General features: G+C 37.9%; 3 protein-coding genes across 9 annotated transcripts; 2 read left to right on the top strand and 1 right to left on the bottom strand.

Annotated features, from left to right (window-relative positions):
• Positions 1–4,830: 4,830 nt before the first annotated feature.
• dazap1 (DAZ associated protein 1) lies at positions 4,831–24,078 on the top strand. 7 transcript variants are annotated; one of them, XM_068734871.1, is made up of 14 exons: positions 4,831–4,956; positions 6,097–6,137; positions 7,464–7,630; positions 8,188–8,253; positions 9,400–9,507; positions 9,719–9,767; positions 13,643–13,725; positions 16,791–16,938; positions 17,112–17,144; positions 17,733–17,882; positions 18,538–18,702; positions 21,123–21,212; positions 21,663–21,710; positions 23,214–24,078. In XM_068734871.1, exons 1-14 carry the CDS (start codon positions 4,925–4,927, stop codon positions 23,384–23,386), a joined length of 1,353 nt encoding a protein of 450 aa, XP_068590972.1. In that variant the 5' UTR covers positions 4,831–4,924; the 3' UTR covers positions 23,387–24,078. The 7 variants fall into 7 exon arrangements, with proteins under 7 accessions (XP_068590972.1, XP_068590971.1, XP_068590973.1 ...); XM_068734870.1 differs by having other exon boundaries at positions 17,712–17,882; XM_068734866.1 differs by having other exon boundaries at positions 4,845–4,956; positions 9,403–9,507; positions 17,712–17,882.
• A 686-nt stretch (positions 24,079–24,764) lies between these two features.
• LOC137890686 (dipeptidyl peptidase 9-like) lies at positions 24,765–37,214 on the top strand. The gene is made up of 21 exons (XM_068734859.1): positions 24,765–24,926; positions 26,365–26,455; positions 27,574–27,818; positions 28,005–28,117; positions 28,495–28,668; positions 29,909–30,077; positions 30,168–30,278; positions 30,494–30,622; positions 30,935–30,996; positions 31,089–31,189; positions 31,432–31,609; positions 31,696–31,855; positions 32,763–32,842; positions 33,285–33,455; positions 33,691–33,826; positions 33,922–34,067; positions 34,236–34,382; positions 34,710–34,862; positions 35,369–35,511; positions 35,784–35,895; positions 36,097–37,214. The coding sequence occupies exons 2-21, from the start codon at positions 26,400–26,402 to the stop codon at positions 36,187–36,189; spliced, it is 2,679 nt and encodes an 892-aa protein (XP_068590960.1). The 5' UTR covers positions 24,765–24,926; positions 26,365–26,399; the 3' UTR covers positions 36,190–37,214.
• Positions 37,215–38,396: 1,182 nt separating this feature from the next.
• On the bottom strand, positions 38,397–41,607 carry LOC137890687 (angiopoietin-related protein 4-like). Its single transcript, XM_068734860.1, has 7 exons — positions 41,079–41,607; positions 40,775–40,885; positions 40,540–40,630; positions 39,913–40,026; positions 39,503–39,598; positions 39,114–39,401; positions 38,397–39,007 (listed from the first exon to the last, which is right to left on the bottom strand). Exons 1-7 carry the CDS (start codon positions 41,571–41,573, stop codon positions 38,826–38,828), a joined length of 1,377 nt encoding a protein of 458 aa, XP_068590961.1. The 5' UTR covers positions 41,574–41,607; the 3' UTR covers positions 38,397–38,825.
• Between the last annotated feature and the right edge of the window lie 15,893 nt (positions 41,608–57,500).

The following is a 57,500-nucleotide window of genomic DNA, read 5'->3' as shown; positions in this document are numbered from 1 at the left end:
GAGATGCAAAACACGCTTGACTGTGGACACTGACACCTGTGTTCCAGCAGCTTCTAATTCTTGGCAGATCTGCTTTTTGGTGGTTCTCGGTTGACTCTTCACCCTCCTGACCAATTTTCTCTCAGCAGCAAGTGATAGCTTGCGTTTTCTTCCTGATCGTGGCAGTGACAAAACAGTGCCATGCACTTTATACTTCTAAACAATTGTTTGCACTGTTGCTCTTGGGACCTGCAGCTGCTTTGAAATGGCTCCAAGTGACTTTCCTGACTTGTTCAAGTCAATGATTCGCTTTTTCAGATCCATGCTGAGCTCCTTTGACTTTCCCATTGTAGCGTTTGTGGGCGTTTGTATCCAATGAGCCCTATTTAAATGGCCTCAGAGAAGTCACCAGCTGTAGTCACTCATAATCACTCACAAGAAGTTAAGAGGCCATGCTATGAAGCTCATTTCATTGACACAACTTTCTAAGTCACCAAAATTGCTAATTCATGTTGCTGTATGTATATTTTTGACCCAGCAGATTTTGTCACTTTTTCTGTTAACCCATAATAAAGTCATGAAAGAACCAAACTTCATGAATGTTTTTTGTGACAAAGAAGTATCTGTTCCAATCACTCTATCAGAGAAAAATCAGAGTTGTAGAAATAACTGGAAACTCAAGAGAGCCATGACATTATGTTCTTTACAAGTGTATGTAAACTTTTGACCACAACTGTATATGTTGGTCATCCCAGTGGATGTGGGTGCAGATTTGGTTTTGGGATCTGATAGATTGCTGTGCAGCTCACAACAGGAAGAGGGTGCTGTTTTTACCCCCCAAAGCCAATGGAGTTAAAGCTTGAGAAATAATTAATGCCAATCAGTCTACACCTTTATGTTGTGGTGGAGTGTAACTCAAGTACTGTATGCCTACTTAAATTACATTTCTTAAAATACTTTTGCTTTACTTAAGTTCTTCCATTCTACACTACTTCATACTTCTACTTCACAACATTTCAGAGAGAAATATCGTATGTTTTACTCCTCTACAGTTATTTGACAGATAAAGGTACTAGTTACATTTATTTGAAAATGTAAAATAAAACATGATATGATATGATGCTGTACTGTATTACAAATCCAACCAGTAGTAAACAAACTGTTAATGATTGGCTCCACATTGACAAACGACAACATCTAAGTTGCTCTTATGTTTTCGCTTTAAAAACGGAACAATATAATGATGATGAAATTAAACTTTAGAAGGAGCCATAATGAGACTTTTACTTTTGATACTTAAAGTACATTTTGCTGACAATGCTTTTGTACCTTTACTACGGATACATTTTTAACAGAATTCAGGACTTCTATTTGGAGTCATTTTATAACTCCAACACTCCAGTAGCACTGACTTTATGGCATTAAACAATTGTCTCAGATGGATGATTTAAGATTGACCCTCATGGCAGTCTTCCCTTACATTACATTACATTACAGTCATTTAGCAGACGCTTTTATCCAAAGCGACTTACAATAAGTGCATCAACATTGGTAATCAAAAGAACTACTAGTCACCAGAAGTCATAAGTACATTTCCTTTTCCAAACAAGTATCTAAGAGCATGAAGCAGAGCATAACTCAGAGCCAAAGCACAGTGCAGAAACAAGAAAAACAGTTAGTGCTATAAGTAATACGAATACAATAAGTGCAACAAGCTAGTATGAAAACAATAAGTGCTAAGTGGAAGGCTCAGGGTAGCACTTCCTGAAGAGGTGGGTTTTCAGCCTGCGCCGAAAGATGGGCAGCGTCTCCGCTGTCCTGACGTCAGTGGGAAGTTCATTCCACCACTGTGCAGACTGTATGTTGTAAAGTTGCCTGTATGTCAAATGTGTACAGATTGTTAAGCCATCTGAGGCAAATTTGTAATTTGTGATTTTGGGCTATACAAAATTGAATTGAATTGAATTGTGTTACTGCATCATGTGTCTTGTCCTGTGTTTCTAGTTTGTTTTGTGACTGTTTCATCACTGATGTTTTAGACGTGACCTGCCTGGAGACTACCCATGAGAATTAGCTGTAAGCAAACTCTGGTTCAATAAATATGTTTAATATTGTACATGGTCCCTTACTAATTAAATAAATAAACATAACCACAATTTAAAGCCCACAGAGACAGTCAATAGTTACTAACAACCCAGAGGACATGAAGTAATCATGCCATCATGACATTGTCCTCTCCTCCTCCTGCTCCAATTTGACTCTTTATTAACAGCCAATCCCCTCTGAGAAACATGATCAAGCTGTTTTCCCCACATACAATTTAAATAAAACTGTGTTGATGGACTCCCAGTGGAGAAAGACTGAAGTGTGACCTCATTTTGTCCTCTAAAAGTGTCATTAAATAGATAAAAGGAAACAAGACACTGAATGAGAGGGTGAACCTCATTCTGACATTACAGTAACTGAGTTGTGCAGAAGCTTGGGGAATACTCCAAAATGGATACCTGTGTACTTCTATTTTTATTGTTAATTAGTTATCCAATTATTGCATAATCTAAGCTTTTTGACCGACTTTGCAGGTTAGCATGTGTGTGAATGTGATGGTCCAGTATTACATAAGATATTTTTTATTTTTTGTTAAGACACCCTCTCAGAGATCTTGCAAGTGAAGGGGGCCAACTTTAGTAGATTATTTGCCATAATTTATGATATATTAGTCTATGAGAAATGTTCCACTTTGTAGCACTGGTCGAGGCTGATATTCTTGTTTTTTCCCATCCGGCAGAACATTTCTTCACTAAATCCTACACAATTTGAATGCAGGTATTGTTTTGCCTTCAGGAAGTATTTAGGTGTTAATTCAATAAAACATCTATGATATGATGTTAGACTATTCAAAAACTGAAATGTGAGAGTTGTTCTAACATAACTGTTTTAACATATTGTGAGATTTGTTTTAAACTAAAACACAGTTTTACCCTTAAAAAAAAGTGAAACCTTCCTGTTTATGTCCACATTATTATACATAAGAAGCTTGAATGTGACAATATGATTCTGTCCTGCATTTCCATTTTTTGTCAGAGAAGGTTGTTGATTGGTTATAAGAGTTTAATGATCCTCATGGAAAAACTGCTTCCTTGCAGAAGAAAATAATAACTACAACTCATAAGAAAAAGATAATATTAGTTAAGTATAAGTAAGTGCATAAGATTATTCACAATCACAAATAGCTACAATACAAATAATGTATTTCCAGTGGTGTAGAAAGTATTTAGATATATCACTAAAATAAAAGTACACATACATTACAAGTAAAAGTAATGCATTACAAATTCTAATAAAAAGTTCAGAAATACTGGCAAAGAAAAGAGTATAAAAAGTAAAAACACTCATTGTGCAGAGTGGTTTCCTGTTGGTAATATTGTACTGTTGGATCATTATCGTTGATGCACTATATAAGCAGGACTTTATATAGTTGAATCTATAGCACAATGTATTATATTATATCAACTGATCTTATGTTTTATGAGTAAATATTAATCTATAAACTAACTATAGCTGTGAAATAAATGTTGTGGAATAGAAAAGTACAATATTATCCTCTGGAATGTCATGGAGTGTAAAATTGTATAAAATTAAATTACTAAAGTACAAGTAACAAGTAACTCCAAATTGTACTTAAGTGCAGTATACTTCAGTAAATGTATTGTATAGAAAATAACGTAATTAGATTTCATCACATACATACGGTACATACATGACATTTGACTTCTGCATTTACATGAGCACAGTTGTACACACTTTGTAGTGCAGAACACTCAGACTTTGATCGCTCATCTTGTCACAGGCTATTTCTAAAAATAAATGATGTGAATTGTGCCTGAAAGGTGATATTTAATCGCACCCCATTATGTTTCACCTCTGTCCCTTAGATTTGCATTTCATGATTTAAATGTCACCATTTAATGCTGTCACATTACTTGTGTAGTGTTTTATTAACTCAGCCAAAGAGTAGATGTCATGTGATCAGCTCAGATCAGCAACAGAAATGTAATGACTGGACGTGAAGGAAATGTGTTGTAGATGTAGATGCTGGGATGTACATAGGACTTTAGTTCTAGGCCACAAGCCAAATCTATAATTTTGAAATGTAATAAGATCTCAATTTACTAATTATTACTAAAATTTGGTACTGGGTGTAACGTTGTTTAACTTTAGCCGTACCTCATGTTCAAAGTGATCTTGAACAATTTATTTTTAAATAGCCTGAAATGCTCCCTATCGGTGAAATGAGTTGCAAAAATCTCCATATCATCTCAAACAATTACACTCAGGCACTCTGAATGCTACTTAATTTTTTATTTAATGTAGGATTAATTTGTCTATTGTGTCTGTAACTTTGTGTTTGCATTGTATTTTTTATGCATTTATACTATACATGTTTTTGTTGTATGCAGGTCTCTCTTAAAATATATCTTGTTTTCTATTAGACTAAATGTTTAAATACAGGAGTAACATAATATAACATCACACCTCCTGACCTATAGACACAATGCTCCCAACAGGAAGATAACCATCAGATAACACATTATCTTTTATTTTATCCCACCTAAAATAATCAGTCCACACGTTAGATACCTTTGTATTCTGTCATCAATCCATGATGTCTTAAAAGGGCTGTCTACTTTTCATTGTTTTCATTATCACTTATTGCTGTTAGGGCATTTAGATAGTGGGACAGTTAGAAGAAGTACAGTAGAGTGAGTGCGGACTGGTTGGTTGTAATGTTCCTTTAAAGGCCGCTGCCCCCCTGCAGCGTCGTCATTGCGCAGAACAGTTTGAACCAAAAAGCGGAGTGACCTTCCTCCGCTCTCAGTCTGAGACGGGCAGCACTGAAGCAATAAGCCGGTCACAGCTCCGACAGTCCCCCGCTTTAGCCTCAGAAATGAACAACAACTTAGTCGGAGATGAAGTCGGGTAAGATCCATTCCACTATACAGACGCATGTGCATTGCATTGTTAACTTATAATTAGCGTGCTGACTTGTCAAGCTGTCATCTGACAGCTAACGTTAGCTACCAAGCTAAGCTAGCTGTAGTAACTTAGCGAGAGATCGCTAGCCCGAGGAAAGACGGCCAATAAAGTGAAAGTAGTCATCAAAGTGGCTCAGTTGTTATTGTTTTTACTTACGGTGAAATACACCATGCATGTCTGCAGTACTGTCGCTTAGCTTGTCAGGGCAATGTAGCAAAGCGTAGTTAGTTATTTCAGTGTTGTTTTCAGTTAGCACCCGAGCTAGCTCAGCTAATGCTTGCCAGCGAAGCGAGAGTCTCCTCTTCTCGACTTCGCCGATGCGAGGAGGGCATTTAGCGGGCACTGCTGGAGGATGCAGCCTCCTCCTCCTGCACTAGCCCCCACACTTCTGTCACAGCCGCTACATCAATCACGGATGTGTTTCAGCAGTGCTCGTAATACATTCATTCACTCGCAAGCTGGTTTTTTTTATATTAGCGCCACTTAAACTGTCGTTAAACTTCCAGTGTTGCAGTCACCGGTCCGCATGCATGGAGACGAGCAGCCGCTTGCTCGTTCTCAGCTCCGCTCTCATAATACTCGGTGCTTCAGAGGTGGAGGCTTGAGGTAGACAGTCACTAGCTTGCTGCAGCTTCTGGACTCAGTTTGTCAGCAGAGTGCTGTGTTAGCATGCTAAACGCTGTGGCTCTGTCCCGGGGTAACTTGCGTGGCGGGACGTTCATAAAAAAGACCGTTATTGTCGTGGTCATCACGGTCAGTGTCAGAAGTCCAAAGCTACATCCACGACCAGGACTGGACCTTAACATTGGTCACCATAAACCCGGTCAGCTGGAGCTGTGTGTATATCTCCCTATTCTGCACCAGCTCTGGTGGCAGCGTTGCCTCATGTTGTGTAATATCTGTGTACTTAGCTGATGGCTCTGAAGCTGTGCTGTCAATCTTCTCCTCTGCCTGTGTTTTCAGCCTCTCCATGCTTGTTATCATGCCTTTTTGTATGTGACTTGTATAAGTTTATCCTCTACTCTGATTCAAAGTGATGGTTAATGATTGACTCATCTATCATCATATATCTATTCTTTTCAGGAAACTTTTTGTGGGAGGATTGGACTGGAGTACCACACAAGGTTAGTTACGCTGTTGAAGTCACTTCGTGCAGGCAGTGTTGTTAATTAAAAGGAATTTGTTGGACGTAATGGATTGTTTTGTTGTCAGACTGAAGGAGCTTGTTTGTCATTAGTTGGCACTGTCGCTTGGAGTTTGAATCAAAGTTGAATGAAGTCTTAATAGATAATCAGGTTATAAGAAATACAGTAGAGCTGGGCAATAAAACACTAATTTTGCATATGACAGTTGGTGCTGTCATACAATAATTCAAATAAGGGTGTCCTGTATGATTGGTGTCTGACAATCATAACTAACATGGGTGACGTGGTCTAGAAGATAGAGATGGTCTTGCTTATTTAGTAGCTATTATTCTGGATGATGTGAAGTGTGTGTACATCACATAACATCAATTAGATAAGTTACCCACTGATGCATAATGAAATGTATAAAATATCAAGATACGTTATTTACATTACATTGATATAGGTATTGTTACTCTTTATATAATGCAGTTTTCCTGTATTTGAAATATGTCATTGGGATTTCTTGATATTTTCTCCATTTTCACTTTGCAAATTACTAATGATCAGTTGCAAACTGCAAACCCTGGTGGTGGAGTCTACATTAGACGGTCTACATTGGGTGTATACATTCCCCACCACAGACTAGTCCAGAGATGGTATAGTCTTCAGTCCTTTTCTGGCTCATGCTTGATTGGCCATTGTGTAACTTTAAACAAAGGCTTGCCTGTGTTACAAGCACACTGCTAACATTAAGATCTGAACCACAGCTCTGCCTAACTCTGAGCGTGTTTCCTCAGCGAGGCCCCAGGGCTTCCCAGCAATGAGAAACGCAATTACGATAACTCTCTCTCCAAAGTGGCTCCTTGTTTGTCCAAACTTGCACGCTTTGCTGCTGTGGCGTTACAGTAGTTTGTTGTATATTTGGTGCCATTTAACATGACAGTGCTTTGTTTGCTCTTGTCATAATGCGAGTTGAACGTGACTGCACTGTGTTTTTATGTTTTTACATTAAAAACCACTGGTAAAAATCTCAATGTTATGCCATAAGACAAACCACGGTCACTGGATGACTTGTAGTCTTCCCTATGTACTTTGAGTGGTGCTTGTGTTTTTTCCCCACACCTGTTTTACTGCAGGTTGATATTTTCTTAGCATCATTTATCATAATGAAAGCATGAGTTCTATAAGACTACACTTTTTTGTGTTCACGAGGCAAGCTGGATCGGGTTATAGCTCCAATTATATTTGCAGTATAGTTGTATGTTTCAGTGCTAATTGTCATGAAGCACCACTGTTATGCAATTTCTTTCTTTCTCTCCTCAGAGACACTTAGGAACTACTTCTCACAGTATGGGGAAGTAGTAGATTGTGTCATCATGAAGGACAAAACTACAAATCAGTCGCGAGGCTTTGGCTTTGTCAAATTCAAAGACCCCAATTGTGTACGGACAGTGCTGGAGACAAAGCCGCATAATCTTGATGGAAGAAATGTGAGTATTTTACATCAAAGGAGCAGATAGTCGTATCAACCCGAGTAATCTGCCTGCGCATTGTGTGAGTAATGTGAAAAACCTAATTTCACCATTCAGAGAAGTTAGAAGTTATTCAAGGAGAAGCACAGTTGTACTTGCCTGCTGGCGTTAGTACAGACGATGCACTTAGCTAAATGTTGACTTTGGTTTGTCCAACAAGACTTACCTGTTTTAAGTCAAATTAGCAGAAATTGGCAGTGGAACCTGGATTTCTCTGAGATGGCAGAAAAGAAACAAGCAGCTGTTAATCTTCCCCTCTGCATTTCAGGTTTCAATAATTCCTTATATCAATGCAGCCAGCTCACCGTGAATGACATATTGCTACTGTTGCTCTGTTTAAGCAGGCGGAGAGGGGCATACTATTTTATTGGCCATATATTCAAATTAATGTCCGTACATGTGTTTCACTGTTGTGTGAGGCGAGTCAATATACTGTAATGGGTTCAATGAAGAAGAACGTTTGAAGGTGCCTTTATTTGGGGCTAAAGTGGAACGTTTTCTCTCTCTGCTGTCAGATTGACCCGAAGCCGTGCACTCCCAGAGGAATGCAACCGGAAAAGTCTCGAACCAAGGAGGGCTGGGTAAGAAAAATCTGACTTCTACTGGGTAGGCTAGGAGTTATACAGGACTCAGGTCATCAGTCTGTCCATCCCCTACTTCTGAGGTTGGACTCTTCACAGCCATGAGGAGACCTTGAGCTTCATTTATAAAAACAGTCTGACTTTGACCTACATTTTGTTCCTTCAAAGAGTGCAATTTAAAAAACGATCTACACAGCCTTAATGCCTTTGAGAACACTAGAAATTGGTTTGGGGGTTTTGATAAATCACAGAAGCATCAAAAAATCTCTGACTTGTATCGACCTCTATTTGTAATCAAGGGACTGCAACAATACCAGCAGGTTTGTGGTCACATTTTCCCAGATGTAACAAATCTCATGAAGAGGTCATAGTGGAAATATAACAACACTTATGCATTGCCTAATTTGGATGTAGAACTGTTTTCTTTATTTAACAAAAAATGGTGGAATTTTCACGCTTTCCCAGCTAAAATATGTTGTTCTTATAACTTTTGTCCCTTGTTGAATAAAACTGGGAAAACACAAGTAGAACTAGAGACGAGCAGGATAGTGTGATACAGGAAATTGCTTTCAGCAGTGAATTTCTTTGAAAGGCGGAAATCTCTACTGCAACTCGGGTAATTTCTGGTTCGATCAACGAGCCACTGCAGATCTATTATAGTCATCTTGTCCCTTTGGACATCGATGGTTTCAGTTATTGCCCCTTTTGCTGTCAATAAAACATTTTTTGTATGTCAAATATTTAGCTGTAAGCATAAATTGTATGTCAGAAGCTTTTACAAATGAAGCCCTTCGCTTCCCACTGGAACCTCTTTTCACTGATTTTAAGTAGCCGCCACTGAATGTTTTTCCTAACAAAGCAGAAGATGTAATTGTTAAAAATCATTGTTGTACGCAGCCTCTAGCCTTTGCAGCATGAGTGCAGTGCTCAGCGATGGTGAAATGCTTAGTGGTTGAGAGTAAGTGGAGGAAGCCGTGCGCTCTGATCTGTGGAGACTAGTGTTTGCATTGACATGACATGTTAAGAATTATACCCCAGGGCAAGAGGAGAACCTAATTTCTTCTGCACTGTTTGAATAGATGATGGCTAACATTCTCCTACCCAGAGTGAGACATTTTAATCCATACACTCCCTGTTTTCTTTCAGAAGGGCAGCAAAGCCGATAGCAATAAATCAAAGAAGATATTTGTAGGTGGAATCCCCCATAACTGCGGCGAGCCTGAACTCAGGGACTATTTCAATAGATTCGGAGTGGTGAGTATGGAGAAGTGCGTAATGCAGTTCATATTGAGACGGCTTGAATAGATGTGACATTGAACAGGGTCAATACTACAATATAAAAAAGTTGATATTTAGAGGGATGGGATAGAACAATTACTTATTCTTTCAAATATTTAATTGGAGTATGAACGGACGCTGTCCTGTGATCTAAATGGAGCCACTGTTTCCCTTTGTCCCATTCAAGGTTACAGAGGTGGTAATGATCTATGATGCGGAGAAGCAGAGGCCCCGAGGTAAAAGCTGATCCCGTTTTTTTCCTCCCCTCTCCATACCTTACCATCTTAAATCTCATGACAAACTATTCTGGCCCAAAGAGAAAACGCCCATTAAGCGCCACATATTCAATTGAATTTAAAAGCTGTCAGTCATAACATGAATTTTATGTACGGTGAAGACTCACAATAAAACACAAATGCATGTTGGATAAAACCCTTGTAAAAAGTCAACACAGCTTACAATCGAATGGAAAATCTGACTCAACATTTCTAGAGGTGGAATGAGAAGCTTATTGTAATGTGAGATACACTGCTCTCCTGTGAAATTCATGAAATTACCTTCAGTTTATGTGATGGTTATAAATGTGTGCAATTTTACATGTAATCTGTCCACGTAACAAAACAGCAGATGGGACTTTAAAGCCTCGTCTCAGCCTTTTGTCAGATGTTCAAATGTGACGATTGTTTCAGAAATATGGCGTGCTCTGATCGGCACTGATGCAGTGTCCCTCATGACCTTGTGTGACTACATGAGTCTTTTCCATGAACACATTTCTATTCCGTTAAATACGCAGAGCGAGGAGAGACGTTATTTTTAAAACCTTTAGCCAAATGTATTGGTTAAAAAACAGACTCTTCATCAGGGTGGAAAAAGTAAACATGTTAATCTTTAAGAGCACCGTAACGTTCCCTGGACTTACTACATGAGCAATTAAGAATTCTATTTGGGGTGATTATGATAACTACATCAGAATCCAATTAATTAATTATTAAATTAATTAAGCAATTTTTGAAAGTGTTTTTCTAAATGGTAAAATGTGTCACAATTTCCCCAAACTCATAAATTGCTCATTTTATCCAACCATCATCTTCAGTGATATATTCTTTTTGTTGCTATGTTTGCAACAAACAATAACTTAAACGATCAATTGATTAGAAAAATTGTATAGATTTATTGATCTATCTCTAAAAGGAAGTTTGACATAAAGAAAGTTTTAAGCTATTTAACTATGTAAGATAAAAATAGAGGAGAAGTCCATTTTAGAAGTAGGGATGCCCACTGTAGCCTCAATATAGCAGAATTCAATATAGCGACAAGATGTATCATTTTAAAAAGTGCAACTCCAGAAATACTTGGAAGTATCTCCTCTAAAATGTATTAAATACATAACGTCCATTCCTTTTTAATTGGAAGGATGTAAAAGCATGTACTGTAACTGCCAAACTTTAGTCAATTTTAAATTTTTGTACTGATGTCATATTGCAAAATAATTCACTGTTTCTAATGACAATTGTCCTATGATAATACTGAAAGGTCATTAAACTAAACTATAGAAAGATGTTGTGGAAAGGAGAGTAGGTGCTTCAAAAGCAGTACTTTATCACAACTTGCATTTGGCATATTGAGAACAGTTTGAGCATCTAATTTGTCCTTCACAGAGGCTGAAGTTGAATATTACATTGTTATCACAACAATGGAACTGTTTAAGGTTTTACTTTGCTATCACAAAATTCTATCTAACCTATTTACTGACAGTTATAAATGAGACCTTTTTAAAACCTCTGAAGAGTTTCACTTAATCATTTTTTATATGTTTATGACGTGCCGACACTTATTATCATGGATGGCCTCACTGGGAATCAGACCCTGTGCCACTGGCAGTGTTGGTGTCCGACTCTGCCCGCTGACTTACAGTCTCGGCTGTTTCCTCTGTGTTTGTCCTACATAGCAATGATGCAGCGGCCACTGACCCACTACATGTATTACTGCTCTCCAGTCCAAACCCCCATTCATCCTCTGTTGGGACAAACCCAGAATAGTTTGTCATTGGAATTTAACATGTATTGCACCAGTAACAACCGTTACATAATCTTTAATAGTATACACAGTTTCTTTTACTAAAAACATTAGACTTTCAACGTTGGAATAAGTTTTCTTTAACTTGCTATATATATGTAACTGATACGTGTATCTTATCTTAAATGGCGTAGTATGTGTTTTCCCATATGTAGAGAGTTAAGTATTTTTGTAAGTAAGCCCTTTCTATTTTTCTTTCTTCTGTCCCCCTTCTCCTTGTGAATGGTTTGAATGTGATTAACGGTGTCTCTTAAGATTTGTCTTTTCTCCTTTAGGTTACTGTGCATTGACTGGTAGCACAGAGGTACAGGCCAAATGTAAAAGCACTCAAATTCTTTACCTGGTCAAAATGGGGTGTGTACAAAGTTGCATCAGATTGTGAATTTGGCTGAAGGGTTACCTATTCTCTGTAACTAGAGAGACAATGTCATGAGGATTTAACTCCAGGTTATTTGAGCAATAGTTTAGCAGCAAGTAACCCTTCGCTAAGTCCCGCCCCTCGAACGCAGACTGGCCAATCAAAGCGTAGCATTGGGCAGATCGACCAGGGTCTGTCACCTATCTGGCTGTCCTACATAGACTCTCATGCAATCGTTTCAGATTGTCTTCATTTTCAGGCTGGTTTTCATCTGCTAATTATTTTCATTATTAGTATTAAAAAAATAAGTTCATTAAAATTTCCCAGAGCCCATAATAATGTTTTGTTCTGACCAATCTTACAAAAAACAGAAAGTATTTATATTCAAGAAGCCGAAACCAGTGTTAAGAATTTTAATTCTTTTGTAAAAAAAAAAAAAAATCCCTTACCCAAAAATGATTATTAAATTATCAAAATAGTTGTTGTTGCTGCATAAATGATGATTTTAAATGATCTCACAGTTCTACGTTTAGTAGTCTGAGTGATAGTCACCACAGCTAGTTATATTTCACATCAGTTTTATCAGTAGTCGTAGTAGTAGTTTAAATTGTCAACTTGAGTGTAACCAAGACATGTCGCTGTAAACAAGATATGTCAAACTCTTTAATGTGTCAACTTGGTTTTAAATTTAGAATAAGGACGGGTCATTGACAGATGTTATTAATAGCAATAGATCATGAGGCTTGGGGATGCTTGGCATGGCACTAGAGGTCTCTAAAATCTCAGTAGTATTGTCTTTAATTGGATTCAGGTTAGGTCCCCAAGTAGAGAAGCGCACACAACCCAGTTCTGCCATCGTGGAAAGTTAATCAAATTGAAAGTAGATCACTGCAGCGCACCGCGGCCCGCTGACGCTCTATTGCACTATTGCAGATAGTCGGATGAGTTTACCGAGCCCAAATGTTGTAACAAAAAGTTCTCCCTCTTGTTGATGAACATTGTACATCCCCCATGAAAACTTTTGATCACAATCAGCAACTTGTGACTTTGGGGAACCAGTTGTGGCCTATATCTTTGTGTTACCGTTGTGAGCAATACTTTAATTATCCATTTTAGGCTTATCCTGGCTGACTCAAAAGTAAAATACTGAATTTGGGAAAGCTTGGAGAAAGCTAGGCATTCTACAGTTTGTGTTTCTCCATATTTTTGTGATGCATTAACAATGGCTGCTGCGAGTGTGTGCTCCACAGCAATATACCAAGGGACAGATCAAGGTGGGGTTTGGATGAAACAGCATGAAGTAACAAAATGTAATATTGGTTCAATTGGCATTTATCAATGTTAAAAGGTGGAAGATGGACTTCATTTTTTGTACGTGAGATTTCACATTAAATCAATTGCTGCATTGGTCGTTCTTCATGTTTAGCAGTTAAGCAGTCCTGTATTGTTATCTTCACAAAATATTTCCCTGCACAGTAAAGAAAAAAAGTTTCCTTCAATCCCCCAGGCATTAGTCTTGGATTTGTGTTGTTCTGCGAGTCTGCGACATCATCCGAACCCCAGGAGCCTCTTGCTCAGTCTTGACGGATCCTCACTCTGCTGAAGCCCAATACTGTTCTTCATCTTGTGTTGTCACAACCCCCCTGCTACCTTGATTCACTCTTGGTCGTTGGCTAGGTTTTGGATTTATTACTTTCGAGGCCGAACAATCAGTGGACCAGGCTGTCAACATGCATTTTCACGACATCATGGGCAAAAAAGTGTGTAGTTGTAGTTTTATTTTACCCTTAAGATCAAACAGAGGCTTGGGCGACAGAGTGAGAATTACACTATGATGCTGTTTAGTTTGGTCATTTTCCAGTGGCTTCCCATTTGCGGCTGCAGCATCATAGAGCACATAGTTAGCCTTTGACATCAAACAAAAACAACTGATCAGGCCACTAATTAATTTACTCATCATATTATTATTAATAATAATAATAATAATAATAATAATAATAATATTTTTGCTCTAAACACGTACTGCCCTCACACTTATTGCCATAAGTGATAGTTTCTAGAGGCACAGTGATCCTTCACTAATGCTGTTATATCACAGCTTCTGTAGTCGCCTAAGGCTTTGTTTAAATCGACCACTCCTTTAGGATGTCTTAAGTCCATTAGATTGATAGTTTTTGCATAAAATTACATGTAATGTAATTAGGATATAATAAAGCACTTTGCTGAATATGAATCACCTAAAGGATTGGTCCAATCAGTTCCGTTTCTTTTGTTTTCTGATATTTTGTTGGCAGGTCACTTACACGTCAACATGTTTTCTTTTTTTTGTTTTTTTTTGATAAGTTAAAGAAAAAGCTCAACTCAGTGACCTCAGTTGAAGAATCTCCATACTGTGTCTTTCAGTTTTCTAAATAACAAATGACAGTTCTCTCTGAAATGCTGCTCAGGATGAGACACGAGTCACACAATAATATTTGCATGTTACTTCTTAGTGTTTGTTTTTAACTCAGTGTGTGTACCAGGCGGCTGGGATGGGGTTTACTGCGCAAAGACAATTCAGATTATGTCAGGTAAGCTGTCCATCCGGGAAAAAACTATAAATTCATTATGGTGTTATATTTAAGCACAGCTCCTAACCTTCTGGCACGCCTTGTATTGTTCTATTGCTTGTGGCAAACACCATCCACCTGGCACCTCAGCTGAGTAAAACAAACCAATAAAAAGTACAGTACTACTTGGTACATGTCTGGTTAGGATTGGTCCTGACACTTGGGTGTTAAAAGCCCTTTTAAAGCTCTCATTCATCAGCCCCCTTTTCCCCAATAGAGACATTTTGTAATTAGAAGCTTTTACAACACTTTACAGAGATACCAGAAGAGAGACGATCTCCTATCTGCTTTCAGTAATGATTTGTGGAAGAAAAATATTAAAAGTCACACAGTGTAGTCAATCATATTGTATCATCACACGTATCTTGTTTCTGTCCTTGATCGTTACATGGCTGCAGGGGTGTTTTAAATAGTTAACGGTCAGTGTGCGATATTTGACACTTAAAGACCTTTGTGTATATTTTGGCTTTTGGTTGAGGTTTTCAACTCTTATTGAAAGCAGCGCCTCTCGTTTCTGTACTGAATAGTGAGAGCAGTGTATTTTCTTTCATGGATTTGGGTCCAGATGAAGCATGAGTTTCTGTAAGCGACACACTCTTTGTCAAGTCATGTTTGTAAAAGTATTTTTGGGGACTTTTGTGCTTTTATTTGAGGGTGGACAATAGATAGAGGACACTGAATAAAGGAAGAGAGAGATGGGGAGTGACCTGCAACCAAGCTCCCTGGCAAGAGTCGAACCAGGGACCAGTCGATTTACTTATTTTTTCGGTTGTTTTAGTTAGACATGGAAATGTAAAGCTTTCCCGAACTGGATTTAAGATGGATTTTTGTTATATAATAATCAATGATATTGAGGCATTTTTATTGAAATGTTATTGATCACTACATTAAAAAGATGAAACCTTGTTATATGATTTGGCCCAACCTGTACACTCTCCAGTGGTACCTCAACTCCTTGACTTTGCCCTTGTTTCCAGCAGGAACCTCGGCTCGTCTTAATCCATTGTTCTTGACTTGACATTACCTTATGCTGGGACTTGAGGGAGGTTGGGAGATATGAGTTACAAAATTAGAAATTGGAGCACATCAAACTGTGGAACAAATCCCAGTTCTGCTGTTGGGGACCGTACAGAAGTCGTAGTATCCATCACTCGTAGCTGTGATGCCCACGGGAGAAAGCGCTCAGGTAGCTGCCGGCGGCGGGGCCACCACCGGAAACATGTGCATGTAATTAGGTCGACAGAGAAGGAAGAGGGGAAGCTGGGGAAGGTGGCAACACCTTAAAGCGGGGAGGAATTTGTGATTCGTTTTCCTCCTGCAAGGTGACCCCAATAACTCAACCCCTCAGTCTATTTCTGGTTGGCCCCCCTTAGTCTCAGCCTGTTTCTTTGCTCTGGTTAACTGCTGGTAGCTTTGCCTAGTTACAGGAAGGACCATTTTTTTGTTTTTGGAGCAATACATTAATATTTGATCCAAGGTATTTAAACTTAAAGTCACCATTGTTACATTTGAGGTTTTAGTTGTATAAAGACAGAGTCCTCCAGCAGCTATCTGACATATTGAAGTCAAAGCGTATCAGTCACTTGTACTCAATTGAAAAAAACAACTAAATTCTCCCCTTTGACACAGTATGAAGATTCAATTTTAGATTGACTGAAAAAACTTTATTTATAATATTTGCATGTTTACCTTTTATATATTCTGTTAGACCTTTAGATACAAATTTCTCTCTACATCCATTCCCCCTCTAAAACTTATTCCAAATAAAATAAAAATGAGATTCTTTATAAGCGTTAGAACCGGAGAAAGGTAAGTTCTTCCATTAGATGTCTTTATCATATTTAGCGTAATTCATTGGAGGAAAAAAATTGTTCTATGTTTCTCAGGTACATCTTAAGAGGCTCTGATCTGGAGATGATGCATTTAATTAAAAAAAAGTTGATCAATTACTATCTGCATTCTGATTTTGGCCTCCATGAAATTCCCCCGTGATAATAACTACCTGAGACACATAGCTGCACAGCTCTCCTGGCTACACAGTAGTATAAACTAATGTAGTTGCCCCACATTATTCCAATAAACATAAAGTGAGAGATTTCAAACTGGCCCAATGTTGAGATTAAATACTCAGTGGTAGGACAGGTCTGTCTAGGTGAGGCACTTTGTAGACCTTATACTGGTGATGCCAAATGTGCCCTCCTTGTCCTTTTGTACAGGTGGAAGTAAAGAAGGCCGAACCCCGTGACAGCAAAGCTCCTGGCCAGCTTGGCCCTGGCCAGTGGGCACCCAGGGGCATCTTGAGTGCAGCTAATGGTTGGACCGCACAGCCTGCCCAGGGCTGGCAACAGCCTTACGGGGCACAGGGTGAGTGGGGACAAGTCCAAGTGCTGATAGTAACTGCTTAAATGTGTAAAAACCTACTGCTTTACATTACATTTGCTACACTTTCATGTTGAATATTAAACTGGTTTCTGTTAACAATTTACATTTCAGTTATTGTCCCCAGATTAATTATTTTTCTTTCTCTCTCTCTGAAGGAGTGTGGGTGTCGACTACTGGCCAACCGATAGGTAGGTGTTTGATCTCCATTTGACAACACAGAAAATGTCTTTTCTTTCTTATTTTAGAGAATTAGTTTTCAGTTTGTTGCATAACTGTGAATTGATCTAACTGCGTATAGATTTGAAGTCTTTGCCATGCGATCAAGTGCTTATCTTGAAACGCTTGTGTCACAAAGATGGACGTGTACTCTGTGTGGCTGATCGCATTGAACAGCACATGTTATCACTGATTCATAATGGCTGAGGCTGCTGATAATGTGCTGCTTGACACAGATGGCCGTCTTGAATAGATTCCAGCCTCCCTCTGCTTTTGGTCAGACTCAGTTTCATATCACCACCTCCGGGTCAACCTGCAACACTTGCTACAGTGTCGGCCATGTGCTATCTCATTCATCTTAAGATTGTGTTCTGCGAATTCAGTTTATAATCCAGTTATTTATCAACTGTCTGTTATTCAGCCGTTCAATAACACAAATTCAAATTGATCTGTGCTGGCACAGATATTGCTAGTATTGCTTGTGTAATTAATCCAACATATAAAACATATATTCATGTAAAAACATTTCTGTAAAATAGATCTGTTCTGTATTGGAGCAGGCGGGTATGGACCTCAGTTGACAGCCAGCCGTGGAACCCCCACACAGCCTCCGTCACCTTTCAACGCATTCCTGGTCACGAGCCCGGCGGGTGGCTTCGCTGCACCTCAGGGCTACCCTCAGCAGGGCTACAGCACAGCACCTCAGTTTGGTCAGTAATACTGACACACTCATGCCTTACCCTTTGTTGTTGTTTTGACATCACTACAAAGTACTTACAGGTAATATAGCATATGTAAATGTGACACTGTGAGTTAGGTGGAGATTGGGACAAACAACTACATTAATTTAATCTACGTCTGGTTTTCCAGGCTGCTTTGCTGTTGCTGTTGTCAGGGAGGAACCTCCACCTTATCAGAGATAGACAGAGTGACTCGCAGATAACCAGCATTTCATGAAATCTTTCTAAAAAGCCTGTGGGGGGGTTTGTTACCTTACAATAATCAAGCCTATTATACATCTTTGACAAAATGTTAGAAACAAACTGTGGATAAGAAGCCCATAATGATGCGTTACAAATGTGTTAGTCACAGTTTGTTCCGGCAGCTGATATGTGTAAGAGAAATTTGGACGTACTACTTGTATTCTAACCGGCTTAAATGAGAAGAGATTTGGTGGATTGGTTAATACATTGACTAGGAGTGTTTTTTGTATTATGATGTGGTCAACTACATTGACTAGACTGTGTAGTAGATCATTTTGTGTTTTATTCAGGGACACCAACACTTGGGCTTTTGTACTCATACATAATATACCATCTGTGATAAAGCAACGGTCATATAAATGACCTTATTACTCTCCAACAGGTTACAGTTTCAGCACACCCCAAGCAGACCAGTATGCTCCACAGGTTCCTCCTCCACCCACTACTCCAGGAAGTGCACCTCTGGGTTTTGCCCCTGCCACCACACCAACTCAGGACTTGAGCAAAGCTCCCACTGGGCAGCCTGACTTCTCTTATAGCCAGTATGGTAAGAATAGCATTGTGCATTAAGCAGTTTGCTGCCCTATTCTCTCCCATTTGATTTAAATTCCCTCCTCAAACCTGCCCATCTCCCTGGATATTTTATTGGGTGCAACTACATCTCATGTAAGTCCATATCTACAACCCTTAGACAAGCAGAATCTTGCTCTTGGTACCATGTAGCTTGAACTGCTCCACATGCATACATGCTTCTTGCATACATGAAGGCCTCTGGGTCTGCGGTGAAGATGCTGCTGAAGTTTCACCATATCCAGGAGTCTTCAGCAGACATTTCTGTCAAGTTTTTCCGGCTGGGCTGTGGATTGGTAAAAAGATTGGTAGGTCTTCGTATGTTTGAATTAGATCATCCTGCCTTGCAATGTTTGTTTTGTTTTCCATTTTTATTTAGTTTTTATTTTCCAGGGAGTGCAACCTTCTCCTGATCGACTGTACTTGACATTTGACTTGTTTCAAATGTTCTTACCTCTAATTATCCTTCTACACCTCCCTCTCTTCCCTGCTGTTGATGACTTTGCTGGCTTCTTTTCCTGGTGTTGGCACAATAGCCATAGAAGAGCACCAGCATGACAGTATTATGGAATTAGGCATGTTCAACCTGCAAAGCTACCTATCAAAAAATGTTCATCATGTCCATCGATTTATCACACCAGAGCTTTGCATGTTTGTCTGCAAAATGTGAACTTTGAGCCTATGCCTTGTGGATACATGCAGATATTAGTAAGTCATTTTTTGAATAACGTGTCTGGTGGGTGTCTTTGTGGTCTTTGAGCTGGACTGTGTTCAGCCAGGATAATTATTCCACCTGGATCTGTACTGAGCTGAATGCTTGGCCAAACTTCAGTCAGTGTGTAGGGACTTGAAAATTAGACATTTCATGAAGTCTCTCCTAGAAGATGATGTGCCTTATTATTTACTATGACTTAAAACAATTAGGAGGTTGCTTCTCCAGTGAAACACTGTATACTCACAAAGACTGACATACTGTGATAACTAAGCAGCATCCGTGGAAAATGAACATGCTTCATTCAGCACTCAACATTCACCCATTCAGTCACATAAACACACAGTCATGTAAGAGTCAGATGCTCATTTAGAAGCTACATTCAGTCTTTTGGCTTACAGCTGCTTCACACTGCTGGATCTACATTTAAAGCGGTCATGATCACCGTCAGTCGTGACCGGTGCTCATCTTGTTCAGTGGTTCTCTTCTGTGCTTATCTTACATCCAGCTTTTTGCATTTAATGTGCGCTGCCTGTTCAGGCACTTAGTCAGTAGTAGCAATGTTTTTATGAAATTAACAGAAAACCGGAAACGTTGATGATGATGATGTGGACACAAATCACACACCTCTACCATGAAAGTTTATGTAACAATAGCAGGAACTGGGTATGACATTTTTACCTGTGTAATATTAGTAAATGGTTGAAGTTAAAGCAAGTTTGGTTTCAGTAAAGTTTGGCTCATGTGGAGTTAGGAAGTTAAAATAATATTGTTAGAGTAAAGATCAAACTAGTTTCAATGCATAAATATTTGATTCAAGACCAATCATTTTGTAATACATACCATATATTATTAATTATTCCTACCTTCCAGGCAGGCACTGACTTTTGCTTTCGTTATACTGTGTCACAATAAACATTTAGTTGATTTTCTTTTTTCAAAACTTCTGGGTGCATTCAAGAACATTGTGCCATCGGAAATTTGAGAATTGACTGCCGTAGAGCGTAGAAAAGAGTTCATTCTGACAATTTTGTGATGAGAAAGTTGCTTGAATGACCTGCCAAGGACTCATTTTGATGTTGTGCTACTCAGAACTTTGATTACACAAGTAACCTAAAGTTTTGAAAATGGTTGGTGCATACAACTGGCGGACGCAAAACAATGAAGAAAAGTAATAAATCATAAATCAAGTCAATTTCAAGTTGGTTGTCACAACATGCTGAAAGTAATCTAGACCAATGTATCTATAGAAAATAGGAAATCAATCTACAAAATGTTAATCAGCAACGTGGCATCTATACAAGTCATATTGTATGGACTAAAACATGCAGAACCACCAGTGTTCTAGTTTTTGTTTCTAGTTGCTTCACTTTCATAACGTTTTCTTGGTAGGAAACATATTTCCTACATTAGTTGCATCTTAGCATATCATGCACATTTCACAAAATTTCATGAACCAAAGCTGGCATGAATTAAAAAAGTCAGCCATGCTAGCAGATAGCTTACACACTCCATTTTGTTTTGACTTCAGGACGCAGCTGAGCAGTGATGCCTCTCAGAGCGTAGTGCAGACGCAGTAATTGCGTATAAGTGTGCAGCTCTGTCAGGTCAGTGAGGGGGGGAACTCTGTAGTTGGCCAGCAGTAACTGGGTTCAGTCAACCTGGTCTCCTCATCTCCCTGATAGGCTTGGGTAACTACCTTCAGGACCCCTCTGCCTACGGACCAACGCGTCCTCACAGTTATGGTCAGGATGAGCAGGGAGGATATAGTGCAGGTAGGTGCCAGCATCGTCTTCTCAACCACAAACGTAGCATTTGTTCAGTACTGTAGTGTTTATAGAGCTGCAACCTGGTTCTTTCCTCTTTTCTTTTGCTCTGTGTTTTTTGTATTTGCATGTACATTTTGCATGTACATACAAATTACTGTGTATACTCTTGTACAGTAAAACACAGCCATGACTGCTAGCTGAGAGGATTTAATACATTTACATTGAAATTTGGCATCCAGAGCTCTAAGCGGTCATCTCCCTCAGCGGCTGTAGCTTTACTTTACCAAGAAGAACCATGTCCTCCTTTTTTTGTCCACTCTCTTTGTCCGCATTGCTTTGCAGATTATAAAAGGATGATCTAATTGTCAGAAAATGTGTTCATGGTTCAGTTGTCTCTATGCATCAGTAGTCCATTCACCCATTGTGTTTTCCCCATGTACTGTCTCCACATTATAGCTGAAGGGATGAGAAAGGAAAGAAGATTTAAAGAAGGAGACGATGGCAGTAAATTTCCAATTTCACTTCTCTTCTCTCTTCTGTCGGGTGGTCCTGTTGGGACTGCTCTTGTTCTTCAGAGTTCTTATTTTTGTTCCGTACACCCAAAAAATATGTGTAGTATTTTCTAACTTTTCTCACCTTTATTTCTTTCTGGCTCTTGTCTTTCCATTCTAGTTATTTAAAAGGTCTTCCACTCCAGTATTTATCGGTGACATTTCAAAATCAGTGCTGACTGGATGATTCCAGGGCAGGAAATTAACCAGCAAGACGCTGGAAAGATTTGGCTGCAGCTGGTTTTCATATTCTACCATTTGGTAGCAAACCCTCAGTATTTTTAAACTTTAATGTCCGTTTGGCTTGGACTGTGGCTAATTTTGGGTTGCGCCAGCCTTAAGTTGGTTAGTTTCCTTCCCCCAGGTGTCACTTTGGTTCCCTTGTTTGTTTGCAGGGAGGTGGTGCCATCCAGTGTCTGAATAGAAGAACATTATGCGTGTTGCACTGATCATCAAGAGAATCGAGAGATTGTTTTCCTCAATGAAGCCCCCTTTAAGTGTTTATTAAATTCTCTATACATTTTAACAATGTTACACAATAATGTTCAACACTAAAGGGCTCATTGAAGGAATACAGTATTTCAATCTAGAGAAAAAAATCCACCATTAAACTTTTAAAGCCTTGACATAATTTACAAAAGGCACATTTTATTTTTTGATCTATTAAGTTGTCACAGTTAATTTATGTATATAGCACTTTATCACAAACACATCTCAGATCCCTTCATTGCCAAACAATAAAAAGATTGAATTACTGAACGAAGTTTGGGTATCAAAGACTGGTTATACAGTAGATGCTGGGAAAAATGGAACCAGAAGGCAGCATGATGATGATCGCTGTGACGTACCAATACTTCAAACAGCTGCAGTAGTACAGCACCTGTAATTGTTGTTAAAATAAATAACAATTGGACTGTATAGTAAAAGGGTAAAAGGTGGATTTTTAACTTCACCTACCAAATGACCATTTCATATCAGTTACTGAGCCCGTGTTATCTTGAATTCTTGAATAAACCTTTTCTTGCATGCCTCGTTAATGAACTACGAATAAAAAATAAAAAGTCGGTTGTTAAACGCAAAGCTATATAATTTACTTTAGATCATCAAGACATTTGTTTACAAACTTGCACAAGTCGTGCAGTATAACAATATGATTTTAGCAAAAATGCATGTGTTTAGGAAGTACTGAGCATACGACTGGATCAATGAGATTTGGACTTTTGTTATATAATAGGTTAGTAGACAAAGTTTTCTTCAGCATGCAAGGTAACATGGGGTGAGTAATTGATATGCAAATGGTCATTTTGTGGGTGAAGTATTCTTTTAAGATTAAAATAGTTTTTATACTTATCAGTACTTTTAATGGAGTAAGGCTTCTCCCTAAACAGCGTCTGGTGACTCTGACATTAAATTCCTCTTCTCTTCTCTTCTTTCTCCTCTCTGTTGTCGTCCTCAGGGTACGGGCAAGACCTGACAGCCTTCAGTCACAGCTTCGCAGACCCCAGCCAGCCGACGGCTTCGTACGGGGCCCCGACAGCACAGCCCGCCGCCGGCCCCCAGCCTGCTGCCACTGCGTTCGGCAGAGGGCAGAACCACAACGTACAGGGCTTCCACCCGTATCGACGCTGACCCCATCTCGCTGGGCAGGGCCGCAGTGTAAAGTTCAAAAACTAAAAAAAAGAAGTCAGGGAAATGTGTGTTCTTGCTAACAAGCAAAACTGGAGTTCTGGATTGTTCTGTGGGAATGTTGAATGCACACAGTTTGTGAAAGCAGGAACTTCAGTAAATTCAAAAGGGGTTTAAAGAAACCCAGGTTTTTTGTTTGCATAACTTAATGAACATTCAGCAGAGAGAAGCTTTTATCCCCCTACCCCCCCCCCCCCCCCCACCCCATGTTTTATAGTAGAACTAAACTACTTTGCAATAATTTTGATTGTCTGTTCAAACACTAGCACAGAGACTATATGTAAAGAGACTTGCATATAAATATGTATATTTATGGTGGACACAAATGAAAACAGGGTCTCAAGTTTCCTCAGCTTTAAATTCTAGGGAAAAATGTTTTTATTTTTCATTTGGTGGATTTTGTTTACTTTCTGAGCCTTTAAAGTTTGTTTAAAATGGAGATTATGAATATATATATTATACACAAACTGTGCAATTTTTTAAAAAGAGAATTTTGTACTATAAATGTACACTTTGCTTGTTTTTTTATTTAAAGATGTAGACTTCCCTCAGGTGGCTCTTTTGGGTGCATTTTTTGCACTTACGCAAAAAGAAAAAAAGGACAAATTATTACAAAAATAAATGTTTTAAGGATACAGTGCTTGTCCCAGATGTTTGTATTTGGTTGTAGATGTATTTGCTTCTGGTGTTTCGGTGAAAGACCTGCAATGTATAGCTGAAACAATTAGTAGATTAATAGGAAATTAATCGTCATCTATTGAATGATTAATTGTTAGTGGTTTTCAAGCAAAAATGACATCAACAAAAATGTAGTGGATCCTGCATCTCCAATTTAAATATTTGCCGTTTTACTCTGGATTATGTCATTGTAAATTAAGTGTCTCTAAGTGGACTGATGATCAAACAAAACAAGACATTTGTAGACATCACTTTGGGCTCTTAAAAACTGTGATGGACATTTACCATTTCAAAAAGAAAATTTAAAGACTAAACGAATTATTTATTAGAGAAAATAATTGTCACATTAATCAGTAATAAAATAAATAATTAGTTGCAGCCTTTATGCTAAAATAGGAGTCATTGGTACCTTTTCTGAGGCTAAATTAAGGTTTAAACAAACTGAGTCCCATCAGTATTCAGATGCTTTTTCAAAAAAAGGACCAGAGATTAATTAATTAATAATTAATTCATGTTTTTTATTCCCACAGACTTTTATTTGGGTTATTTCTGCTGTAAAAGAAAGAAAGAAAAAGAAGCCGTTTCTACACTGTAGTGTAACTGATTACAACATCCGGGTCACAGGTCGTAATATTCATTTCTTGGGCTATTTCCGCGTTGTACGCATATTAGCATTAAGCTACCATCTCTTTAGAAAGTATCGTTAGTTGAATTCTGTAGTGTATTCAGATCCTGACCGTTGTATCCAACACGGATGTTTCTTCGACAAAAGGAGAACAGCTTTCGAGGTTTTGGGGCAGAAATTGTAAGCTAAAAACGAATGAATGTTGTCTGTTTAGATGTGTTCCTGTTTTGGTACGTTAGCCTGTTTAGCGGTAATGGGCGGCTAACTGACTAGCTCCAAGCAACGTAGAGCTATAACGTTAACAGGATGTCAGTTATAGACTAATTATGGTCTGTCATGTTTGATGGGGACGACTCACTGTGTCTGTGGTCAGAACTTTTGTGGACGTTAGCTTCTTTAACGCTAGCGGATGTGTCAAAAATGAAACTAACGCAATTCATTGTCTGTTACAATTGATGATTTAACATTGGATGCTTAAAAACAGACAAACTGAGACGATGATGCTAGAGATATAATGTTACATGTTAAGATAATGAGGTGTCTATATGTCTCTCAGACTGGGAGAATACATGAGGACCTTATCAACGGTGATTCAGCCTTTATCCCTTTGAACGAAGTTTATTTTTGCTTTCGATTAAAACACTGTTTGCTGTTTCACTGAAAAAGCCTACACAGTTGTGTTTACAAGACAAAACTATGAATTTTGTGGGAAAACAATCGAGAATAATTAGTATCTCACTGCTTTTTCTCAAATATGTATTCATGGTCTCATCTTTTAGGCTGAATAGAGTCAATGGTCATAAAGACAATCCAACGACTTTTTCATACAGTATTTAATCACATTAAAATATAATGTATAAGGATTGTATATATCTTAAAGAAATGACTACCATGACGTAGAATACAATTGAACAAAATCATATTTTTTTTTGTCACTTTAAAAGATTGAAACCCATTCAGTAGATTTCTGTGGAGCATTAAACCATCTCACAGCCTTCATCAACAGTTGTCATCATGTCACCTGGATCTTTAGTCACGTGATAACAGCTGGTTGTATATTGGGAAGAATGAAGAAGTGAACTTTCAGACTGTTTCCTTGTATCATAGTTCACTCTAATCTACTCATGTCAAATCTACAAATACTGTATTTGTTTTTCTGTCAGACACATGATTTGGTTGAAGGGACCGACTGTTGTGTTTTCTGGGAATGAACTTGTGAAGAATTTTGCACGCCAGTTAGGCCCAGGGCAACAGACCGGCCTACAGTAAAATGTGGAGGGACAGTGTAACATTTACCACAGTTATGACACAGACGTTGAAGTGTGAGCGCCGTGAGTCACACTCAATGAGACCGCATATTAGGAACATACAGCTGTGAGTGTGGTCGGCTGAAGAGCAGCAGCTCCACGATGAAGCAGCACAGAGACCTCCAGGGCCCTCACTTCAGTAACAGATTCACTGTTTACTGCATGTGAGCTTAGCTCAAGGCATTGTCTAGGTTTTCACTGTTAAAATTATCTGTTTGTCAGTAGGACCAGGTGCTGCCATGCAGCAATGTGTAATTTGTTTTATCTGTTTGACATCTTCAGTTCTTATGTGTTCACCTGGTTTCCCACAGGGTGTCAGTGCTGGTCCTGGGTCGTTGAACGGTTCATGCACAGAGCAAAGAGGCTGAAAACTGAAGACAAAACAGCAGACGGCCAGGAAAGGTAGGGGACATTCAACCCCACAGCTGTCAGAACCATGTTTATTTGTTTTTAATTTTCCTTAATTTTGATTGAATTAAAAACATTTTCAGAGGTGCACAGATTGCAATTTTCTTGGCTGATTCCGTTTAGTTTTTTTTAAGTCGGACCTGCAGACTCCGTCGTTTGCCGACTAACCGATAAGTCGGTTTTCTGTCTTTGAGCTATAATTTACAGCAAAGCACCATCTATAGTTGTTATTTGCATAAATCACACAATTTAAATTGATTAGGATTTGTTTTTCATTTTTTATATTTGCTTTGATTGAAAAACAATCTTGACATTAGTAGATTTGATGATATATTAAAAGCAGCTTAGAGCTAGTGTTAAGATGTTAAATGGGTCATAATTCCATCTCTATTTGTTATAAATTGCGAAAAACTACATTTTACAAGATTGCCTTTGAACACATCATGATAATGTTATAATTTGAACTTCTCTTTTCCGTCGGGGCAGTACATGTTTGTTGAAATAAAGCCTTAATTTATCTACACTCTGTTTTTTTCCCCGCTGCCTCTCTCTCTCCTCACAGAGCTTCTGTTACTTATGTTGCATGTCCCGTCTCATTGTTAAAAGCCACTCTTACAAACCATTATGTTGGTGCGTGTTCCCGGGTTGAAGAGGACCCTAAAGTGTGCGATTGGATTGTTGCGTTGCTGGGTTATTTGGAAGGGAGAACGCCAAATTGACCCTATTGCCCGAAAGGTTTTTGTGGAGTAGGGAATTATTTTCTGACAACATAATCTCTGATGTAGTCTACATTGAAAAGTGTAATTCAAAGTCTGTCACCCGTTTATGGCTGGAGTGAGCGCTCAAACTCTATTCAACAGATCGCCATTGCCATCCATAGTGCCACGCTGCTAACCTGGCAAATAACATTAAAATATTTATTTTAATATGTTTTGACCACGTTATCCAACACCTACATTATATGATTAGTAGACCAATACATAGTCTGTTTTCTGTCTGAACGTCTGATTTAGTTACCATCCCCAATCAGAGATACACACATGTTTGCTAGTGTTACTTTCCCGTTGTGATTTACTGTAGATGTATCTGATTTGTCCAACTTCCTTCCCCAGCATCAGGCAGGCACTGGCAGGGATGACCGGGGTGGACGAGCTCTCGGACAGCACAGAGGTGGTAGAGATGGAGGATGTGAATCCCACCCAGTTCCAGGTGGAGAAGCATACGTGGGACGGCCTGCGGAAGATCATCCACAACAGCCGCAAGAACACGGGTGTGGTGATCAATAAGGCGCCACACGACTTCCAGTTCATCCAGAAGGACGAGACAAGTCCGCACTCCCACCGCATGTACTACCTTGGTGAGCTCGGGGACCTGAAAGCTGCAACCTGTCACAGTTGTTGGAATATGTATTCATTTTCAGGCAGATAACTCGTACAGTAACACCATTTTGCTCTCAATCAGTTAGATGTAGTGTGTCATAGCATTTCCAGAGACCCGTACACATGGTCGCTCGGTTGTTGACTAAGCATCTCTGCTCTCACAGGAATGCCTTATGCCAGCAGGGACAACGCTTTGCTCTACTCGGACATTCCCAAGAAGATCCGCAAAGAGGCTCTGTTGGTTTTGTCATGGAAAAAGATGCTGGATCGCTTTCAGGTGAGAAGGATTTTTAGCCCACTCTGACACTTTAATATGATTGAGCCTATCCGAAACCAGATTTAAAAGAGAATTATTGTTTAGAGGATGATTATGAACCTTTCATAAGAGCGTCGTTCCTCATGGAGCTTAAAACTACTGTTGTAAATCTTCCCCTAAAGACCAAATAACCACTTGATTTCATAAACAGAAGTTGTTTTTTTGCTGAAGAGAAAGCAGATAAGAGGTTCTATTTATTGGTACATAGCATTTCTCTCTTAAATTAAGTCTGGTAATGTTTTCTTACCGTCTGTTTGTTTTCCATGCCCTCTTCCACTTTGACCTTGCTCGGGCCAGAATTGTCACATTGTGTGTCCTCCTGTCACCCCTGACCTCAGGCCAGCCCTCACCACGGGGGCTTCTCACGGGAGGAGGAGCTGCTGCGAGAGAGGAAACGCTTGGGGGTGTCTGGCATCACCTCCTATGATTACCACCGACCCAGCGGCCTCTTCCTGTTCCAGGCCAACAGCAATCTGTACTATTGCCGTGACGGTGGAAACAACAGCTTCACTGTGAGTTAAAGGATAATAAAACAAGACTTTCAGTATGACTAAGAAGGCTTAAAAGGACAATTTCAAGGCTTGAACAGCTATATCTGTATTGGCCTATATGTCATATGCAAGTAGTGACATCACAGAAATGGCAAAGATATGGTTGAGGTCATTTGGAAACAGGGTTTCATTATTACAGAGTTTGTCCACCAGGGAGCACTGATGCGTTTATTTTTCAACTGTAGAATTCCCCCTCACTACACATCTTGTTCACAATTTGGTCAGCAGCCAGCTGTTATTTTCATTGTTACATTTTTAATTATTTCCTTAAAATGTCAGAATTCTGAATTCTTTCTTAACAAAAAATAGGGGATCTTTATCATTCCTGTTTTCTGCTGTGAGGTAAAGTATTTTTCAAAAATTTGAAATTGCATATTTAGCTGAAGAAATGGGAGAATTCTCTCAACCTGAATAGGTAAAACTGGATCCTTGAAATTAATTAAAAACCACCAAATTCGGAGAGACATGGTTTTACAGGAAAGTAGCATCATATTAAAAACAATACCAGTCTGATATTAGGCTTGGACGGTATCGAGCTATTACAATGTACCAGGGTTTTTAGAAATCCCGACGGTATGATTTTCCATATAGTCAAACATACGGGGTCTCCTCTTTCTGTTAAACCAATACAGAGATCCTGCATTGAGGTGATATATTCATGATCACAGCTCGCACCACCAGAGGTCAGTCTCTACTGGTTAAACAGGCAGCTGAACGGAGAAAGATGGCAACAGGACTAGTAAAAAAGAAAGTGACTCTGCCCCTGTTTGAGTATTTGGGGTTTAGTCCCGAATCATGACAATTTGGCCACATATACATTTATCTTGAGATGACTTCTTCCAATTGCAAAAGAAGTTTAATAGCCACATGATTTTATTTTATTCATGATTCATTATTCTGTGTTCCATAAGTATTTAAACCCAGCAAGATATGTCTAAAAAAAGACTAATTAGATACAGCGTTTTGTTTTTTAGACAAATTCTTTCATCTACCATATACCTCAGTGAAATGTATGAACAATTAGATACCGTTCTAGCCTATCTGATATCTGGTCAGATTTTTTTGCACTCTGAAATATCACTATTGGTCTGAAACATTTTTTTTTTTTTTTTTTTTAACGTCTTTTATGTCTGTTAATGACAAAGTGTGCAACTACAGCAGCTGTGACCTCGGATGTCTTTCAACCTCTCTGTCTGTGCAGACTTCGCCCATGGGGCCTGTTGAAATTAAGAGCCAGAGTTCAGGCACACGCATGGACCCCAAGATCTGCCCCGGGGACCCCAACTTCATTGGCTTCATCAACAACAATGACATTTGGGTGACCAGCATTGAGACGGGGGAAGAGAGGAGGCTCACCTTCTGCCACAAAGGTCAGGATGGAGACAGATGTTCCTGGAGAGTCTTACCTGGTACTTTGAAGTTTTCACGCATCATTTTATTTTTCTCTGCTTACGTTGTAGGTATTGATAACCCAAAAGACGACCCCAAATCTGCCGGTGTTGCCACTTTTGTCACGCAGGAAGAGTTTGACCGTTTCACCGGATACTGGTGGTCTCCAGCTGCTCGTGAAGGTGAGCGATAAATACAGACATTGATTGCTGTCGTAGTTTTCTTAGCAAGGAGGCAATCAAATGAAGATGGATTATTATTAGATACTTAAATAACACAAATGTATTTATATGAGATTTCACCTGTGTTAAGTTTTTCAAGATAATTCTGATACCTACCAGCTAGCAGTTTTGTCCTGTAAACAAAACCGCCCTTTACTGGTTTGTCTCTGGTTCAGAATCAGATGGTGGTAAGACTCTACAGATTCTTTACGAGGAAGTAGATGAGTCTGAAGTTGAGATCATCCATGTTCCATCTCCGGCTTTGGAAGAGCGTAAGACCGACGTCTACAGATACCCACGCGCAGGTATACACACACACACACACACACACACACACACATGTACACACACACACACACACACACACACAGAAAGCTTTTGATTTATACATTTTGCATTTGTTGTTTCCTGGTTTTGTATGATAAATAGATATATGCAGTAGGCAAGTTTTTTTTTAAGTTGCCCTTGGCGTTTTCTTGACTTTGATGGTGAAGTGCTGGTGTCTTAGCACGTTAAGAAAGATAAGATAAGAAAACTCTAAAGTCTAGAGTTATAGCAGAAAGGTATCATGTGGATTATTATGTTGATACGCTACTCAAGTTTTGTTTTGTATTCAGGCAGCAAGAATCCGGATATTAATCTCAAAATAGCAGAAATCCGGACAGACAATCTTGGCAAAGTAAGTGCTTGTTCAGTGCCATAAAACATGGTTTACCAGAAAGTTCATCAGAGAGAAGTTCAAATGCCAGCTTCTTGTTGTTCCTCCCTCAGATTGTCAGCACGCAGGAGAAGGAGCTGCCTGTTCCCTTCACCAGCCTGTTCCCTAGTGCTGAATATATCACCAGAGCCGGATGGACAAAAGACGGCAGATAGTATGTTTTGTTTTTTTTTGTTTTTTTTTCCCATAACCTAGAAAACACAACCTCATTTTAAAACCACCACTCATAGTCTTTAAACTTTGCCATAATGCAAAACCAAAAATGTAGTAACATGTAGTCCCTATGCATTACATTACATTACAGTCATTTAGCAGACGCTTTTATCCAAAGCGACTTACAATAAGTAAAGTCTATGCTGCACGTGCCTCACAGCTCTTCCTCTTTCTGTGTGTCAGTGCATGGGCGGTCATGATGGAACGACGGCAGCAGCGTCTCCAGTTGGTCCTGCTGCCTCCAGTGCTCTTCATCCCTGCACATCAGGACGGAGCCAACAGGCAGGAGAGCCTAGAGGCCCTCGGAGACACCGTCCACCCCTTCATCATCTACCAGGAGACCAGCGACATCTGGATCAACGTGAGGCCCAACAACACATCATTCTAAAATCGTACAAAAATAGTGCAGTCTTCAGTGGAAAAAACACATCGTGATTTGTCTTTCAGGTGCACGACATCTTCCACCCGTTCATCCAAACCAGCGATGATGAGATCAGCTTCATAGCAGTAAATGAATCAAAAACTGGTTTCTGTCACCTGTATAAGATCACCTCAGTGTTACAGCAGGGCAGCTACAACTGGGCCAAAGGATACGTGCACTCTGAAGGTAACGCCTTCAAAAAGCACATTCACAGTTCAGGTGTACCAGACAAAGTGTCCCCCTAGAAGAGGTCTTTACTTAAATTAATGACTTTAGTGACGAGCATGTATTAATTCATATTTATAGTTAAAAAAAAAAAGTCAAAGGAAACACCATGTAGTTTTGGTCTATAATTTAACCCAGCCATACAGTACCATAACTCAAAAAGCCCAATTCATTCAATCGGTTTGGGGAAAACATTTTGATTTGGTTTTCACATATATGTTTTTTTCAGTTCCAGTTTCAGACTTTCTATTCTGTTGGTCTCATTTTTGCCCGTTTCGTTTCAGTTTAATTTTGAGTAACTGGTTGTCTGTTGTAGTTTTTGTTTAACGGACTTATTTCAGTTTTGGTTTTATTATTGTAAACAAATCCTTAACTCATTGACTCATTTCAACATATCTGTGTTTCTATGAGGCCTCATCAAAAATATATTCTGGATGTCACGAAGAGCCTTCAAATTTATCATCAAGATCTTAAATCGGTCCTAAAACAAATGTGTCATCTGTGTCATGTTTATGGATGACATCGCCCAGGAATTGACCCTTGAGGCACACCATACTTGATGTTGGAAAAAGACAACATGAAGTTGTGAAAGGAGACACACAACTTACTTTTTGACAAACATGATGAGAACTAGTCTAATGCAGTACCAAATATGTCCACCCAGTACCTCATCTAAAAGGATGGCAGCAACAATTGTGTCACAGGCAGCACTTATATCCAGTAGCACAATAATTGTACACATGCCTGTGTCAGCATTCATTAAAAGGTAATTTCTTACTCCGAGAGGTGCTGGGTCATTACTATGATATTGATAAAAACCAAATGATTCCTTTTTTTGTAAAACAAGTCAATTGCTCTCTCCCACCAGATGATTTCAAGTGTCCAGTCAAAGAGGAGGTCACCATAACCAGTGGGGAGTGGGAGGTGCTGGCCAATCACGGATCAAAGGTAAAGCCCCGCCCACATATCTGTTCAAGGTGGCTGATTTAACTGTTTCCATTCCAGAGCAGCACAAGCGATCCATTCATCAGAACACGTGAGTTTAAAATAACATTTGAGATGCTCTGCTTGAAGTGCAGTATATATGACATGAGCAGAGTTAACGGTTCTAGGCTTTGTTCTTAAATAAATTAGATTTTTATGAGGCCTTAATAATTTGGAAATTTCCCAAAAACAAGAGTAGTTGTCAGTTACAACTACATATTTTTGTTGACCTAAGTCTCTATTAAATGTGAAGAATATGACAAAAGAAATATTTAAGCTTAGCAATTAAATGAAAAAGCACTACATCAAAACAGGATGTTGATTTTTTTTCTTTTCTTGTTTGTGTCTTAACAAAACAGACAAACACTGTTTCCAGCACTGTGTTTTTTTTGGTTTGTTTTTTCAGCGTTCATCAAGTCCTCAGATTTGGGTGGACGAGGCAGCAAAGCTGGTTTACTTCCAGGGAACCAAAGACTCTCCTCTGGAGCATCACCTTTATGTTGTGAGCTACGACTCGCCGGATGAAATTGTCCGACTCACCAAACCTGGCTTCTCCCACAGCTGCTCAGTGAGCCAGGTATGTAACATTAGTGATGCCTGGACCAACTCTAACGTCACTCAAATACTACTAAAACTCTCAAAATAAGAGTATTTGCATCGGCTTTCAAAATGGCATGAGTATAACCTTAATTAAGAAAAACTAAAACAATGGCAATTTGTGATCCTGTATTCAGGTTTCAGCTGAAATATAAATTGTAAGGGATGCAATTTAACCCTGTATTGTGTGATTTTATTTAATTTTTTTCATACAGACCTTTGACATGTTTGTCAGCCATTACAGCAGCTTGACCACAGCACCCTGTGTGCACGTCTACAAGCTGCAGGGCTCAGACGACGACCCGCTGCACAAAGAGCCTCAGTTTTGGGCGAGCATGATGGAGTCCTCTGGTACTTTGTTTACAACAGATTAAATATTGCTATCACCTGTTTAAGATTACACTCATATCCACTGAGTTAATGTTCGGACTTGTGTACATTTCCAGGTTTTCCTTCCGACTCCACTCCTCCAGAGATCTTTAGCTTCACGGGGAAGTCGGGCTTCGAGCTGTACGGCATGTTGTACAAACCACAACACCTGGTCCCCGGCAGGAAACACCCAACTGTCGTCTTTGTTTACGGTGGCCCGCAGGTTTGATCTCCCCCACTGTCACAGTAGATTCATGTCATGCACACTTAGAGGAGGTTTACTTTTGATACTTCAATTACATTTTAATGATAAAATGCAATATTTTTGATTTGTAATGGAGTTGTTGGTACTTTTACCTAAATAAAGTTGTTTAATGTTTTGTCCTTCCAGGTCCAGTTAGTGAATAACTCTTATAAAGGAGTGAAGTACCTGCGTCTGAGCACGCTGGCTTCTCTGGGCTACGCTGTGCTGGTCATCGATGGACGAGGCTCCTGTCAGCGGGGACTCAAGTTTGAAGGCGCTGTGAAGGACAAAATGGTAGTTAACACATTAATGATCCGTCTCTCTCCAAAAAGACTGATGGAGAGTATTTTATTTACATGTTTTACTCTTAAAGAAGTATTTAGAGATGAAGTATAGTTATTTACTGATAATGAAAGTTGGTGTTTTATGACCACGTTACTATATGATAACATATGCAGCTTGTAGTAATGCTGTTAGAAGTCACATATAATGTAAATGGAAGATTAAGTCACTTTATTTTATTTACAGTTTATTTGTTTTAGCAGTTTTTAAACTTGTAGCAGAAGTAAATGTGTGTATTGTAATGTCCGGTGACTGACCAATCTGTTCTCCTCCGATCAGGGTCAGGTGGAGATTGAAGACCAGGTGGAGGGTTTACACTACGTGGCTGAAAAGTACAAGTTTGTGGACTTGAGTCGTGTTGCCATCCATGGCTGGTCATATGGAGGCTTCCTCTCCCTGATGGGCCTCATCCACAAACCGGACATCTTCAAGGTGAAAGCCACTAACGTTTACTTTCTTATTATGCTAAAGGATGTGCAGTAAGTGAGCAAGTATGAGACTTAAAGCCTGACTTTGACCCTATTTTCCATGTTTTTTGGTCTAAGTGACCAATGGGGACAATTTTTTTTTAATTGATCCAGTATTGAGGGGTATTGTTGTACCGGCAGCTACAAAACAATCTGCGAGGGCAAGCGAGCGGCACCATTATCGCGTTACTTGCTCTAAAAGTGCTTGTTTGTGTCTGACAACATAATGGAAAGGACCCTACAGAGAAATATAAAGTTTTGCGAGCTTTCAGAGCGAGACTCTTTCCATAATATCAGACACTTCCAATCAGCCTGACATGGTGATCACAAGATCTTCCAGCGGACTAGGAGTGTTGTAATTCTCCAAATCCATTATTCAATTTCACTTTCAGTTTTAAGGTCATGATTCAATTCGATTTTACACTTCTTTTTTTAAATGCTTCTGTTTGACTTTCTGTCTGTGTTTTTCAGGTTGCCATTGCAGGAGCTCCAGTGACGCTGTGGATGGCCTATGACACCGGCTACACAGAGCGATATTTGGACACGCCTGAGAAAAACCAGAAGGGATACGAGGCTTGTTCTGTCGCCCTGCATGTCGACAAACTCCCCAATGAGTGAGAGCAGTCATATTATTACATCATGTTATACGGCACCTTCTGTCAGCCGCCACTTTTGTCCAACAAGGCTGGTTTTTACAGTTAATATCACAAAATAACAGATTGTTGATCGTTTGTAGGTTCAAGTTAGAAGTATGTAGAAGTAGACGTCAAAGTGCACAATTAGTTTAGTTTCTATATTCCTGTTAGTATCAGTTTCATTTGTCCTACATGTTTATATGTGAACAAAAGCAAAGAAACTAAGAATTGCATCTCTCTGTCAAACAAAGGCCCAACCGACTGCTGATCCTGCACGGCTTTCTAGATGAGAATGTGCACTTTTTTCACACTAACTTCTTGGTGTCTCAACTCATCCGGGCAGGAAAGCCTTACAACCTGCAGGTAAGAGGGTTCACTTATTTATACTGACTTTAGTGAAGTCTGTGAGAAAGATGTGTAACTGAGTCTGAATCTATTTTTTTTTAATAAAGTCTAAAGAGGCCGAAACTCCAACAACACTTGTATAAAGAACAACTTTGTCATGAGCCAATGCGTTTTGCCTTCATCCTACAACACATTACATTTTTGTTTCTGTTTTTCCAGATTTATCCCAACGAGCGACACAGCATCCGATGTCCGGAGTCTGGAGAACATTACGAGATTACGCTGCTGCACTTCCTGCAGCAGAACCTCTGATAAGCCTTGCGACACACTGACCTTCCCTTCCTTGCTTCTTAACCTCCTCTCCTTGTCTCCTCTTTCCTTTTCTTCCATTTATTTAAACCTGCATTTTCTTCTCCTTTCACTCAATTTTATGATATTATGCTGACCGCAAGCTATGCCATACCTCATCACACCTCAAGAGTTGTGTCGTCAGTCTTGAAGGTGCTGTGATGCATTTCAGCATCAATAAATGATGACAAGATTAATTTACAGAGTTTAGAAGCATCACCATAAATGAGTCACTTGCTGAGAGAAAAAAGTTGTGTAGTCTACAATGTAGGGAAATCTGCTGGATTGCTTTCAGCGCCAAAACCAACCGAGGGCGCCGTTCATCCTGAACAAACGGGGTATATAAAAAATTACAATGTCATTGATGTATAGACAGCAATGCAACAAGTACAGAAGTGGACCAGCAGCTCTGTTTTACTGTCTCTTTTTCTTACAATTCCTTTTTTTTATTGAACTCTCACTTTTCACATGTTTCTGGGACCCGACTGATGATCGTCGTCCTGTGTCTGTGAATAAACACTGGAGTGATGTTAGCAAACGTAAAGCTCTATAAGAGCATACATGCAAGCTCTCAAGCCCCCTTGTCGTATACTCTGTGCCCTCATGTGCTATCATAAAATACTTCTTATGTGCTGTGCCACACTTAAGCAGATCTACAAGAAAAAAAATCACATGCCACATTTGTTTTTGCTTAGTGTTAAAAAATATTTGTATCACTTCTTATGTATTCATAAAAGGTGGAACTATGTAGCGACCTGTTGCTGTTTCACTCGCTTGCTTAAATTTTGTTTTTGTTTAAATTTTGAGCTTCTTTTTCTTCTGCTGCTGAGGAATTTTGCACATATTCCATATATTTGCCTTGGTGCCAACAAACTGACCTACAAGATGATGTATGACACAACTGTTAGCAGTCTGAGGTGCCTTGCTCGTATAGTATAAATCAGGGAATCTGTCTGAGGACCTACGACAATAAAATGCCTTGTTATGCATTTGTCTGATGAACATCTGTCAGATGAGCTACCGTCACCTGTTCATGGTTAAATGTACTCTCAGATATTGAAGAAATAAACAGAAGTGAACTTTTTTAAAAAATTAAAAAAAAATTATCTTGTCACCAAATGAAAAGTAACATTTTTAAAAGTATTTTAGACATAATTTTTTGGGTAAAATATCAGAATATTCCATCAGGCAGTTGGTAGATAAACAGTGCGAGGCCTTTTGATGTTTGAGTTTAGGGGAAAGGAGGTGAAACAGAACGGGATGAAATTACAACATGAACCAATTACATCAAACTCAGAATTGAAAATATCTTCTTGGGGTGAGATACATTCAGTGAGCTTATGAGCACATGTCAACATGGACGTCACAAAAGTCAAAATTACGAACCCCAAATCAAAAAATATGAATCACCCTAATGCAGCCTTTTTGTTGTTGTTGAAGATTATAGAGGAAAGCAGCAGTAAGAAGACGTGTGTGTGTGTGTGTGTGTGTGTGTGTGTGTGTGTGTGTGTGTGTGTGTGTGTGTGTGTGTGTGTGTGTGTGTGTGTGTGTGTGTGTGTGTGTGTGTGTGTGTGTATATATATACATATGTGTGTGTATATATATATATATATATATATATATATATATATATATATTTCTTATATACAATTTCTTATATACATATATGTATATAAGAAATTGCACAGAAGGAAAACACAGGCCCAACAAGCCATTTCACATTAATAACAAAGTGAGATAATCAGCTTAAGAGACATTGTACTCTAGAGAGAGCGAGATACTGTTCCGTTAATCTAATCCTGATACAAAATACACTCGTGAGCTTTCTGTCTCTTAATTGAAACTATCGGTGGTCTTTCTCATTTCCCCAGCAGGGAGCAGTAGTTTAAAAGAAATCATTTTCAACCCAATTGTCCAATATGTTAACTTAAACAAACATCAACACTATGTGCCAAATATTGTAATGTAATAATGAATCCACTTAAGAGCCATTCATTCAAAATCAGATTTCAAGCGACTCATGTTAACCATTATTTACATCACACCACAGATGTAGGATTCTCCAGTAATAGGCATTGTTTTCAATATAATCGTGTACAGTTTGTGGTTTATTTTGACCTTTATAAAGACTCATTATGATTTTTATGAAATGCGTAACTCACATGTATGTAGACAGTCATTTGAAGAACTTGAAGTGTAAAATGTGTTTCTTTGTATGGTTTTTCATTTTATTAAGAAGTTTGCTGTTACGCCTTAAAGCAAGAACAAAGAACCAAGATTTATTAAACTTTCAAAAAACTTTATTCTCATCCACTTCATATAAATGAAATATAAAATGTTTAAAGTGTATAAATGATGACGATAATACACTGTATAGTATTTAAGTAGAACTACTTAAAACACATACAGTAAGTATTACAAAATAAGCTCAAGAAGCCCTTATAAAGGGAATAAACAGTCAATATGACTGAACACTTATTGATCCTATGGCACAGCATAGAAATATCTGATGATCCAGTGCCTGTTAGGAGAGATCATTAATTAGTATTAAATATTCATGTTTTCTTTGGTCCTCTGCTGTTTGAGGCAGACTGATCTGCTTATTGTTTTATTGTGGTGGGTGCGATCTTCAGAAGTGTGGCCTTCACAGACTTGTTTTGTCCTTTTGTGGACGACCAGAACATCTCTTGTCTTCTGGACCGCTGCCGTCTGAGCATGCTCGGCCTTCTGGGATATCTGCCATTGAGGTTTGACTCCCCACAACTACTGAACCACCAACCACCTGCAACAAAAAAAACAGCATTTTTATAGCAATTTTTTTGTTTCATTCCGATTTTTCATGGTATTAAGCCACTCAGACTCAGTTTGTATGTGTTGAGGTTTCGTACCTGAGAGCAGTTCAGCACAGTTTACATCTGCAGCGAGGTCATTGTCTCTGTCGGCTGTGGAAAAAGGAAGACCAAATTCTTCCGTTGTCATTATGTTCTCCTGAGCCCCAGATGAAGACTCGTGCTCCAGGTGGAGAGCAAACTTCTTCTCTTCTCCATCAAGTTGGAATCGATAACGAGCCTCCCGCTGCTGCTGCTCTCCCACCCAATCAGAGAGCTCCACCTGCAGGACGTACTGGCCTTGTTTGGAGAGCGAGTGGATGTTCTCCAAGCCCAACCAAAACTCACCTGAAGGGAAGAGAAATGTTAAGATTCATTTTAATTGAAAATTTTCACTGAGGTTTAGTGATGCAGATATTTTAAGAACTTCTTTGAGCCAAGTTTCTTACCATTCAGGTTGCCAAAGCCTTTCTTATAGCTTTCCCACAGCTGGTTGAAGTTCTTGGATCCATTTTGACGTTTCTGGATCACGGTCCATCCACCTTCTGCAGGGAGAGAGAAAAGATTGAGCTAAAGAGGCGTATCACAAAACTTCACTTTTTATTGTATTGTGGAAATAGAAAAATGTAAGAGCCGTTTATATTTCTTAGGGATCGTGTATCGCTGATATGTGCAACCTTTTGAACTAAAATTTCTCCTCTTCTCTGGAGTGTTTTTTAAAGACTGCTTTATGATTTAAGCTGTTGAGACAGGTGTATTTTTGTATAAAAAGTTGCCACAGTCGGCCTTTAGCTGTGTAGCCGTGTTGTTGTATACTTAAAACCAGAGAACCTGAAGGGAAAGCTCCTGTTTGACTCACCTGAAGTCATTTCACAGAGGACATTGAAGGGCCGGGAGCTCTGTGGTTGGATTTTGTAGATGCCACTGGCTCGCTGCCCTTGTACAAACAGATCGTGACAGTCACTGGCCAAACCTGAGGAAAAACCAGAACACAGAAAACTGATCAGATGATTGAGGTTTTCGTTCAGGCTGAGGCATCAGAGCCAGTCAGTTGGGCTCAGGTTTGATTTTGGACATTCAAATCAGTACATCTGTAAAAAGCTGTTGATGAATCTGGTTTTATGTCACACTTTTGCTGCTTTTTTTTTGTATCTTCTTGAGCTTTCCGTGTCCTACAAACATACAGTACAGTAGGTGTGTTTAACAGCTGCGGTCCTCTTTTTCACCTGATCTTTGGACTCTATGTGAACTGCTCTGCCAGCGAGTCAAGTGTAATAAATTTGAGTGCAAAGGTGATTTTTTTGTTGTTGTTCTTATGTCACTTCAGGATAAATGAATAGCTCCTATGTTCTCTTTCTGCAAATGGTTGTAAACTGAATGGCGTTTGCTGAACTGCTGGATAAAGTCTTTTCAATATCCTTCCTCATTCCATTTTTTTTCTTTCCCCTCAGAGCGACTTTGATCCATCACTTTTAAACTTTCTTACCTGATGCGTCTCTGCTCAGCTCTTCTGGCTCTCCTCTCAGTGCCGTCTCTTCATCTCTCCGTCGGTGTGATTTTACTCTCTTGTGAGCGACCTGGAGGATCACAGAGCAGGGTCAAGAAACTAGAATTAGTCACTGACAATCATCTTGTTAATTCTTTTGGTTTGAGGGATCATCCTGCAGCTGAAAAGTCACAGTTTTGTTCTCTCTCACTGGCTTAAATCCTACGAGGCTCACCTTGATTTGCAGTGTTTGCAGGTGCAGACTCTGCTTCTCCAATTTGTCTTGTTGCTGCTTGATTTTCTCCACCAGTTGGTCAATGCGTCTGTTCTGAGCCGCTACCAGTCTCTGGAAAAATACAATGTCTCGTCAGCTTCACAGCATCATTGTGTTTTCAGGGGTACAGCTTTGTTTTAAAATATCATTCAACATGGAGGTATTTAGATGGGAAACAAGTTTACAGGCTGCTGTAGGATTGTGTTTTGTAACCAGCACTAGTGAATTTTGTTATCAGAAATGCTTCTATTTTTTTTTTTCTCACCTGGATAAATGAGACTCCTGTGTGATCGCTGTTGTTGCTGACCAGTGTCTGCTCTTTGAGAACCTCATCCACCTTCTCCTCCAGTCTGTCCATCCTGGTGTGGATGTCCTCGCTCTGTGTCTTCACCTCCTCCACCCTCACTCTCACCTCCTCAGTCAGCTCTGCCACCAGCCTCTCTCTCTCTCTCTCCTCCTCCACCTCTTTGCTTCTTGCCTTCAGAGCTTCATCTTGCTCCTGCTGCTTCCTCTCCAGTTCAACCACCGTGCCGTTGAAGGCCTTCAGTTTGGCGTTGACGTCTCTCATCTGGGCTTTGGTCTTGTCCACATGCTCCTTCAGACCCTGGCCCAGCTGCAGGAGGCCGTGAGCCAAAACGTTCATGTCGTCCCAGGAGGCGTGTTTGTCCTGGCCAGGCTGGGCTCTTCTGTCTGTGGGGAAAGCGACTGCTGCGTGCACCAAAATGGTCAACAGGAGGATGAGAAGCTGTGGCATATTCATCTTTGTGTCCGCTGGGAGTCTGTGTCAGTATGAAAGCTGGTTTGGATGTCTGTCTCTGAACAGCACTGAGAGATTTTTATAGCTCAGTGCTGCAGCAGAGGGCTCTTCTGATTGGCTTTTAGAGCTTGGAGGTGGGATGACGGGAGGCTGGGGGCGTGGAAAGTCTTTCATAGTAGTCACCCTTATGCAGACTTGGATCATGATGCAATGAAAGGTGGATCTTACTGATTAAACACTCGCTGATGGAAGAACTTGACATGGATGGTTTTATTTTCAAAGCTCAAACAGAGCTTTTCTACCAAGTCTGCCTCTGATTTTTTGTTTTTTGTTTGTGACAAAAGCAAAAAAATAGTTTTATTCTAAATTTCTTACATGTCTTTTTTTCTAGCTGTGCGCTTTGTAGTTTCCATAAAATAACTAAAATATTCTATGTAGAGCTAAAACTTTTAAACTAATTATTATCATTGATTAATTTGTTGATTATTTTCTCTTAACTGATTTACCATCTCTGAAATATCAGAAACGGCAAAGATTACATCACAAGCTGACATTATTGTCTTGTTTTGTCTGACCAACAAGTCCAAATTATCATCTAAGACCAAGAATTTTCACATTTGAGAACCTGGAACCAGTACATATTTGGTATTTTTGCTTGAAAAATGACTCAATAGTGGCTGACTAATCAATTAATTGGCTTATTGTTGTTGTTCTATGTAACATAATTATCCTGTATATCACAAGTGTTCATTTGTTCATATTCTATTTGCATTAATGAAGTATTGCTTCTAACTTTTTGCACATTTAACATCCCCAACACACTGATTGTAATAAAACAATATTTATCTACTGTGTTTTCCATATTTCAGTTCATTCAAAAAGATTTAACCCAACACCAAAATATCTGTGTAGTTTTTATTATTTTGGTATGTTTTGGGTGGAAATTCAGATTGATTTAAAAAAAAGTCAAAATTGTTTAGTTTTGTTGAATGGTAAACAACAACAAATGAAACACTGATATTAAATGTTGTTGTTTATCGCAGTGAGTGAAGCAGGCGAGTCGCTGCCTGTCTTCAGGATGAAGTATTCAGGAATGCTGGAGAACATTCAAAGATGGAGGCGTCAGTGTGAGAAGTAGGGGAAAGTTCAACCCTCAGGCCTTTTTACACACACGGTCCTGGCAACGAAGTCCAACAATCACACATGCAGACACAAGGCACGGGGTGTAGCTTACTGATGAGGTACAGATGCCACATGATATGCCAGACACTGAAACACACACACACACACACACACACACACACACACACACACACACACACACACACACACACACACACACACACAGTATATTATGGAAAACCATGGCTTTGTGACATTTATAAGAAAAGCATTTTTAAAGAAATATTTTACTCAGACAAGAGAAAATGATTAATGGTCAGATTAAGGTAATTACAAATATTCTGCAACTATCTAAAACAATGTTTTTTTTAACCAAAAGTGCCAAACTTTTCCACCTGATTTTCTGCCTTTTCTTTGTCTATTGTGATAATAAACTTAATATCTTTGAGTTTTGGGCTGTTGGTCGAAACTTTGTGCTGTAGGGAAACTGTGATGGGCATTTTTGTATTCCCATATTTTACAAACCAAACAATCTATCAATCAAGACAATATTTGTCAATAGCAGCCCTAATCTAATGAATCAAAATAAATATGTCAACATGAAGAACTCATACACATTTGAATATGATAACTAAACTAAGAATCTACAGCCATGATATCCGCTCCTAAAGGCTGTACATCATGCTACTATGCTAACATGCTAATGTTTAGCAGGTATAATATTTACCATGTTTGCCATCTTAGTTTAGCATGTTAGCAAGCTAACATTTGCTAATTAGTACTAAACAACGAAGTTCATAATATATTATTAATGTTGGAGAAATTAAAATGTTAGCCTGATGGTGTTGCAAGAGGAAAAGTCAAGGGATAATAAAGTTATTACAATTCATCATTAGGGGAACATGACAATTTATCCAATAGTGGTGCTGACATTTCATTCAAAACCACAAATGTGATGTGACAGATGTGATGAAAAGTCATTAGGATTCATCCTCTTTAAGCCATGAATGTGTGAACCAAATCTCATGACAATCCATCCACGAGTTGAGATATTTGAGTGTGGACCATTATGGTGGACTCACAGACATACCAACATTTGGATCCATAGAGCCACACTGCTGGTGAAGCTAAAAAACAAATGGCAAGAAGAAAAACAGGTCAGTGTGGTAATGTTTGACTGTAGTCTCTGATAAACAAACTTTTTGTGGTGTCAAACTAAATTATAATGGCTACTAACATTTTATAACTAAACTTTAGATCTGTCTCTGCAGTCATGAATGTTTCCCAACCTCTGATGAAACCAAACGGCCAAAGAGGAGCTTTATTTTCTTGGCATGTTGCACAGTTACAAAGTACAGTAAGATGAAACTAAATCAAACATTGACACTTGAACCAGGATACTTGATTTAATTTGTTTGTATTCTTAATAAAGCCTCTGCCTCGGGACATTTACATCATTTGTTTGTACTGTGAGTGTCTGATTTGTGATCCAGTGCATGTATCGTCTGTGCTGCAGGCTGCCGTCCTGCACGTATCCTAAACCTCCTGCTCTCAGCTTACATGAGGCGCAGCTTTGTGTCTGCAGCTCTGTTCAGAGCCGTGGGCCCTGTTTTAATAACAGCCGTTTCCTGTAAATTGGAATAAATATTCAGGGTTTCAGAAACTGGAAGATGTATTAAAATAAATTAGTTTTGTTAGATTGTCAGACAGGAAACTGAGGGTGTTTTGACATTTTTTTTAAGTTGTGCTCATTTTTATATTGACACTGCCAGCAAATAATTGTTTTATTTTACAGAAATTCAAGAGCCACACTCTGAATTTTGGCTCATACATTTGATTTCCTCTGACTAATCGTAGTGATACATGCTTCTTATTAAACAAATCCATCACAGGTATGTATGATTTCGTAAGTGGAAAGTTTCTTATAGCCCCGACTTCACAAGATGAGATTCATGTTGATGCTTTTAAAGATGTTGGCAGTTATGTAAAACCTCATTCATTTATTTGCATTCAGCTACATTAAAGCTGCACTAATAGTTATTTTTATATGAGCAGTGGATCGTATGTGTATTCTGAAAGGAGTTGATCATAGTAATTGACCCATAATTATCACCTGAATCTGTTGCTCTATCAAGCGTTTTAGCATCTTTCAGCTCATTGTTTTGGTTTTCTGGAACACAAATGGTGAACATAGCGGAGCATTTACCTGCTAATGAATCGGATATATCCCTCAGAAGTTGGTAGAAACCAAAAACAGAGCTACAAGATATTGAACTTGTATTTTTCAGGTGGACGCAAACCCGACAAATGAATAATCAAGTTGCGCCGTTACGGCTAGATGTGTAAATATTCAACAGTTTGTGAACAATGTCCCTATTTCAACTTCATAATGTGACTTTATGTCCCAGCTGTGCTCCCCCACAAGTGGCCAAAAATCAGTTAATGCAGCTTTAAAGAGATGCTTTAATGATACATTTTACACATGCATTTGATGCATGAGTTGAATAACACAGCAGATATCTGATCATATTGTCCCTGAACAGCAGATAACTGCTTATCTGCAGATAATGTCTCACTTTGACATAAGTAGGAAGTCAAAAGACAGTTTTCATCTTCCAAAAACATCCAGAAACATTCCTGAACCCCGAGGTCACTTTAACTGTGCAGATTACAACAACACAGCATGTACCATCAGATCTGCACATGTACAGCACATGAGCTTGGGTGATGATGGGAATAGGCCGTGTCTTCAGGCACCAGTGGGTTAGTGTGTGAAAGGTGAGGCTGTTGTCACGTGTCTGGTGTGTTGCATCAGCCTTTCAAGGAAAGAAAATATTCCCCAACTCTCTTTAGGATCTGATATACTCAGTTTGAGGGCGAGACCAACCAACAAAAGCATCGAGAAGAGCTGCAGCTAGATCAGAATTTATTTTTAACTTTTGTTGTGATCTTCAACCTTGAGTGTTTGTGTAGTCTTTATCAGTCACCTTGAAAGATAAACACGGCCAATTCACAGAAACACGAGATGAGGAAAAGAAAATCGTGACAGAAAATCTAAAATTAGCGTAACAGAGATTTGGGATTTGTTTGATTAGGCATTTCAGATCATCACAGATTTCAAAACTTTGTTTTTTTTCAGATATTGGTGAACCCTGCCTGCCTAAAACTCTCACTTAGAGCTTGTAATGAGATGTAATGTGGTTAACAGCAGTTGTTGCTTATAAAATAGATGACCGTATATCCAATGTTCTTATTGTTGCGTTCTTTCCATCAGTTTTATTTCCCTCAACTAAAATACGTTCTAGTCTAGTATGATTTCAGATCAACATGTTGACAGAGATGCTCATGTGTAATTTTTTAAGTCCAAGTCAAGTCCCATTATTAGATTAGTTTACCTCAGTGTTGGCATGAACAATTAAAGGTTAGTAGTTTCATATTTTTTGGAAATTAGCTTTTCTTTCTTGAGTAGGATGAGAAGATCGACGCCACTCTCATAATAGTGAATGGGTGTATTTGCCACAATGTCAAAACTAGTAAGATAATATTTAATTTTGATTTACTTGAATTCTGTCATCACAGTTATGTCTAATTCCAGTCAGTGAGAGTTTTTATTTATTATTTTTCTGTCTATATTTTCAACTAAGGGACACAAATCAACAGAAATCCTGTAAAAAAAAAAAAAAAAAAGGTTTATAATGGTATATATAATTTTTGGAAAACAGTCCTCAGTCTTGGCTCGTCTCTTTTCTGTTTTCAACATAAGGGAGTCAGCTCAGTTCATTTGGCAGAAAAGCAAAGTGTGTGAAAGGTAATGTTTTGTACGGCCTCATATGTTGATGTCATGGAGGATTCATAACAAAGCAGCTGTTATTTACAATTCAAAGGCTGATTCTCCGCTCATTCACATGCATCACTCTGACCTTTTACCCAGTTTCCCCTCTCACAGCATCTGTATCCTGGTGTTCCCTCTCGCTTTGGAACCAGTTGCCTTTTTTTTTTAACAGCCTGATTCTCCAGCTTGCACTTTAACCTAGAAAGCAGCGTTGTTTCCTCGAGGCATCCACTCCCTGATCAAAGAGAACAGAGGCGAAGGCATGTCTGTCAGAGGTGGGCTGTGTAAATACCTTTCCTGTTTTCACGAGTGAGTTAATGAGGTTTTTTAAGGCTACTGTGAAACACTGAATGTATGCAAAAAAAATCAATACTTTAGGTTCATCATACTGTATCTTAAATGCGTTAAATTATCTGCTACACTAAGTAAATAAAAACACTTATTCTATTCATTTTTAGCAAATGTATAGTTCTGTTTGTAATCAAGCTTTTCATGTAATTTGTATATTTTTTGGCTGTAGTGATGGCGATATCAGGTCCACCACTTTGATCTAGACTGAAATATCTCAACTATTCCAGGGATTGCCTTGAAATCTCATTCAGACATTCATGATCCCCAGAGGATGTATTTGAATGACTTAAGCAATTCCTCAGAATTCCACTTTAGCAGTTCAAAGTTACTTATCCTGTGTAATATTGTGATATCTATTAGATTAATTGAATTTAAATGTTGTACATTCATAGTCCCCAGAGGATGAATGTCCAGGTAAACAACATTTTTCTTTAGTCTGATTCTTACCAACCACTACCATTTTTTTCGTTCACTTACATTTGTGTGCTACGGCTCAAAATCGAACTTTTGACTTCAACTTTTATGCATCTAACAGTTAGGTTTTCTTTAGGATGAGCGTAACAGCCTTACAAAGATGCAGTGCTCTAAACTAACGACATGTTCGACCACGTCTGCAGGCAAAGTGTGCATATAGCTGGACAGCCACACTTGAAGGAGCGGGGTAAACAGTCAGCCATCATAGAGGGGACCGATAATAGCTTGATTGGGGATAACATTTAGTTGAAAGATGTGTTGCTCTCAGTTGTAAACATGAAAAGTGGAAGAAATAGTTACTTTTAGAGAGAAAAAAAAGACAAGTGAGAGAGAATTTAAAGCCCTGCCAACTTTCTCACTTCCGTACAGTTGGCCAATCACAGCGTGAAGTGTGTGTAAATTGTCGGTTTTGGAAAGTTACTGAAGCTGTCGGAAGCAGTGTTCACATTCCTGTCGTCGTAAAGGTGTGTTGGGAGGGAGGAGGGGGTTTCCAACACTTGTTGCCCATCGGACAGGCAGCAGAAGCATCCTGACATGTTTAATTTTGTTTAGACTAACTTAAGCAGTCGAAGTGTACAACTTGGACCAGCTCTGTTTTACATGACACCTCCCTGTGTGATGTCTTTCTTTTACATCCTGTTAAGACAGGATGCTGGTTCCTCATTTCAACATGCATAAATTGAACAATAAATGTACACCTGACAATCTGTCTAAACTCATCTTGAACTTTATCAGCGTCTCATTGCATGAAATATAAATACCTCGTCGACCTCTGCTTCATTTCTTAAAATGAAACCCTGTTTGACCTTTTTTTGTGGTGTTATTAACCTTTGCTTCAGTCAAGAAAGTTACTCACATGGGGCTTCACTGGTTCACTGCACCCACCATCACATTACTTAACGCTCTGCTTAGCCGTGACTTCTGCTGTAAGAGGGTCAAATCACTTCTCTTACACAGTTCACCTTTTACCCAGAAACTGGGAGGAAAGCCTCTGGCTTGTGAAAATAACTTTACTTGTAACCACATGCAGATTTCTTTTTGATTGTGGGTTTTTCAGTTCGTTTTCTTTGCTTTATTGTTTTATATTTTTTTATGTTTTGGGATTAATCTTTGAATTATGAGAAAATAATCAAAATGTGTTTTTAAACATGGCCCAAATGTTATATCGTAATATCGTAGTCATCAGAAAATTAAACACATTTTTAAAGTTTAATCACTTGACACATTTGATAGTTTAGTTCTATTTGTTATATTTTGGAAACATATCTAGAGGAACCTTCACTGATAAGATGCTGATCACTGCTACTTTGCACTTATAATTATTGTGTGTTGTATTATGCTAAAATTAGTTGTCTTTTTTTAGTTAGTAAAAAGGGCCTCTGGATCAGAGATGGGCAGTATTTCTATTACTTGTATTTGAAATACGTATTTCAATTACTTTTGAGTATTTTATAATTTGTATTTGATAGGGCCGATAAACAATCTAATGTAATTTGTAACAAAATACTTTAGAGTGGAGTAATTTTGTATTAAAATACTCAAAATACTTTCTCCACGAATCAAAAATAGTTCACGAGTTCAGTCTTCAGATCTTCAAGTTCAACGGATTGTCTGTCAAGGTAAGGAGTGTGACAGATGTCAACTAGCTTGATGTATAATTTATGTCTGGTTCTGGCTACATAGCCTATTGTATATACATGGTGATGGTTATAATATCAAGCTAGCGATCGATGCTAACCTGCTAATGATGCTGGCATGCTGTCTAGGCTAGTGCATAGCCAGTGTATAGCAAGTTAACTTATCAGTCGAGTAGCTGGCTATAGGAAGAGGGAGATTGGGAGCTTGTATGTTCATGATAACCTCATCAAGAGACGTCTGACCATCTAATCTTGTATGAAGGTACATTTGTGTCTTTATTACGCAAACAAAAAAAAATGTTTTGAAAACAAATTTCTCGCACTGCAATCAAAAATCAAGTCTGTAAGGGAAAATATATAAACTGAGAATAAATTATTTGTTAGTTTTGCTTATGAAACTAGAATTTTTGGCTGCAAATCAAAAACCTACGCTTTCAAAAAAAACCCTACACTTTCAAAAAAAACCTACACTTTCAAAAGAAAACCTACACTTTCAAAAAAAAACTACGCTTTAAAAAAAACCCCTACGCTTTCAAAACGAAAAGTGAAGTGCTGCTACATTTAAAATCATTTTGACAAAACAGAGCAATATAATGTCAACTTACCTCCATGTCGCTCATCATAGTAACTTCCCGTCAGTGGTTACAGTGGAAGCAGATGCCGGGATCCAAGTGAACCAATAGAAACTCCTGGCTCATTCAGCAGCTTATGCCCCGCCCACTACGTCCAAACTCAACTCGTAGTTTTTTTTTTTGAAAGCGTAGGTTGTTTTTTTTGAAAGTGTAGTTTTTTTTTGAAAGTGTAGGTTTTTTTTGAAAGCGTGGGTTTTTGTTTTGAAAGCGTAGTTTTTTTTTTGAAAGCGAAGTTTTTTTTTTGAAGGCGTAGGTTTTCGTTTTGAAAGTGTGGTTGTTTTTTTAAAGCGTAGTTTTTATTTTGAAAGTGTAGTTGTTTTTTGAAAGCGTAAGTTTTTTTGAAAGCGTAGTTTTTTTTGAAAGCGTAGGTTTTTGTTTTGAAAGCTTAGGTTTTCTTTTTGAAAGCGTAGTTTCTTTTTAAAGCATAGGTTTTTTTTTTAAAGCGTAGGTTTTTTTTGTGAAAGCGTAGGTTTTCGTTTTGAAAGCGTAGTTGTTGTTTTTTAAAGCGTAGATTTTTTTTTGAAAGCGTAGTTTTTTTTTAAAGTGTAGGTTTTTGATTTGCAGCCAAAAATTCTAGTTTCATAAGCAAAACTAACAAATAATTTATTCTCAGTTTATATATTTTCACTTACCAACTTGATTTTTGATTGCAGTGCGAGAAATTTGCTTTCAAAACATTTTTTTTGTTTGCGTAATAAAGACAGAAATGTGCCTTCATAATCTTGCACTGTATTACAAGTTATGCTGTATTTTCTCAATGTGAATGTCATAATGCCATATCAATTACTGGCAGATAATATAGTTCATAGTTAGCCAGGCTATGACTGTAAATGTCCATTTGTTAAAAAAAACTAAAAAAAACATTAAATATCCAATTTATTTTATTTAAAAGGTATATTATGAAAGTATTCTTAGTTTTATTATTTCATACATTCTACAGTTGTAGATGGACAACATGTCTCAGTACAGTAATTTATTTAGGCTCTTCACCTGTGTACAACTGGTTTTAATTCTATATTTTGCTTTTATAGTATACATAGGCCTACTGTGTGATGCTATTCATATGTGATGAATATGTTCTTGTTGATACAAAGCCAAAGTTTATGGGCTGTTAAGAACCATGAATAATATATATATATATATATATATATATATATATATATATATATATATATATATATACATAATCAATCAAGTTGTTGTCTTTTAATAGCTTTGCTGAGTTACACTGACATTCTGTGACTGTTCTTCCTTTTTGTGGGGTTCACCAGAGCTTTGTGTACATTATATAGCCCAAACCTGAATGCTCTGCTATACCAAATTCATACCAAAATTCATACCAAAGTATTTCCTATATTTTAAATACAAAATACATGTATTGTATTTTGTTACATTTTCTGGCACCAATATTTTGTATTTCATTTGAATACATTTTTTTTGAGGGGTATTTTGTATCAAAATACATTTTGATGTATTTTTGCCCATCTCTGCTCTGGATGAATATTTACACAATAAAGACACATTAAAATAATCTGCTGAAACCAAACTTAAACATTTAATTATTTTTTTAACTGAATTTTCATTCAACATTCCAGTATTAACTTCAGCTTACAGCAAAAACATACAAAATACCAAAAGGGAAACAAAGGAAAACTAGACATTGTAAAAAAATGTTGCCAGATCTAAAAGCTTCTGCTTTATCCAAGACTAGTTTTATTTATTGAAGTTTGACATGTGCCACTGAATCCTCCAGCCAGCGTTTGTGACATGATGGTGGTTCAGTCCCTTTTCATTTGAAGATAATTAGTCATGTAGAGAAGGACACAAACTTAGCTTGGTTAGCTGTGACATTAAAATCTTAAGGGACCAACACTATGGAGGTCAAAAGGTTATGATCAATAACTGTGACGCATTCATTTGAGAGGGAAAACCATTGTTCAGCTGCAGACAGGACCAAAACATGTGGCTGTGGATGTCCCAATCACGCCCAAATCTTAAAACAATTCTCATCTACTCATGAACTAATCCTAAAAGTTTGCTGCTGGTCAGGTGGAGCTCTTGAAGCTGTAGTAGCCTAACTGCCAAGGCATTTCTGATCTTTATACACAAACATTAGTTTAATACAATGTGCAAATGAAATCAAATTTCACTTTAAACTTAAATATCAATGAGCTGAATACTGTCACCTTTTTGTGACAATACTTCATATGCACTACAGTAAATTATTAAAAATTGATAATAAAAATAATCTAATTTAATTTTATGATTCATGGCTTGAAGTTGTTTTTCTGAAGCCAAACAAGGAGCTAATTTCCCTCCTCAGAGGCCTTGAAGCTGATGCCAAATGTGTTTATTACTTCTTCCTGTTTGGCCTCGTCTGGACTCTCCTTCGGGCCGCAGTGAAGAAAACATGTTTTGTTGCCAGTGTCTCTGGACTTTGATTTGAACGTGAAGGACGGGTGTCCTTCTATCTCCATCCTGTCAGTGCCATTCACTGCTCAGCTGGGAAATTGCTTTTTGTTCTGATAAAAAGCTGCTGGTGTTTGACCTCCAACTCTTTTTTCCCTCTCTGGTTGCTCACTGTGTACAAAGGTTTCTACAAAGTTACCAACACAGAATAATAGAGGTCCAAGTTCAATACTTTATTATTATGTTGACACAGTTGATAGGAATTTGTCTCAGTGCATCTCTAAAAAACAGTCATCAATAAATAACAGTGAAAACAGTTAGCACATTCCTCCATACATTTATGATAAAATGATAAAACCCTTAGTACTTTGTTCTGCTACTATCTACTTTTTTTCTTTTGAAGTGCTTGTTAACTGATGCTTGTGGAATAAAAGTGTCAAACCTCTCCCCTATCTTGATTATTTCTTTGATCGTAGCGATGTTTAACATCAGGCTGTTTCCCCTACACCACTCCACTAGGACTAAATTAAAAGCTTAACTAAAAAGAATAAAACCCTTACATAAATGGTGGGGCCTCCAGGTGCTGCAGGATTCTGTGAAGGCACATAGACACAGCTTCCTCTAGACACACTCATCTTATGTAATCGAGAAAGCTCACCAGGGGATGTTTTTCCTCAGACTGCTCCAAAAAAAGATAAGCATCCTCCCGAAAGTTCGCACCCAATTCTACAGAGCCACCATCACTATTCTCTGACTTTTTTCAAAATGCCTTGCTATGACTTTTTTGACGTGCTATACTATGACTTTTACATGACATTTTTAAACACTTATGCTGCATGATATGCAACATAAGTCATGTTATATGATAACTATTTTATGACTTTTTTCAACATGTTATGTTGTTTTTATTACTTTTTTTACCTACTATAATTGAACATTTTCTTCTGTTTTTTTCTTCCATCATTTTATGACTTTTTAATGACTTTTTTACTTTTTAACATGCTAAACTATAACTTTTGTGTTACTTATTATGCATTTTTTCAACATACTATACTTTTTTAATGAAGTTTCATGACATACTACATTATGACATTTTGAATGACTTCTTATGGTATACTATACTGTGACATTTTACATGACTGTTTTTATGGCAAACAGTACTATGACATTTGTTATGACAATATATATGACATTTGTATAACATACAATACTATGACATTCATCATACATTTTTTAACATATTGTACATTGATATATTATATGACATTTTTTATTGTCCACTAGGTGTCCCTGTGTCTTTGCTCTTCTTTGTCTTGCAGTGTCTGGATCGTCAGCTTCTTGAGACACATCTGTTCCTTGTGTGGTATCCAAAATGAAAGATCACCACCTTCCTGCAGGAACTCCCTTTCGCGGCCGCTGTTTTATTTTGTTTGTTGCAGACGTTTCACAAATCCCTACATGCTTACGTGACTGATTTCTGACTTTCATGTTTGTTTTGTAATTATGGTTTTGCTGGAAATAAACGTGCTTATTTATTACTTTTAAACTGATCTGGTGTCCCATTTCTGTCAACCATAAAATCCATGGTTTGACATTATGACATATTACACAATTACAATTTTGAATGCACTTTTATGTCATACATTACTATCACATTTTTATGGCTCAATATACAATTTACTCAGACTTTTTTCGACATACTATACCATGACTTTTTCGACATGCTATACTATTACTTTTTTACCACTTTTTTTTTAGACATTTACATATTTTATAACTTTTTATTGACTTTTTTGGATATGTTACAGTTATATAATGGCTTTTTCATGACTTTTTTCAACATACTTTACTATGACTTATTATGACATTTTCAGACATGCTATAACTTGTGTTTTCCTTTGACATACCCCCATGACTTTTTAAAAACTTTTTTCAACGTAATATACTTTGACTTTTCTGTGGCATTGTTCAACATGCTTTACTATGACTTTTTTCGGCATGTTATACTTAATTCAATTTTTTTTTTTGACATGCAATACCGTGACTTTTTTCGAAATGCTCTACAACTATTTCTTTCATGACTTTTTTTGACACTTTATTGTGTTGTGTGTATTTAATGCCATTTTTCACCATACTATACTATGACTTTTGTATGCGTTTTTTATACTATATTGGCTTTGTATGACATGCTTTACCATTTTTCGACATAGTATGCTATGACTTTTTTCAACATACTATACCATGACTTTTTTTAAACATTTTTTTTAACAATTTTTTTCCCGACTTGTTATATATACTATGACTTTTTAACCACTTTTTTGCAAAGCGCTATACTAAGACTTTTCGTGACATTTCGGCATGTTCTACAATTACTTTTTTATGACTATACCATCACTTTTTGCTAAGTGCTATACTGCTATTTGTATTGTTATTTTTTACATGCTATATCGAGTTTTTTATCATTATGATTTTTTCCCCAATTTTTTCCACGTTATCCATGACTTTTTTGACATAGAATACTATTGCTTTGTTCAACATGTTTTTCTTTACTTTTTTGGGACATTTTTCGACATGCAATACTATGACTTTTCCCAACTTATTATTTTTTTCTGCATATGACTTTTTTTTATATGTTATATACTTTTTATGACTTTTTTCGGCATGCTATACTATCACTTTTTTTATCATGTTTTTTTCTAAATTCAAAACTATAACTTTTTATCACTTTTTTTAACATGCTATAGTATGACTTTTTTCGGCATGCTATACTATGACTTTTTTGACATACTATGCTATGATTTTTTTAATCACTTTTTTCTAAATGCTATATTATGACCTTTTTATTACTTTTTTCAACATGCAATACTATGACTTTTTTAATGACTTTTTTTGTTACTTTTTTATGACTTTTTTCACCATACTATACTATGACTTTTTAATGACTTTTTTTTTTACTTTTTTCAACATGGCATACTATAATTTTGTATCACTTTTTTTCTAAATTCAAAACTAGAAATTTGTTATCACTTTTTCAACACCCTATACTATGAATTAAATAAAAAAAATTTGACATAGTATACAATGACATTTTATGATTTTTTTTGGCATGCTATACGATGACGATTTTCAACACAATATAATTACTTATTCTTTACTATTTTGACAAGCTATACTATGACTATTTTATGACGTTTTTGGATATGTTGTATAATGACCTTTTTATGACATTTTTAGACATGCCTTTATGACTTTAAAAAAATGTTTTGACTTACTATACAATGACATTTTATGATTTTTTTCAGCATGCTATACTATGACCTTTTTATGATTTTTTTCGACATACTATGCTATGACTTTTCTTACTTTTTGTCAACATGCTAAACTATAACTTTTTTATTACTTTTTATAACCTTTTCTTTAATTTTCAAGATTCTATACTATGACTTTTAATGATTTTTTTCGACATACAATACAATTATTATTATTATTTTTTTTACTGTTTTTTTTGTGTGACTTTTTTAGACATATAATATAAACTTTTTGACATGCTATACTATGACTTTTTCCAAATTATCTAGATTAAAAATCTGCTAATAAAATGATAATAACTCAATCTAAAACATTCACGCATGTGTTCATTACTTGCATTTAAATGAGGCAAAAAATAATAAACAATAATTTTGTATTCAGTTTCCTATTGTTGTGTCAACCTATTGTCTTTAATGTATTTGTCTCCTGCTTTAACATTTACAGTTTTTTTAAAGCTGCAATGATTGTTGTGATTTCTGGCCACTTGGGAGCAGCAGAACACGTTGTCAACACAACTCACTGTTATATCTTTATAAAGTCTTCAAACAGTTGCTTATTTACACATCCAGCTGCAAAACAACATAATTATTAATTAATTGTGTCTCAAGTGTTTCTCAAGTCAAAAATTTACTTTGAACCTTAACAGGAACCCCATATTACCGCTAGACATATAGACCTAATAAATCCTTTAAATCTAAAGAACTGTTCATAAACTGAAAGATGTGAACTGAACATGAGCCTAATTTAAATGACTTTAGAAGTAAAAAGAAACAGCTTGAACTGGATGCAGTGGAAACTAAAACTAAATAAGAACATCACTGTTTAAAATCCTAATCTAAAGTAACCCCAGCTGCCAAAAAAATGTATTGAAAAAAAATATTGTTTATTATTTTTGCCTCATTTAAATGCAAGTAATGAACACATGCGTGAATGTTTTTTTGTGAAGTACAAGTTTAAAGTAGCATTAAATTAAAACACTTAAGGAAAGTAAAAGTATGCCTACTTACAAAAATGTCCTTCCAGCACTGTTACAATATTATGTAGTGGACTGTTTAGTAGGTTTCAGGTACAAAAATGCTCTGACTGCCTTTCAAACTGAAAGACAACAGCGTCCTCATCTGCTTGATGTAAGATATTGTACTTTCTGATGTTTTATGGTTGTAGTCTCGGCTGTTTATTTTAATATAAACAAATACGGTTTTGTCTCTAACTGTGACAGGCATGAAATATATATATATATATATATATATATTGTGTGAGCGCTGGTTGTCTTTGATATGAACAGACCACATCGATATTAGATATTTAGACTGAAAAACCTAAGAAAACAGGACTTCTAAAACAAGCTAACTGGGTTTGTGGATTATTTTGATATTGGGAAAACGCTATGCTACATACCGGTGGATCGGCATTTGTTTCGCGACTATAAAACAAACGTAACGACGCATTTTGTCACTTTGGCACCGTTCGACCAAACCACCCCTCTGTCATCGCCAGCCCGGCGCCGTGTTTTTCGTTCGTGATTGGAGGATTCAGCTGTCTGTCATTGATTCCCTTCGCGCTGTAATCAGTTGCAAACCAACAGCAAGCTCAAAGAAGCTGGTCAAAATCAACAGTTAGACAGGAAGTGACTGGGTCAAACATGATTTTGCCTTCAAAATAAAAGCACAGGGTGGGTACAATGAAACACATGCTAAGATGCAGCCTGTTATAGTGTAGAAAAAACATACTTCACACATGTCAGGCTACTATAGCATTATTGGGCATGTATTTAATATAATTGTGTAACTTAAATGTATACATGTCAATCAAGTTTTACTTCACACATGCACACAGTCAAAGTTAGCCTCTGTATTTAACCCATTGTACTATTAGGAGCAGCGGCGACTATACAGCACCCAGGGAGTAGTTTGGGGGAGTCTGTTGTCTTGCTCAAAAGACCCTCCATACTCTCAGCCAAGTCCCCACAGATTTAGTTACTAACGCTAAAGAACGATGCGTTCAGCCCAATGCTGTTTTTCATAGTGGGCTTATGTGGTTTCCATGTATTTTTAATTGATCCTACAGTCGAGGCAAAAATGTATCACTCATATATGAAAATAAATGTTGTGTCTGCTTCTTGTTCTCAAATCGTATGTTGATTGTCAATGCAACATCAGGGGGT

The sequence above is a fragment of the Cebidichthys violaceus genome, unplaced genomic scaffold (assembly GCF_023349555.1).
Source record: "Cebidichthys violaceus isolate CVI_PGR_0920_01 unplaced genomic scaffold, fCebVio1.0.p SCAF_68, whole genome shotgun sequence".
Taxonomy (NCBI): domain Eukaryota; kingdom Metazoa; phylum Chordata; class Actinopteri; order Perciformes; family Stichaeidae; genus Cebidichthys; species Cebidichthys violaceus.
This window is presented reverse-complemented; position numbering and strand designations above follow the sequence as displayed.

Coding starts and splice junctions, on each gene's coding strand:
- LOC137890687 (XM_068734860.1), bottom strand. CDS start 41,573: ATGAATATGCCACAGCTTCTCATCCTCCTGTTGACCATTTTGGTGCAC. Junction 40,886..41,078: donor CAGGAGTCTCATTTATCCAG/GTGAGAAAAAAA, acceptor GTATTTTTCCAG/AGACTGGTAGCGGCTCAGAA. Junction 40,027..40,539: donor GCTGAGCAGAGACGCATCAG/GTAAGAAAGTTT, acceptor GTTTTTCCTCAG/GTTTGGCCAGTGACTGTCAC.
- LOC137890686 (XM_068734859.1), top strand. CDS start 26,400: ATGCACAGAGCAAAGAGGCTGAAAACTGAAGACAAAACAGCAGACGGC. Junction 30,279..30,493: donor GTCTCCAGCTGCTCGTGAAG/GTGAGCGATAAA, acceptor TCTCTGGTTCAG/AATCAGATGGTGGTAAGACT. Junction 32,843..33,284: donor TGGCCAATCACGGATCAAAG/GTAAAGCCCCGC, acceptor TTGTTTTTTCAG/CGTTCATCAAGTCCTCAGAT.
- dazap1 (XM_068734870.1), top strand. CDS start 4,925: ATGAACAACAACTTAGTCGGAGATGAAGTCGG. Junction 9,508..9,718: donor ATTTCAATAGATTCGGAGTG/GTGAGTATGGAG, acceptor GTCCCATTCAAG/GTTACAGAGGTGGTAATGAT. Junction 13,726..16,790: donor ACGACATCATGGGCAAAAAA/GTGTGTAGTTGT, acceptor CCTTTTGTACAG/GTGGAAGTAAAGAAGGCCGA.